General features: G+C 38.4%; 2 protein-coding genes and 2 pseudogenes across 3 annotated transcripts; 1 reads left to right on the forward strand and 3 right to left on the reverse strand.

The window, feature by feature from the left end:
• Positions 1–14,680: 14,680 nt before the first annotated feature.
• Positions 14,681–15,432, forward strand: LOC148880401 (omega-3 fatty acid desaturase, chloroplastic pseudogene; annotated as a pseudogene).
• Positions 15,433–17,410: 1,978 nt separating this feature from the next.
• LOC148880402 (putative expansin-B2) lies at positions 17,411–18,478 on the reverse strand (annotated as a pseudogene). Its single transcript, XR_016105951.1, has 3 exons — positions 18,228–18,478; positions 18,009–18,121; positions 17,411–17,872 (listed from the first exon to the last, which is right to left on the reverse strand). The product of XR_016105951.1 is annotated as a putative expansin-B2 (transcript).
• A 16,380-nt stretch (positions 18,479–34,858) lies between these two features.
• Positions 34,859–36,093, reverse strand: LOC148880403 (cyclin-U2-1-like). Its single transcript, XM_088966971.1, has 2 exons — positions 35,501–36,093; positions 34,859–35,399 (listed from the first exon to the last, which is right to left on the reverse strand). Exons 1-2 carry the CDS (start codon positions 35,905–35,907, stop codon positions 35,117–35,119), a joined length of 690 nt encoding a protein of 229 aa, XP_088823097.1. The 5' UTR covers positions 35,908–36,093; the 3' UTR covers positions 34,859–35,116.
• Positions 36,094–42,585: 6,492 nt separating this feature from the next.
• Positions 42,586–43,604, reverse strand: LOC148880404 (cyclin-U2-2-like). Its single transcript, XM_088966972.1, has 2 exons — positions 43,145–43,604; positions 42,586–42,997 (listed from the first exon to the last, which is right to left on the reverse strand). The coding sequence occupies exons 1-2, from the start codon at positions 43,555–43,557 to the stop codon at positions 42,748–42,750; spliced, it is 663 nt and encodes a 220-aa protein (XP_088823098.1). The 5' UTR covers positions 43,558–43,604; the 3' UTR covers positions 42,586–42,747.
• Between the last annotated feature and the right edge of the window lie 28,485 nt (positions 43,605–72,089).

Consider the following 72,089-nt stretch of genomic DNA (forward strand, 5'->3'; position numbering starts at 1 on the left):
CCACTTCTCCGCTAAAGCCAACAAGGGGGATGTTGATCGATAGCAGGTCCTTCCTCTCCAACTCCATTTGCTCGAATGCCTCTAAGAAGATGACGTCCACCAAACTGTCAAAGTCAACCAGAATCCGCTTTACTTCAAAGTCATTTTATCACTAACTTGACCATGAGGGCGTCATCATGCGGATACTGGATCTTGCGAGCATCATCCTGGGTGAAGTAGATTACTTCCTCCACATGATGGCATTTAGGCAGGTACCTGTTGGTGGTGGATCTCGAGGAGGCCGGTCCTTGTTCTAATCCTTGCTTGATTGTGGTGCTTCTCTGGGCTGGTCAACAGGTCAATGGTGGTCTTCCTGCTTGATGAACTACTTCAAGTAACCTCAGCGGGTCAGCTCCTTGATCTTGTCCTTGAAATGATAGTTTCCGATATCATCATCAATTTCCCGGTGGAAGTGGTAGTACTTGTTTGTGTTACTGTTGGTTGGGTCTTCTCTCATCCTCAGTGGCCATCTAACATACTCGATCATCTTTATTTGCATCATGATTCTCTCCTTTTCGTGTTTAAAGCAATGTAATTGCGGTTCTGGACGGGTGGGGTGCGTGAATGCGGCCTGAGGATCTGTTGCCTCTATATGGGGACTTGCTCCTGTGTGGCAACCTGCTACACCCTTTATGGGGGGACCTGTTGTGCCTCGGCGACCTGTTCTTCTTCCTCTATTTGCTATCCTTGTTCATCCTCTGACCTCTTCCATTTTCTGCTAAGCTCTAATTGGGATCCAAGCACTTCTGTAGCCTTTTTGAGCTTGGTTGCTTGGTTGGGAAACTCCACCATGAGCGCAAGTTAGGGTGCTAGATGCCATTAATTTCTATGATGATCTGAATGGCCGAGTCAAGGCTCAGGATCTGTAACCACTCTAGGTTGACCCGCTTAATGTAATCCCAAAGCTTTTCATCGAGTTGTTGGAGCATGTTCAAGAGGCATGTCATTAACTTCGAACACTACTTGCTCATCGCAAAGTGGGTGGTGAAGAGATTGGTGAACTGGCTTCAACTCTTGATTAAGCCCACAACCAATCCTGAGTACCACATCTGAGTTGTGCCCCAGAAGTAGTTGAGAAGGCCATGTAGAGGCTCGTGTCGTTGGCCCTGTGTAGTTGCATCAAGACCTAGAAGCTATCAAGGTGGTTGACTGGGTCTGTAGTTTCGTCGTAGGACTCCAAGATGGGGTCGTTGAAATCCTTAGGTCGTAGAGCCATGAGGATTTCCATGGTGAGTGGCAAGGTGTAGGCCATCGGTTGTGCTAACGAGGTAGCAATTTGGCTCGCTTCTTTCTTATCATTTCTTTTCCACCTCCTCATTGTCACTCAGAGCTAGGCGGCTCCTTCCTGTGTTGTGGCATGCACGTCTGTGATTCCTTCTTCGGGACCCATTAGTGGAGCTGGTGGTCTCAGACGTCATGGCTCAAGTTAATTCCATGGCGGGAACCTGGTTTTGGTTGTTGTGACAGTGAGGTGGGTCTGGTACTTGGTTTTGATTCTAGTCGTCGGGCTGCTGGTTCTAGTTAGTGTTCTGCCATGTGATCTGATATCGTTGGTGTTGTTGTTGCTGCTATTGCATCCTTGCTAATGCCACAAAATGGCCTTCCCACGTTCTCATCTGTAGGTCTATCCCATGGATGAACTGCATTAGCTCGTTGAACTGGCAACCATCAATTCCGCCGAGAACCATAGAGGGCTCGACTAGTGGAAGAGGTGCGTTCATGGTGGGTAGGAGGGTGGTTAGGGTTCGGCGTGACAAGGACGCCAGGTAAGGTATGGGGCACGGTAAATTACCCGATAGTGACAGAGGGGATATCAGTAATCATGGCATGTTGGTCTTGCCCCCTTGTGACTATTCCATCAGCATGTACGTTGTTGTTGATAGGGTTATTCCTGGAAGATGCCATTGAACTTGTAATTAGAGAGAGTGTGAGAATACGGCTTTTGTATAACGTTCCCACAAATGACACCAATTGATGATGCATGATTTGGTGCTCCCTACTAGCAGATAGCTCGGACGCTGGATTGAATATGTCGCTTGGTCGAGCTACAAGAAAGTGATTATTAGAGTGTTTGAGTAGCTTGACCTAGGGTGGGACTTTGATGATTTAGTTAGCAATCTGGTAATTGTTTGTAAGAAAGCAAGAGAGCTAGAGAATTGCGAGAGGTAAATCACACGTACCTTGTGAGGTTGAAGGTGAGGCCTTTATATAGGCGAGTTGCCGTGAGCCTCACGATACACGTCTGGGACCTCTGGCTGGTCTAGTTCGGAGGTGGTTTCATGCTTGGAGGTGGACTCCACTTAAGCGGGTGACGTTTATCTAATCCCTCCTGAAGTGGGCAAGGTGATAAATAGATCATCCAATGTGGTGTCGTGATCCCAAGGAATTCAGAGGCGATAACCCGCTTAAGGAGAAGGTCATCCAACACGTTGGGCAAGTCACTACCGAAGTCAGGTCAGATCGGTGGAAGCAGGTCGCTCTTATGCTGACTTGAGGTCTTACCTGGCTTTACGCTATTCGGCCTACCGGAGTAGTGCTGAGTTTGTCAAGAAGGTTGTGAAGTGTCTGAAGTGTTCATATGACAAATATACAATATTAGAGAAGCACCCAAATGTTTCTTTTTTTGCAAATTTATGTATTTTTCATTTTTTTCAATTTTATCATGTTTTTAATTCTTATTATTTAATTATGACATCAAATATTGGCACATTTGACCTAAAAGTTGAACTATTGACCTAGAACAAATAGGAAATTAATTTTATTTTTTGTTGGTTCTAAAATTTGTATTTCATTTGCATTATCATTAAAAACAATTATTGTTTATTTAACTATACATCATGGATTCACCCAATTGGCCTAGATGGTTGAATTGGCTTATCCACCACTCTGATGGAAGAATGGTTTTGTTTTTTTTTTTTCATATAAATTGAAAAAAAAAGATAAATTATTGAAACCTCCCCTATGGTTTTTGACCTTTAAACAACAAAAAAAAAGTTTAAAATTGCAACTTTACCTTTGAGGGTTTCATATGAAGGAAAAATTTATAAAATAAATCAATTTTGGAAAAGATTGGAAGGGTTTGGAGTAGTGATTGATATGAAAGGAAAACTTGGAAAATAAACATTTAGTCAAAGTAACTACATGGTTATTTTGGACATTTTCACGCCTCTTGTTATAGGATTAAAAGAGAAAATGTTCTACTTGCAACTATGTTAAAGTTCAAGGGAGATGATTGCAATTACCAAACTTCAAGGGAGGTTTCCAACAATGATTAGAAACTTCAGGAGATGTTTTAGCATTTTACCCTTTAAAACACGGGTTTCATATTGTTAAAAATTATCTATGCATTTGGTAAAGATCTAATTATTAGAATTATTAAATAAAAGTACCTTAAATTCAAGATTTAATGTAAGAGAATGTGAGTTAATACTTTAAATATAAGACTTAATGAGAAGGAATTAAATAAGGTGAAAATTATAAATATATTATATTATTAGCCCTTAGAATTAAACGAGAACTAAATTCAAAAATAAGGGTAGTTTAGTAAAGTTCCACATCCTCATTGGTACGTTAAATAGTACTAGTAAGTGTGCACGTGCTTTGCACATGGTAATTCTAAATGATAATAATGATAGTAATATATCCAATTTTTTATAAACTTTAGGCTTTTTTTGTTTTTATATTTTTAGTTTTCTATTATTAATCGGATTTGTATTGAAAATCCAAATTTAATTATATAAACACTTCATCCAAATACATGATAATTGGATCGAGTTGTGAAGTTTCAAGTATCATTGCTAGGCATACTTTCTTGGATAGATTCTTCTTTTTTGTAATGTTTAATCTTTTTTGTGTATCTTTTTTGTTCATTGATAAAAAATATGTAAGATTTAAATAGAGGGAATTGAATGGGGGTCAAAAGTAGTAGTTCAATTTACAACTTTAACCTTATAATTAAATATGGAACAAATTCAAAAATGAGTATTTTAGTCAAAAGAAAGTTCCAAAATCTTATTCATATTTTTAATAGTGGTGTAAATATAGAATTATAGATGTGTTTAGTTTTTTTCCTATAAATTTTTTGTATTTTTGTGTGTAAAAATAATTCTAATATGTCACATTTACCTTTTGTTTAGTTTGCTAAATATATGATATTATACACATGCCTAAATGATTTTTTTTTGCAATTTTTTTGTATTTTTTCATTTTTGTATTTTTATATTTTATTAACTTTTGTTATTTATTTATGGCATTAAAGGTTAATATGTTTGACCCAAAATTTGAACTTTTGATCTTTGTAAAACAGTAAAATAATTTCATTTTTGTCCAGTTCTAATTTATGCATTTTATTTTCATTACCAGTAAAAATAATTCTTGCTTATTACAGTTATTTTTTAATTTGGTTTATAAAAATATCATAATTGTATCTAATTTTTTCTACATTTTTTGTAAATTTTATATTTATTTATATTTTAAAATTTTTATTATGTAACTATGACTTCGTAGGTTGATCAATTTGTTTCAAATGGTTGAATTGCTTAGCCACCACTTGGATTAAAAATTGTTTTGTTTTTTAATCAATTTTAAATATATGGATTTATATTGTTAAAAATATTGACACGGATCTAATTTAATAAGAGAAAATGGGAATTAATAATTTAAGTATAAACTTAATGAGGGGGATTAAATTACGTGGGAAATAATAATTAAAGTTACATTTTCAACCTTACCATTAGAGATGGACTAAATACACAATTATGGCATTTTAGTAGCCACTAAAGCTGGCATTAAAGTTGTAATAAAATGGCTTTTATACCCTTTCTCAAACAAAAAAAAAAAAATAGACGGTAGTTTTAGTCCAAAAAAAGTTTCACATTGCATTCACACTTTTTTATATAGTATAGATAAATAAATATACCGTATGTATGTATGTATGTATGTATGTATATATGTATGTATGTGTGTGTGTGTATGTATGTATGTATGTATGTGTGTGTGTATGTATGTATGTATGTATGTATGTATGTATGTATGTATGTATGTATGTGTGTGTGTGTGTATGTATGCATGTATGTATGTATGTATGTATGTATGTATGTGTGTGTATGTATGTATGCATGCATGTATGTATGTATGTATGTATGTATGTATGTGTGTGTATGTATGTATGCATGCATGTATGTATGTATGTATGTATGTATGTATGTGTGTGTGTGTATGTATGCATGCATGTATGTATGTATGTATGTATGTATGTATGTATAAATAAATAAATAAAAGTAAATATAAACAAAAAATTTTGACTTCACGTGGATTGCACGTGGGAAATTTAAATTATAATAAAAATTTATTATTATTAAATTTTGTATTCCATTTCCATCATAAATAAAACTAAATTTTATTTTAATAACTATTTTAGTTAATATGATGAATATATAACATTAGAAATGTTCCCAAATGTTTTAGACATAATTCTATACTTTGTCATTTTTTGGGTTTTATCTTTTTTTAATTATTTATTATTCAATTATTATACTATGAGTTTATTTGAAAAGTTGGATAACTGACCCACCATCTAGATAGGAAAATGACTTTTCTTTTAAATCAGTTTTAAAATATATATTTCATCTACATTATATAAATTATTTTTACTTATTACACTGAATCTTTATTTGATATAATTAATATATTAGAGATGTGTACAAATTTTTTATATATTTTTGTTTGATATAAATAATTAGTATAATTTAATGATGAGAAAAATATATCTCAAATATAGGATTTAATTTAGAGGCTACTTGTACTTTTATAGTAGTTTAGATATAGATATTGTTAGATTCAAACCAAATAGAACCATTTTGGTGAATGGGGTCACATGTTGAATTTTTCAACCACTTGATTCAACTTCTAACTTATTCACATAAAATGTGCAAAATAAATAAATAAATAAATAAACTAGAAATGGTTCTAGATTATCTTTTACATCAAAATTTGCCAAATTCATGTTTGAGTGTATAGTGTGAAGAATTATAAATTGGAAAAAGAAACTAATGTACATGATTTGGCACACAACTTATTGGCTTGAGCTTTGAAGTTAAAGGTGGTGTCCAATTAGTGTGTAAGTCTTAGGTGCCTAAACCCACCCATGGATGCCTCTCATTGGCACCTAGTGGTTGAGTGATGATTTCTTATAATAATGAGAAAATGACTCTTGTTAGGTGCATGTCAAACTTTGTGATATAGATAAGAGCACATGCTAAAAAGAGTGTGCAATGTATCTACCATGAAAGAAACACACATTAGGGGGACTATGGAAGAGACAAACATGAGGAGGATTGTTAAGATTTACATGTGAGTGTATAATGTGAAGAGCCCCACATTTGAAAAAGAAAAATGAATCAAAGAGTTTATATACAAAACTGATCCATAAATTAATAGCTTAAGCTTTTGGATTAAAAGTATTATATCCAACTTTATGTATAAGTCCTGTCTACATAAACATAACCACCATTTTTTGCTTAGCAACCAAGGGCTGGCTCGTTGGTGTATTAACTGGAATATTCCAGAGTAAATGTGGAATTAAATCCCGCAACCAACACTTTGGGGAAAAAGGGGTCAAGGGGAAGTTATTAATGGTGCATAACATTGAATACTAAAGAAAAAACACCATATTTGTTGCAGATTGGTGATTCTTAGTGGCCTAACCATTTGGTTTTGGTCTTTGACAATTAGTTGGAAGCATTCCTTAATTTATAAGAAAGATAAAATAATTAATTTCTCAATGATTTATATTGATGGTATAGCAGTTTCAGAATCTTCCATCATCATTTCAAAATGGCTTCGAAAGACTAATACTGACGATTATGAAATTTTTATGAACTGTTGTTGAAGGCTTCAAAGACTAACTCATTCAAAGTAGAAGTGTAAATCGGGTTGTGCTGCCCGTGGCCTGGCACGATTATATGGCCCGTAACAGGCTTAGGGTTTCAGGTCTGTGGGCTGGGCCAGCACGGCCTATAAATATATAAATAAATAAATAAATATATATAATATTGATATATACATAATCTTATATAAATTATAATTATATAATAATAGAATATAACATATTAATAAAATAAATAATTTTTTTTTCAATTCTTTTAAATAAATAGCTTTGGCCTGATCCATGGCCTGATCGGGTCTAAGGCTTAGCCCATGGACCAGCCTGGCCCATAACACGACATAGGCCCATGCAGACTCGGGCCATGGGCCATGTCGTGCTGGCCCAACACAACCCGTTTTACACCTCTAATTCTAAGATGGGGTGAATCAGAATTTATAACACCATTCGAGAGTGAAAAAAAAAACTATGTATAGCTCAATACACCGATAGTATCATATTATCAAGCAACTAGCACCAGCACCACCTTGCACAATCATGATTATAGTCTCTTATGCTTGTTATTAAACTCTACAAAATACATTACAAATTTATATACCTTTACCTTGTTTGGATAATGGGTGAAAAAAATGGTGGAAAAGGATTTTCAAATTCTCCTCTTACTCCTAAAAAGGTCGAGTGAAAAGGTTGATTTGATTTACATTTTGCGCTGTATGGGCAAGGTTGTTAAATCATAAATGCACATTTCCTAGCAGTATTGTTGTCGTATCATCACTTATTCAGATTTCGAACCGTTTTTGTCTTTATATATATAATACGATTCAGTCACCAAATTGATCGGGTCAATAGTCCAATCGTTTAGGTCAATAGTCCAATCACTCACTAAGTTGATCGGTCAATCGCCTAGATCAAACAGTTTTTGATCAAGTTAACAGATTTTGGCTTTTTTGAGGTTTAACTAAGTATTAATTGGATGACGGTTCGAACAATTTAAGGGGGTCAAATCAACGATGGGTTAAAAACATTTTTTTTCACCTATATTCAATATCAATTTATAGCCCGATCCAACCCAGCCCAGTTGTATTTTAAGCAAAACAGTTAAAACCAGGTAAAAAGGCTGTTCTGGTATTCCCAACCCAAATTAAGTTCAAGGACCACTGGTTGGCCGAGAAGAAAATTTTCCAATGGCAACGTTTAGTGGCGGTTGGACCTCTGGTTGCTGGTGGGTGGTGAATCAAAATAATCACGTTAATACTTTATAAAGTGAAAGTACAATAGGATGTATAACCAATTCACTCCCAAGATAAACTAGGTTAATTAGGTGGACCTAACTACTTGTAAGGGTGTCAATGGATCGGTTTTGGATTGGATCCCGTCCAGTCTAAAATCGATTTGAATGGATTGGACCAATCTGCCCTAAAATACTTTGGACCTGATCCGTCCACAACAAATTTATATTGCTTTGGTTTGGATTAAGTCAATATCCAGTCCATTGATATAAGATAACAATGTATGTGTTAATGAACCGGGCTTTAGTTGAAACCAATCTAAATCAAAATGAATTTGAACAGATTGAATGGTCTAAACATAAATTGGATTGGTTCAAATTGATCTGAAACATTTATTAGATTGGATTAAACCTGATCCATTTATAATGGATTCATATTGGACTAGATTGAATTGGACCAAATCCAATCCAATTGACACCCCTAACCAGTTGTATTATCATCTTTTTCTAAAATTACACAAAAATAGAGATGTTAATTTAGGTAGAGGTTCCTTCCCCCTTACCTTCCCATATTCAACTTTTGTCACATTTCACATGCATGCATATGGCACAACCCCATCCAACTTCGATTTATTATATTAATTCTCACTTAAGATTCTTCTAATTTATTCATTTTCTCACTTAGTTGTTTGTTTAATGACTTAACTTAGTCCCATCCATTGAATCTGCAGTCTCCAAACTCAATTAAAACACCGCTTCTTCCAAATAAGCATCGATACCCTGATTCACTTGCTCATGAATTTTCTGAAAATTTACGTACGTAGGCTTACATCATCCACCCCCAAAGAGAAGCAGAGCTACATCGAGTGCAATCTTCCATTCTCGGTACCAATGTTTGCTAATATATACATCCACTGGCCTATTTGCTTCTCTATGCAATTACGCATAAATAAATAATGCTTTAAAAACTGATTTAAAACCGAACCGTTTTGGCAATTACGCATAAATAAATATTGGAATGGATTGTATGTTTTAATTTAAAAATAAATAAATAAATAAAATAAAAACAGTCAAACCATTGTTAGAGTAATACGTGTTATCGGTCTAACCATTCGGATCAATGGATCGCTATCAGTAAAACAGAACCAGTTGCCTTAATAGACCATCTAGGTAACGACGGTTCAAAATCCATGTGAATAAAAGCAACATTTAGACTATGAACCAACTCCTCGATGTTCTAATAAGGGTTGTGGATCTCCCAAGGAGAAGGGAAATTATCATTCATGATATCCAGTTATCCACCATCAAAATCTAGGTTCCATTGATTTTATTTAATCTATAAAAGGGTGCTAATTTGGATCTGGAACAAAACAAACTTCCTCAATGTTCTACACTTGCACTGTTGCACATTAAATTCAGAATAACTAAAACCAATGGCCATCCATTGTCAAATACTTTTGGTAGTGGTGCTCAGCCATTTTCCTTGTAAAAAATTATCTAAGAAATTGACTTATTTTGCAGGAAATAACCAGAACTCAGACCCAAATTTGGTAGAAAGAGTTCAGTTGATCTCATCAATAGTTGTAAGACTGGGACATGGACTCCCTACATTAGCCTACCACACTTTACAATTATCACACGCATTACTGTAGGAATGGCAACGGGAAAAACTTTGGCCGGTGGGGGCTAACAGCCTTTTACTGTTGAGAGAGTTTGTGGGTTGGGCACGTAACCATGTGAATTGGTGAACTGATGTGAACATGCCCAACCCAGAAACTCACTCAACAGGAAAGACTGTTGGCCCCAAACAGCCAAAGTTAACCCATGGCAACGGGGTGGGGATCATATTTCCCGTCCCTGACCCGATACTAAAATTAAACCCATCCCCATTCCTGAACTCTGCCAAGGATAAAATTTGTCCTCCACCCTCGATCCCCGATGAGAATGGGTTCCTTGTGGGGACCCGAATCTCCAATTTTTTTTAGATAAAAGTACTTTTTTTTGAAAAATAAATAAAAAGTTTAAATCATAAATAATTTTTTAAATATGTTTTGATATATATATATATAATCGGGGTTGGGGCAAGGCGAGGACCTCAATCCCCATCCCCAACCCGAAGAAAATTGCCATCCCTACATTAGTGTAGTGATTGACTATTTTCTTTTTTATTAGGCTCACCTTGGAACCCACCCATTCTTTTGGCGAGTCAATATGGCTCGAGGGTGGGTTGGGTCGAGGGGGTCAGGATGGGTTGGGTCGACAATTTCGCGAAGCCTCATAAAAAGTGCATTTGAGGTGACTCAAACTAAAGGCCACCTAACACATCCACATCTTGCTCCAATTCCAAGCCAATAAGATACATTTCATTTTGAGATTAAAAGTGAAATAAAATAGATGTTATTAACCTTTGTTTTCATATGCAATTTAAACAAAAAACACATTTATATTTAGCAACTTTAGCTAAAAATAAAAAAAAATAATATGAAAAATAGTATTTTATAAACTAATATAACAAATAATCTATGACATCTAATTTTATATAAACAAATGACTTTTAATATAAAAAATTTATACAAATAGAATACTAATAATAATAATTATTTTAATACTTAAAATTTATAAATTCACACATGATATAAATGTTAAAATTTGTATATATTTTTAATAAATTATTAACTAATATTTTAATTTTCATTAATAAGTAATAAAAAAATATTTATTATTTACAAAAAAATAAAAATATTATAAAAAAATATTGAAGAATATAATATTAATTTGAATCTATCAAATCTACTAATCTACATTTATTTCAAAAAAATATTTTTATTTCATAAAGTTCATAGAAATAAAATAATAATAATGGAATAATTATTTTAGTAATTAAGAACTATGTGTTTGTATATGATATGTATCTTATAAATTTTAACAAATTTGATATAATCTATATTAAGATTATATTTTTATAAATTATTAATTGATATTTTAATTCAATTTGTTTTTTTATTAATTTTAACAACTTAAAAGAGTAAACTAAAATAATAATTGATATAATAATTAAAATATAATAGGTGCATACGCTTAGTGTCTTGGAGTCTCGATTGATCCATTATAACTAAAATTAAACGATATCTATGCATCTCAATATATATGTATTTATGTACTATTTTATGATTATTTTGCTTATACTTAAAGTTATTAATGTATTTATAAAATTATTATGTATTTCCCTAGTGTATCCATATGCTTTCACATTTTTTTTGCCTGTATCCATGCATTTCCAAGGTGTATCGTATCTGTGTTATCCAATATGATACCCAATACCCAATATCAATACTTTAGTCCTTAGTTTCAGTAATTTGAAAGTCTCTATTCAAGTTGAAGGTTTCTAAGTAAAGGTCGAGTCTTCCTCCTACAATTTTCATGTTTTCATTGTATATATGTTTTCATGTTTTCTAGTGTCTTCATGCATTTTCTACATTTTTGGTTGCAAAAGTTATGCATTTTCTACAATTGTTTTTCTATTTTCTACATTTTCTATAAATTTTTGGAAATTTTCTACATAATTTTTGCAATTTTATGCCATTTTCTGCATTTCTACAACTTTCTCGTATTTGCTATATTTTCTACAACTTTCTGGTATTTTTCTATATTTTCTGCTATTTTCTTACACTTTCTTGCACTTCTTTTTTTTTTTTTTGCATTATTTCTGCAATTTTCTGGTATTTTCTACATTTTCTATAAATTTCTGGTGTTTCCTCATAATATTATGCATTTTCTGGTGTTTTCATGCATTTTCGGTATTTTCTGCATTTCCTTTGCATTTTTTTTCTCCAAAATTTATGCATTTTTTGCATTTTCTACTATTTGCTGCTATTTCTGCAATTTTTGGTATTTTCTGAAATTTCTACATAACTTCTGCATTTTTTTTTGGTGTTTTCATGCATTTATGCAAATTTCTGGTTTTTATTTTTTTGCAAATTTTTGGTATTTTCTGTATTTTTCTGAATTTGTCTATAATATTTCTGTCTTTTTTTGAATTTTTTTGATATTTTTTTGCATTTTCTGCAAAGCTTTTGGTATTTTTCTGCATATATCTTGCATTTTTTGGTATATGGGTCAACCTGACCCATTTCTGCCACACGATAGCCTTGGTAGAGATTTTTACTCTTAAAAATGTTATTTTTGGGTATATGGATTGGCCTGACCCATTTTCAGCACGTGATAGTCTCGGTGACAGTATTAAGAGATTATTCATCCAAAAAATGTTACTTTTGGGTATATGGGTCAACCGGACCCATTTTTTGCCACACGAAGCCTAGAGAGGTATTTCCCTCAATAGTTGTTATTCTGGGCACACGTTCAACCCAACCCACCCCGTTTTTGTATTTATAGGAGAGGGTGAATAAGGACCAAGTGTCAATATGAGTGGGTCAAGGTAGGGGTGCCAACCGAACCGTGGGGCATATTTTGGAATTGAACCTGTACTACCAGTTTTTGAAAAACTGGTACTAGAACCGAACCAAAGCTAGTCGGTTAGCTGGTTGACTAGTTCGGTTAACCGTTGGTTTGATTCATTAGCTTTTGGTTTTTTAATTTTTACAGTATATATTATAAAAATATATAATAAAAATTGTAAATAAATATAATATTGTATTTTAAATAATAAATAATATATAATATATTATAAATATATATATTTATATATATAATGCATATTTATTTATAATATATAAAATATATAAAAATATATGTATACTAATCGGATTGGTACCTTTGGTTTTTTAAAAACATCAAACCAAAACCAAACCAACCGGTTTGGTTAGTTGATTTTTCAATTCAGTTTTGGTTGGTTTTTTTGGTTGGTTCGGTTTTTTTCTTTTTTATCATACCCAAGTCAAGGTGGGTTATGACCCTTTGACAAGCATTTCCTACATGATGGACTGATGTATCAATATGGGTGCATTGGTATTAAGGGTGTAAACAGATCGACTTCGAATCAGATCAGGCAATATCCAATTTCGAATCCGATTAGATAATCTGATATCCAAATTCAATTTGATATCTAATGGATATTGAAAATTAATATCTGAATTCGAATCTGATTAAATATTCAAATGTTCAATTTGATTCAAATTCAATTAATTAATTATTTTAGATAATTAATAAATATCTAAAATAAATATTTTATTGATATAAAGTCTATAACTTAATTGTTATATATAAATTATATAAAATATTTTATATATTACATATATATAAATTAAATAATCGATTGAATTTATATATTTATCGAATTAAATCAGGTCATATCTAAATTTGACCAATTAACTGTTCAAATTATCCAAATTCAATTGCATTATGTCAAATATGAAATTCGAAATCCAATTTTTGAATACCATTGACACCCCTAGAGTTGGTTGACTTGATGGTCTATTAATTACTTTCATTTCATTCACTTCCCTCCGGTCCAAAGGTAGCCGATAAAACTGAATAAATTATAAATTAGTAATTAAACACGTGGATTGCTTGCCATTTAAGGAGTAATTATTCTTTATCAATACAGAAATGTATATTTTACAAAATAGAGTTATAGTTTGGTAAGGATTAATTCATCCCATCCCATTAATTCTTGGGTTGGACCCAGGACCTTCACACATTTCAAATCATATAGAGGATTTGTGAGTGTTGCTCCACTATTCAATTGTTAGCTCCAAGAGGGTGATTTAATGAAGAAAGGTTTTGTTGTAGACTTTCAGGTTTGAGCTTGGATATGATAATGAGCAATTGTTTGTTTGGGTTGAATCTGGTTTCTTTAAAGGTTTTTAAATTCAGATTGGATAGAGAATCGTTTTGGGTCCGGTTCTTAGGTTGAACGGTCTGATCGTCCATTCGGAATGAATAGTTTTCTGGGTCAGACGGTCTGATCGCTCAAATCAATGGTTCGCTAACCAAATCAACAGTCTGATTTTTCCAATCCAACCATCCGATTTAATGTGGTTTTGAAAACATTGGTTTCTTTCATCTTGGTTCAAGTTCAAGTTCAGGTAATGTTTTGCGATAAAGACCTCCCTTGTACTATAGAGTCAGTGACAAAGTCCCCCTGTATTTGTTTTGCGATAAAGACCTCTGAACTTTGATTGTTAGACAAAGAATCCCTTGACCATTAAGTTAGATGACAGAAGGCATTAAATTATCAAAATATCCCATTAAACTTTCTCTATTTTGTTTTTCTCATGTTCTCTCTTAAAATCTAAGTGACCCAAAAATACATTCGATTGCCCAAAAAGGAAAAAAAAAATCTGACTTTCTTTGGCGAGAAATCTCCTGCAAGGAAAAAAAATCTCTGGTGGTGTGTTGCCAGGAATGTCGCTTTTCTCCAAACATCTCATGAATAAAAGTGCCAGCATCACTTGGAAATTGCAATATATTCATCTTTCTTGGATCAAGAACGGGGAGTTTTTTCCAACAACCTCACCAAGATTAGATTCATTGCTTGTAAAGGCGGTGGTTTTCAAGGAAGAGATGAAGAGATGTTGGTTTTTCTCCCATCTGCGTCTCGAGTGCGTGTAGACATCAAGATTGGGCCACTCAAGGTGAGCGCTCCTGTAAAAATCATGTTTGTTGATGAGGACAAAGGATAGGAGAAGATTAATGGTGTTAATGGGGTTGATGAAGTTCGATAATGAATTTGATCCCGGTGCCCCTCTTCCATTTCGATTGGTTGACGTCCGAGCTGCCATTCCCAAACACTGTTGGGGCAAGGACCCATGGCAGTCTATGAGCTTTGTTGTCAGGGATGTTGCTGTCGTCTTTGGATTAGAAGCAGCTGCAACTTACATCAGCAATTGGGTTGTTTGGCCGCTTTACTGGGCCGCGCAGGGAACAATGTTCTCGGCTCTCTTTGTACTTGGCCATGATTGGGGAGATCCCCTACTTCTATTCTTTTCAGTATTATAGAATGAGTTTTGGATTGCGCAGCGATCATACGATCTTCTCAAATAACCCAAAACTAAATAATGTGGTTGGGACTTGGGAGATTCTCCAAAAATCCAAAGCTAAATAGTGTGGTCTGGTATTATTCTGATAGCTCTATTTCTTCTTTGAGAGATTTTATGAACTTAAATATCAACTCTAGAAATTTTGGGACTCAACGAATTGTGTTGTGATGACATGATTCAAGGAATTGTGTTGTAATGACATTGCAGGAGAATTAGCGATAGGACTCACCATCAAAACCACGGGCATGTTGGAGAATGATGAATCATGGCATCCCATCAATTAATTTTCTGTATTGGCCTATTGTCTGCTCTTGTTTTCTGTCTTTCTTTAAATTCTTCTCTGTTCTTGTTTTCTCAGTGTTTTTTTTTTTATTAATTTCTTATTTACATTTGATTATCTCCTCCTTTACAGTTGTCCGAGAAGATTTACAGGAGTTTGGAGCTGCATTTCATGGTGCCTTTTCCCTTGCTTGCATTTCTTTCTATCTGCTGGTAAGTTAGCTATTTCCTGATTGCTTCAGAATCCATTAGAGCAACTAATGTATGTACTATTGTTTCTCTCTGTTTGCGCTTTAATTATGTTACAGTGGAGCAGAAGTCCCGGAAAGTCGGGCTCACACTTCCATCCAGACAGCGATTTGTTTGTCCCTCATGAGAAGAAAGATGTGATTACGTCCACGCTCTGCTGGGCAGCAATGGTGGGATTGTCCTTTGCAATCGGTCCTATCCAAATGCTTAAGCTCTATGGAGTTCCATACTAGGTGGGCTCAGTTTCTTCTTTTTTAATTGATGCCTTAACTTGCCTTGTCATGATCAAGTCCTACAAGAGTTCTCTTCTCCGATTATATGAAATTCTGAATACAGATTGGATTTTGTAACTTGCATCACCATGGTCATGAAGATAAACTTCCATTGTACCGTGGTGAAGGTATGCTTTCTGCTTTCTCTCTCTCTCTCTTCCTGACCTTTTTAGTCATGATCTTGCACCACCGCTGCTGTTAGTAGTTGCAGCGGAAACATTCCCTTCTCTCTCTCCTGACCTTTGTAGTCATGATCTTGCACCACCACTGCTGTTAGTAGTTACAGCGGCAACATTCCCTTCTCTCTCTCTCTCTCTCTCTCTCTCTACCTCCCTGTCTTTTCTTCCCTCCTTCCCTTTGTTCCTCTTCTAATCCCATTCCCTACAACCAAGTCAACCGGCATCGTCATTTTGGTCCCAAGGCAAGCACAAGTATGAATAGTACAAAGTGTTAAAAAATAAGATGATTTTATAAATTAAAATTAAAATTAATCAGAAAAGGGTAGTTTGAGCGTTTAGAATATAAACCGTCAAATGCGAATCTTTTTCGAAGTTAATTGACGGAACACTAATGAAGCGATGTCTCTGTACAATGGCCAAAGGTCGGAGGAAGTCTTTATGACAAAAAAAATTATAGGGAGTATTTGTAATTTACCCTAAATATTATTTGCTAAAGAGCTTATAACTATAAGTCATCTATCAAAGCGCCATTTTTTTTCTTTTGCTTTTCTTTTCCCATTTTTACCTTTCTTCTTTGGGGTTGGGAAACTTTGAATAGTTGTTTCCTTGTTACTCATACTTCTTTTCCCTCTCATTAATGAAGATGTCATAATAAGGTGATCAATTTGTACTTAATTTATCTTAAATGCTGAAAAACAAAAACTTCAGATACAAAACCTTTATTTTCTATGGGAAAAACATAGTTCTATGAAAAGTCTCCCCTCCTTTACGGTGAGCATTTTTGGCCTGGACCATAAATTTCCAAGTTTCGGGCATGAGTTTTGTGTCAGGTCGACATCAGGCAAAATAATTTGTAGGCATATTGAATTGGACCAGTCTAAATCTAATAGTCCACAGTATTTCTTGGATGGGATTGAACCTGATCCATGCATCCGTAATAGATTTATATTGGATTGAACTAATAACTGAGCCATTGATAGAAGTCAATGGATAAGGTTTGGGTTGAAATAAAACCAATTTGAACAAATTCGACGGTCCAGATTTTGATTGGAACTGATCCAAAATCGTCCAAAGTATTCAGCAGATTTGATTGGACCTGGTCCATCGGGAATGGACTCATTGGATTGTACCAAATCCTGTCCAATAGACACCCCCTTCACGGTTTATAGACTTTCTAGGATGAAACCGGAATGTTCATGCGATTATGAGAAATTTTTTTCTTGTGGGATGATAAGAAAGTTCTACTAATAAATCTATTGAAACTAATAAAAGTTGTTGGACAAAAGCAAGTGTTATTTTATTGATAACTAGTGGATAAAGACAGAACGAAGTCTATCCATTTGACTTCCAGCCAGTTTAATTAGTCTACATATGATTGATAAACCCTTGCCCTTCAAAAATTGACAACGGATCGATAGGTAGCGCCGGGCTGCCACCCTGCCGGAATTACGTTACTGGCTACAATGGTGTTGCTAGATTCGAGTGCTTTGAGCCTGAGAGAGAAGGGAGCTCGCAACTGAGAGCCAGCGTCAAGCTTCCAAACTGCACCCCAGGATTGCTGCATGGGGAGCCACATATCCGAGTCTAGTGCTTCTCGAAGATCAATAGCAGCCAGATCACCATCTCCATCTTCGAATTCGACTAAAGCAGCAAAGTAGTTAGGGTTGGATCCCGCGTCCACGTTCGTCTGTAATTACGACGGTCACGGGATTCCCTGAGCACGCCGAATTGTCGGTGCACTTCACCTGATATTGAATTGAATCATAGTCGTTAGGCCTTAGTCGTTTGGTTTGGATAATTTGATGAACTTACAATCAAGGACATGCAAGAATATTAGTACGTAGTGCAACGAAACTATCAAATGTTATGTTCACGGTTCACCTGATAACAAGCCCCACAGCCTTTGCCCGACTTAAATAGAGAAGGGCCTCCAGCTGATACCAGGGAAGAAAATGGAGCTTGCTCCACAGCACTCCCATACCCACAAGCTCCACCTGCTCAATGTATATACATAGTAACAGTTATAATTAAGTAATACAAGAATAGTGGTAATTCTCTCTCTTTCTCTCTCTTACATATACACACGTACACATTACGTACCATCGCTTCCAGCTCCATTAGCACTTCCATACCACGTAGCTCCGGCTGGTGACCAACCGGAATCGGTGTTAGAGGCATTAAGGAGCTTTCGATTAAAGCAAGAACAGAAGTCTAGATTAGAAAAGAGAGCCAACAGTGCAAAAGAAAAGAAGAAAAAGGAAGCCATAGCCACTATATGTTGTGCTAAGCTTAAGCTATAACAAAGAACAGTACTGGCACAACTGAGACACCAGAGAGCAGTAGCAGTTATATCTCAGTTGCTTTGAGTGGTTTGATAGGAAAACTGACTAGTATTTTATAGACCAATGAAGTAGGAAAACTTGAACCTCTTCTTTTTTTATCATTATTTTTTTCTGTGAAGAATTTTTTAATTCTTCCACTCTATTTCAAATTGTTAAAACTCAAGTTATTTTAAGTGAAAAATTAAAATTCACCTCTTGTTTTCTGTTGAATGCGCTATGTCCATCAGGATGATTTCATCATTTAATTAAACCTCAAAGTGAGATATCTTCTTTCTTTGTATGTCTAGGAGTCCAGGTGGCAAAAAAATCTCTCTTTGTTCTACGTTGTCGGTTGGGCCGCTGTTTTAACCAGTTGGCTATCCGAATGACAATGCCAAAGAGATCTCCCCATCCTTCTATATTGTCGGTTCTCGGACCCAAATCTTCCTGACGAATTACCACCCGGAAGAAAGAAAAAACGAGACCGACCCGAAGAAGAAAACTTTCATCAGCTTTTTTCAAGCCTGTTTTTAGTGCTTTAAGCTCTCTCTCTCTCTCTCCCTCTCTCCTCCCTTGCGCAGTGCATGGCCTTGAAGCGATTTACTATTACTTTTAATTCGTTTTCTTTTGTTGCCTACGGCCCAACAGGGCCCACTCATTGAGGGCTGGACCCACTAAGATTTTTTGCACATGCATTCCTGTCTGGGCTGAGCGCAGAAGGTTGGGCTACCTTGACCCGTCCTTCGAGGAGTCGGAGATCAGATCACACAGATAGCCAGAATTTTCGGTTAATGAAAGCGAAACTTCCACTGACGTTGCCGTTAATGGTGGTTATTGGCGGTTGAATGTCTAGTGATTGTCAATTACGCTGCATACGTTTGCATGTGATCCAACGGTCAAGAAAGCATCCTTGTATTGGACCCTCTATAAAATTCAGAAATAACGGCCCGTGATAGCTGCCATGGATTTAGGGTGTTTTTCTTTCAATGTTTCCAATCTCAATTTCGGTAAGCAAGGTGAAAAAAAATATATATATATCATAAATGACTGAAAATCAGGTAGATAGAGTGTTTGTGACTGTTTCTCCCTTCTCAACTTTTGAATTTTGATTGATGACACTAAACAAACATGACTTCTTTCTTTCTTTTCTGAAATTGATTAAGGGGATTCCTTGCTTTTGGAGATGTAGGCAAGAAGACACATGACATTGATGCAGCAACAAAACTAATGAATTAGTGATTCTGACCTTCAATGCCGGTCCCACGCTTGTGCATGTGTAACAATGGAAAGGCTTTCTCACTCCTAATTCCTGGTCCAAGGATATCATATCCATGGTTGATGCAATCAGGCACTGCACCGAAAAAGCGTGAAGTGCATGCAAAATGCGCCGGCTCAATTGACAATTAGGTCTGCAAACGGAACGGTTTGTCAATGAGATTAGGTCTACAATTGAATTCGTTCAATAAATTCTAATTCAAAATCAAATCTCATGTATTAGAGTTAGGGTTAGATAATTTTTTGGATTTTGAGAGAAGTCAATGAGATTTTGGTTTTCATTGACCGTAAAACTTATATTCCTTTTTCATATGTATGTAGGGTTCTCATTTATCAAGAAATTCATGTTCTTTTTTCAGATGTATGTGGGATTCATGAAAAATTTATTTTTCCTGAGTATCATTTACCCAAGCGGTAACTGATACCGATCTCTGAGATAGATAAGTAACCTTTCCACATGGGAGAATTTGACAACACTTGAATGATACAAAATTGCCCATTTTAATAATAAAGTTTTATGGCTAAAATGATCATTGTCTTATTTATCTAGGAAATAAAAGAATATAGATAAATGCACTTACCTGGGTAAGTATTTCTTAGATAAGTGCACTTACCCAGGAAATACTTATCCAGGTAATGCATTTACCTAGATAAATAACTTACCCAAAAGTTTGTTTAAGCTGATACTAGAAAGCTTTTTTATATATATAGAACTACTGTAAAGGGTGTGACCAATAAAAAAACACCCCTCCACTGAATTTTGATGAAAACACAGCTGATTGCATGCCACTTTTAAACCAATTTCAATAATAGATAAAATATTAATTTTGTTATAAAAATATCATTAAAATATTAGTAAAAATTGAAAATTACCAAAATTTCGGTTATGCCTATTCTGAAATGTCAGTGATCAATATATTTGGAAGATGTTTGGTTGGTGGGTTCGACTATGATATGAAAAAGATATGATATCCAAAAAACTGAAATCATAAGCATGGTAATGAATAAAGTGTTAATTATCAAAATTCATAGGTGGGTTTTGATTGGTCAAAACTCTTTCCATATCCTTTCGATAATAAGAAATTAATTGGCATTCTCAACAGAAAGAGGATTGGACTTTCTTTGACAAAGAAAAATAATGAGCATATAAAAAAAAAGAACAATGATGAACCTACTTGCAAAAGTGGGAATGGAGATCCATTTCATACTTAAGTAAACTGAAACAATGCAAACCCAAAATAAACATTTACTCATTTGGACACAAGACAAAACTTAGTGTTCAAACGGAATGACAAAATGTTAATGAAACTTGTCATTTCTTTGAAAATGGCTATTCCAGGTAAAGTATAGGTAATCCATTCAATTCAGATATTTTCTCTTTTGATCCAAATCCCCATATATGTTACATTAATCATGTACTGTTTAGAAGAAAAAGGAAAGAAAAATATGGGACCTGAAATATATATATATATATATAGCTCATCGAAGTAACCAAATCAGTAATTCCACTTTAAACTGGGATTGCCTAGCCCAACAAGAAAGAGAACCATCACCAGTAATAAATGTAGAAAAAAAATAAGATAATTAAATTTTAAAGTAAAAAAGAAAAGTCCAGAGTGAAAAAGGAAAGAAAATACAAAAATAATCAAAATGGATTGCCAATACAAGTGAAATTCAGCCAACGGTTTAGCTAAGTTCTTGTGTCAGTTCATTTTATCATTTTATCATTCCATGTGGGGATAGATCTTCTTGACCAATACCAAATTCCTGGAACTATATGTACATGATGAACTTGAATTGGTGGAATCATAAGAATTCAGATCTAAGGCCCAGTCAACCCCACAATCTTCTTTTCTTATCAGTACCAAAAAAAAAAAAAACAAAAAAAAGATGATGCAGGGGATTAGTAACAACCATACTTTTCAAAAGATTTAGAAACTTTGATAAAACACAAAACAAAAACAACCATTAAATGGTCAAAGATTGACAAAACTGATAAAAGGGTTCGAAAGTTATACTATTACAAACTTGTCCCTAGGCCTAGTATTCCCCAATCTGGTTGGTATTCACACTGATTATAATGTCAACTATTATATCTCTTACATAATTCCAAGGAGTATTTTCTTGTCCACGGTTTAAGAACATAAAATGAATAAAATAATATCAATTATCAAATTAGAAACATAGTCGCCAAACATTGACAAATACCACTCAGTCCAGACATGACAAGATCACTTTTGGGAAGAAAAGAAAATATGCATGCGACATACAATATGTAACCCAAATAAAATAGAGGGATATCGTGGGGCAACACATTCACCGCCATCTAATTCCTATCATTTCCAAACTGCAAGAATTCATATTGTTTTGGGAATTGTATTCTCAATTTAGAAAGTTGCATTTTCAATGTTTGTTCTTATAATCAAACTGGACCAAATCTAAAACCCAGATTACGGAGATGTATACCTGATACAGAATCCACACAAAAAATGTTCCTCCCAACACAAGTGTTCATGCCAAAAGAGTGTATCAAATCATCCATCCACTAAAGATGAAATAGCTTAGGATGAGGTAAAATCAACAAGTAGTTCTCTACCAAGAACTTCTAATTCTTCAATAAGAATTGAATGGGGGTAGTGAGCACAACTTCAGAATTGTTTCTTCTAGAAAGAAACAATATCAAGATCTAATCTTGATTAATTCCAAAAAATAGAGATCAAACAGGGTAGGGCGGCAAGAGCAGGGAGAGAAAACTGAAGGCAAAAACAATCAAACTGTGTTCTGTTGTTGTATGTTTTTCAGATCCGCCTTGCTCTTTATATATTGCATTAAAGAGATGGACTCCTAATCTGATTAGGAGTTTCTTGATCCAAATCTTTATTTGGATCTGAACTCTTTAAGTGATAAGGATAATCTCTTATCTTATCTGTAGATCAAGATCAACTACTCCTAATCAAATAAGAAGTTTATTGATTCAAATCTTTATTTTGATCTTAACTCTTTAAATGGATAAGAGTTATCCTCTTATCCTTATCTACCGATCCATACCCAGATTCACCCCTATTTAATTAATCCAATTAACCCAGTTCGAAATGGGCTTTAGACCCTTTATACTTTCAGGTTCATTTCCTTTTAATGATGGATTGTTTGGTTTTCTTTGTATGGTGTGAGACCCTATCATTGATCTACACATCAGCCATATGGGTTTAACCTAGCCTCTGTTATAAGGTTTAGCCGAATTCACTACTGAATATAGTGAACCCTTGAGTCCATCACCATGGGCTCTTAATGGGCCCAACATTTACACTAAATGGGCATTGGGTCTAGCCATTTTATGGAGGCCCAAGGAATATGGGTAGATGCAAGATTAGCCCATCAAGTATAACCCTCAATGGTCTTACACTTAACCTCTCAACCCTTAATGATCGAACACTATCTGACAAGAGAGGACCTCTCCTTCGGCTGCAAGGTACAGTGCTGCACTATCTACTCACATAGATCCCAAGAATTAAAACATTTTTCAAATAATTTGTGAAAACATAATATATAAGTATATATCTATATAAATATGTTTTGCAAAACCAAATTTCAAACACATTTGAATTCCACTGCCGGCAGTTTAGGTTTTCATAAAAAAAAATGCATTTCCCCAATCATTCACTTTGTCCAACAAAGGGGCTGATCCTATCACTATGATCACCCACTCAAATGAATTCTCGAATTGTCCCAACATACCCAGGTTTTGACATCTTCTAAGAATCTCACTAATTGGCATATCAAAGACAACCCAATCTGACACTTAGTACAGTACCACAATCAACTTTAGGGGTTAAGTGTAACATTCTAGTTTTGCCCATCTGTCTCTAAGGTCCAAGGCAATCATTGAAGTTTTGTATGATTTAGGGTTTTAAGAAAACTCACACTACATATACTTTAGATCTCACCCTAACAGTTGAGACAAGCCACCCCAACCAACTTGGCAGCACATCAGTATCAGACTTGGCAGGATAAATCTCCCTAGATCTATCCAATAGTTGTGAAGATTCTAAACTAACACGAGTCTCATATGTGTCTAATTTAAGAGTATTACACAGAAACACACAACAATAATATGAATCAAATATGTACTTTATTTATTTACAATAAATGTCATAATATACATCATGTTGATTGGACCAAGGGCATACACTGTCTAACAACTTTATATAAGAATCATCTCAGGCAAAATTCAATTAATTTCTCCTAATTAACAAAATTTTATATGATAGAAAGTTGTCACAAGAACCCCAACCCAAACCCTTAGGGCTAAGTTATATTTGCAAGGGTTATTCATGAAACCAATCCCATTACCTTCCCATAGTTCAACAGAACCTACCTTTGCTGCCCTGGCCAATCAAGAGGTGAAGAACTATTTTCACCATCAATAGAAACAACATCCTATTGTTCAATGAATTATTAAAAAATCAAATATGAAACAACTTTTACTGTTGAATCAGACATTCAAAAAAGAAAAGGAAGAAAGATAATTGAAATGTTTTTAGTGAGTGATCATGCAAAAGCATACAGGACACATCAATTAATCCAAAATGATGAATTTTAACTAGATACAACATTATTTGAATTCCACTAAAAGTGGTAAAAAATGTTGCTTCCAATACCAGGAGCAATCACAAGAGTTCATTTTGATATCAAAACCAAGGAAAAACAATATTAAAGCCTGAATAAAGAAAACTACAATCCAAAAAATGCCACTAAAAGTTTAATAGACAAAAGCATAAAAATAAGGAGCTTCATGAGATTAGAGTGTTATTATTCCCTACCAACCCATAGGGCTACTCTCCACCCACTTGGAATATTATTCCAAAACATACTTCATCATATATCATTGCCAGTTAAGTACGAGCCATCCTGAGTCAAGCAATTTAGCATTCACGAATGCAGATTGAATGATTCAACTAGCTTTGAGTGAAATTGAGGAACAGAGGCAGGTGAACAATCCAGCAATGGACAGGACTTCCTGTAAAATCCTGCCCCAACAATAGAAAAACCAAGCTGTAAAGGTAGCAAGTTTAGCTTACTTGAGGTGAAAAAGACTTAACATTAACATAAAACTATGGCAAAACAAACTTAAGGTTAACAAGTTCAAAATTTTCAGCATTAAAGGAACAAAAGCAATAATGGGGACATTTTTGCCATCTTCTCATGTCCAATTTGTACAGGGGATTCCATCAATTCAGATTTCAGAAACTACTGGTTATTGTACAGGGGTTGAGTTTGGGGAAGAGGACATTCAGACTCAGAAACCGAAGGAATCCTTGATTATGCTCCAAAGAATCATCATTCAAACAGTGGGCTTTTTAAGCCATCAACAGGGGAAAAATTAGTTCTCTTAAAGCATGCCAACAAACCAATTATCAGAATGAGCTTTAAGCCATCAAAAAAAAATTGTTCCAGTAACCTCTCAACACCCAAACTTAAAATTAATTCTTAGAATCAAGAAATCATCATAACTAACTCTCCTAAAGCATGCCAAACAAGGATCACCAACTGAGGGTTACGTGCTTGATGAAAAATGACCGCAAATAAAAACAAATGGTAGGTAAATCATGAGTAAAACAAATACAAGAATGACAAACAAGAAGTAACAATTGCTGAGATTTTAACCTTCCATAGCCACAAATCCCCATTTGAGCATGCAACATGAAGGAAAAAGGATTAAAGAAATGAAACAAATGCTTACGTATGCACAAATCCTTTTGAATCCACAACAACTGGCTTCCATAAACAATAGTGGGTGTTAAGAAAAATGAAGTGAAACAAACAAGCATCCAACGACATGGGATGAAAGCCAAAATGAGCAAGGAAAACGGAGGAAAACAAAGGGAAAGAAATGAGAAATAACCTATATGGTTTGTTGCACATGCAGCTTTGACACTGGTTTCTCCTGCAAGAGAAGCAATTTCTCTTGGTCGAGGCTAAGGTTCATAAGCAAGTCTTATAGAGCTTTCTTTGGCATTGTACTACAAAGGAATTAAAATCCAAACCTTTGTACACCAAATGAAAGACTTTCCCTAATAAAATCCAAACTGATGGAGCGCGATCCGGTTGGTCTTAGTTGTCCACTACCTTGTTCCGAACGGGGTAGTAGGGAACCTGAAACGGAGGAGATGGGAAAGCTCCGGGGGGGAACCCGGTGTAGAGGCTCCGAAGTTCAAATTAGAATCCTTCAAAAGCAAGGTAATACTATATAGCGCAAAGTTTGCATACCTCCGTTGTCGGGGGGCAGGGGGCTCTTATAGTCACTTCGTGTACTCGTCCCGAGGCCCTTGTCAGATCGGGTATGATTACCCTTGCGCTTGTCAACTCGACCGTCGTCCTTTCTGTTGAGACAGAACCGTCACTGCCTAACCGTCTAACTGGAGATGGCGGCGTCAGTGGCCGTTTAGAGTGCTGCTGCCAAACGTCAGATCCCAAGTCAGTCAGGCGTGGCGCCCTCGGGCACAGACTTCCCTAGTGTCAGGCATGGTACGACTTGTTTGGCTTTGGTGCCCAGAAGATGATGCGAAGTGCTGAGCGAGGCGGTCTTGAGCTCGGAGGTATCCCGAACTGTTACAAGGTGGGTCAGTTCGGCGAAGTGTATCCCGAGCTGTTACAAGGTGGGTCAGTTCGGCGAAGTGTATCCCGAGCCGCTACAAGGTGGGTCAGTTCGGCGAAGTCTATCCCGAGCTGTTACAAGGTGGCAGTTCGGCGAAGTCTATCCCGAGCTGTTACAAGGTGGCAGTTCGGCGAAGTCTATCCCGAGCTGATACAAGGTGGCAGTTCGGCGAAGTCTATCCCGAGCTGTTACAAGGTGGGTCAGTTCGGCGAAGTGTGTCCCCTTGTTCCCGCCTAGGCTTGGCCCCTTTTGCCGAGCTGTCGTTTCTGCCACGTGTCTCATAATAGAGAGGTCGGGCCAAATCTTCCTTCATCACAAACCTTTATACACCTAACAAAAGGAATTAAAATCTAGCATTGATAAATAGCACAATAAATAATAACAAAAACAAATAGAAGATGACCCATCAAATAAACAAGCCTAAATAAGCAGAGAAACCAACTTCTGTTCAACTCTGCATTGGAGGGGCTCAATCTTCAATCTGTACACCGAGTTCATCGGTCCACATTTGTCACTGTCCTAATGAAAGACTTGCCCATGGTGGTGGAGTCGCAGTCGACACCATCGCCGATTATTGTTCGTCGCTGCTTGAACCCCTAAACCCCCATGACAACTCCCCATCAACCATCAACGATGAAGACGATTTCGAGAAGGGCAACAACGAAGATGAAGTGTCTGATGAGTACAAGAAGAAGAAGAAGAAGAAAACCAGTTGCAAAGGCCTACTGTCAAGCCTGACACTAGACCAAGTAGAAAGGGTACCATCGCATGCTTGGAACCAACAACCCAGACGAGTGATGATGACGAGAAAGATTAAACTTGAAAGAGCAAGAAAGAGAGACAGAGAAGAGGGAAGACAGAGATAGAGAGAATGGAAGACAAAAGAGGGAATACGAAAGCTGAAAGAGAGAGAGAGAGAGAGAGAGAGAGAGAGAGACATGGGAGAAGGAATGCGCGGGTAATTTCATTTTCTCTTTATTTTTCCTAAGCAACCAAAAGTTTTAGAACCCGCACAATTAATTTGCCACAACTTCATATTTTCCTAATCAAATTTGAGTAGGTATTGCAACGATTAGTTTAAAAACCATCTCAATAACTTACATTTAAGCCACGGGCCATAAAACCATAGCTACGCTGCATGCATGAAATGAGAGAAAGAGAGAGAAAGAGCACCGGATTTAACATGGTTCAACTAAATTGCCTACATTCACGAGCAGCTGTTCAGAGCTTTTTCTTCACTATAGATTCAAGAGAAATTACATTGGAACCTCACTACAATCACTCAACACATAGCTTTACACTCTTCTTGGAAAACTCAGACCCGATACCCAAACACCCACTCCCATGCAAGAAAATAAACAAGAATGAATGGGATAAGTTACAAGGCTATGGACCACCCTTATTTATAGTAATCAAGAGGGAGTGGGCATTTCAAAAGAAAAAAATTTTCACCCTTTGATTTTCCGCCCAAATGGAGAGTTAGGATTAAATCTCCCTTTTTTCAATCCATAGTAAATAACTATTGGTTTTGTCAAAACAAGGAATGAGAAATGGTTTTCACCTCAACCTCTTCTATCTGGTGGGCCATCCCATGGATAAAACTTTTTGTATTTGGTGGGCCTGTTAGTGAGGACTGACACCACCTTAACATTCTCCCACTTGAAAACATTTATCTTTATAGTGCGAAAAACACTCTTGAGAATAGCTACTAATTGTCATCTTGTCAAGTGACTTCATGCCCAAGAGAAGTTCTACACTAGATAAACTTCTCTTTCATCATAGGTTTTGTCAACATATCTACAATACTATCATTGGCATGGATGTTCTTTAATAAGATCTGCCCATCATCAATTACTTCACAAAGCGATAGTGTACATCAATGTGCTTAGTCTGTGCATGGAATAATGGATTTCGTGATAAGTGTAATGCGCTTTGACTATCATAGTGAATTGTCACCACTTTTTGTATGATGTTGAACTCTTCAAACAACCTCTTCATCCAACACCTTGGTGACTTTTTTAGACCATAAAGTGATTTAATCAACCGAAACCAGATCATTCTTGTCATTTTTGACAAAGTCTTCAGGTTGAGTCATATTGATTTCTTCTTCAATATTACCATGCAAAAATGTAGTTTTGACATCTAATTGCTCCAGCTCTAAGTCAAGTACTACAACCATACTTAATACATTACAAATAGTATTTAATCAAAAACAAGAGAGAATATTTCGTTGAAGTCGATACCTGATTTTTGAGCATATCCTTTTACAACTAGTCGGGCTTTGTATTTTTTTATATTCCCACTAGTTTCCTTTCTGAGCTTGTATACCCAACTACAACCAATGGCCTTCCAACTTTTAGGCAATTTGACTATCCATTGCCATTTTCCAATGACGAGCATCTAGACTTTTACAAGCTTCTTGATATGAACAGGGCTCATGCTTTTCTATAATGCAAGCATAAGATGTTATATAATCCAGAAGCCAAACATGAGGTCTTATAGCTCTCCTTGATCAACTTTGATCTTCATGAGTCTCACTCTTAAGAGTTTCATCAATTTCAGCAACAGCCTCATTAGCTTGTTACTCTTGAATCTTTTGAAAAGATTCCACTTCAATATTCTCTGTTGTCTCTAGTCTTGATTGCATACTTTCTTTCTGCATTGAATCTTTATTGAAGACAATATCTTGACTAATAACTATCTTGTGGGTAGTAGGATCCCACAATCTGTCTTCCTTTGTTCCTTTTGCATAACCAAGAAAAATACACTTTTTGGACCTTATGATTAGCTTGGTCCTTTGCTCCTTAGGAATCCGTACATAAGCATCACAACCAAAAGTACAAAGGGAAGAATAATCAACAAGGTTTCCTGACCATACCTCTTTTGTTATTTTACAATCAAGTATCATAATGGGAGAGTAGTTTACTAGGTAAAATGTCGTATATGTTACTTCTGCCCAAAAGCCCTTTTCCAACCTAGGTGCACTCAACGTGCTTCTTGCTTGATCCATAAGCGTACGGTTCATTCGTTCAACAACTCCATTTTGTTATGGAGTTCAAGGAACCGTGTACTATCTTGCAATGCCATGCTCATTGCAAAAATCTTCAAATTCTTTTGAGGTATACTCCTTCCCATTATTGGTTCTCAACATTTAATCAGTTTTCCTTTCTGATTTTCTATTAAAGCTTTGAACTTTTTGAAATGGGAAAAGGTATCGCTCTTCTTTTGGAGCATATACACCAACACTTTTCTAGAGAAATAATCAATAAATGAGGTGAAATAGAATGAACTTCCAAGATATTTTACAGTAGCTTCCCAAGTATTAGAGTGTATTAGGTCTAATACTTATCTACTTCTAGCTTTAGATTTTGGAAAGCTAGCTTTATGGTGTTTCCCAAATAGGCAATCTTCATAGAAATTTAAATCAAGAAGCATATTTCGATTATTAAGTACTTTTAATCCATGTTTGCTCACATGACCCAAACATCTATGCCAAGTCATGACTGAATTGGTCAAAACATTTGCAACGATGACATCGTTGATCAGGGTATCTTCGATCAAGTGGTATAGCTTCCCTTGTAACTTACCTTTTGCAACCACCATAGCTCCTTTATTGATCTTTAGTAAGCCTTTCTTTATAGAAAATTTGTAGCCACTTTCATCAAATTTTCCTAACAACAGGAGGCTCTTTTATAGTTCTATAACATGTCATACACCAGAGACTATACGAGTGATGCCGTCAAACATGGTAATTTTGACATCTCCAACTCCCACTATTTTATATGCGTTGTTGTCACTTATGTAAACAGTCGCACCATTGCATGATTGGTATATGTAGAACCAATATCTATATGGCATCATATGGAAGTTGGCATCGGAATCCAATATCTAGTTATGTCTTAAGCTTTCACATGAATCAACAAGCAACATCTAACCATCTTTTGATGAATCACTTCCTTTTCCGATGTTTCCTTGAGAAATCTTTGGTTCTCAATCAAAGTTGGGTTGGATTTGATTTCTTTGGATTGTCTGCAATCTTTCCGAATGTTACCCTTCTTGTCGCAATTCTAACACTTGAGTTGCTAAAGTTGACTTTGATTTCATCTGATTTTTGCTAAAGTTGTTTCTTTCACTAAATCTACCCCGTACCATCATTGCATCGCTAGAAGAACTCTCACCAACTTTTCTACGAGATTCTTCCGTAAGCAACATAGAAACAATAGATTTTAAGGACAAATCTTGTGTTGCTTAAATTCATTATCAAACTATCCCAAGAATCAGGCATGGAGAAAAGCAAAAGAACAACATTTTATTCATTGTCAATACGTACCTCAACAACTGCTAATTTGCTTACCAAAGTGTTGAACTCATTCAGGTATTTTTGCAAAGAGTTTTTGTCCTTCATTCTTGGGTTGTAAAGTTGTCTCTAGATGAGGATTTTATTGGACATCGATTCCCCTTCATAAAGATTCTACAACTTGTCCCATAAAACCTTCATAGTTGATTCATTAAACACATTGAATAAGACCAAATCTTCTAAAGCAAAAAGAATATCTACCATTGTTATTTGGTTCTTCTCAAACTCTTCAGCCTTCATGTCAGCAAGCTTCTCATCCTTTTCTTTCAAGGCAATTGTACAATCTTCTTTCACGAGCACAATATGCATCTTCAGCTTATAGATTGCACTACGAAACAACAAATACAAATTTTAGCAGAATCCCAGGTCAAAACCATGAAGCTCTGATACCAATTGTTGGGATTGGCACAACGGATAATTTATATGTGCATAAAGGAAAGGAAACAGAAATAGTAAAAGCCAAAGAAAAAGAAAGAGAAGAGAAGAGAGACAGAGAGAGCACCGAATTTAACGTGGTTCGGCCAAATTGTCTACAGCCATGGGCAACAGATCGAAACTTCTTCTTCACTATAAGAACAAGAAAAATTACATTAGAACCTCATTACAATCTCTCAACACACACCCTTACTCCCTTCTTGGAAAACCCGTACCCGATATCCAAACACCCACTCTCATACAAGAGAATAAACAAGAATGAATGGGATAATTTATAAGGCTATGGACCACCCTTATTTATAGTAATCAAGGACAAAATGCGCATTTCAGACAAATTTTACACCATTTGATTTGCCGCCCAAATGGAGAGCTAGGATTAAATCTCCCTTTTTCAATCCATAGCAAATATCCGTTGGTTTTGTCCGATAATGATCAAAGAATTGAGGTGAAAATTGGTTTTCACCTCAAAATGATGAAAGAAATGTCCGATAATGTTGTTCATAGCCCAGCTGTGGTTATTGAGAGTGTCGAAATCCGATTCCCAAATTAAATTTGTAGCGCAACTGCGAAAGTAGTGCAAAGTAGGATGTTATATAACGACGAGTGTTCATAAAAATGTGCTTGTAGAAGATAGAAGGAAGAAAATAACAATCATGGGTGGCAATAATAGCATGTTTTGAAAATTTAAGGAACTGTTGAGGACACTTTTACCCTTTACATTTAATCTGTTAGAGTTAGAAGGTATATTAAAATTATAGGGTACCTTTAAGTAATTTCTTAAATATAGAGCTAGGTTATATAAATAATTATCCTCAAGATTTTCTGCCACCAAGATCACATGTGACCCCAATGAAATATGAACAGCCCAAGCTTTTAAATCAAATATGATGTGAAGTTTTGTTTTTTCTTCCAAACTTTTAAATACTGTCATGTTTGCATTCTTGAAGTGTATTCGTATTGTCGGAAATGCAATTTCTTGGAAATGGCATTATATATAAGTAGGGGTGGATTCAAGTCGAGTCGAGCCGAATAGTATGAGGTTTGAGTTTGAGTTCGAGTTTGGTTCAAGTTAAAAATTCGTAAGCTCGAGTTCGATTCGGTGTAAACTTGGTTTTGAGAAAAATATTTTATAAAATAAAAAATTATATAAAAATATTTTTTATTTGATATTTAAAAAAATAAGAATTATAATATCCTTATTATATATATTCATGAGCCTCACGAGTTGAATTCTAATAGCCTTGAGCTTGGCTCATTTCATAATCGAGCCAATGAATTGGATTCGAACTCGAGCTCAAATTCAATTGAAACCGAGCTGAATCGAGCTCGAACAGCTCGTTGCCACCCCTAATTATAAGTAACCATTGATAATTCGTTCACTATCAAATAAGCAACTATATATAGTTTAGGAAGTTGGAACCAGACCGAGTCGAGCCTATATTATCTATATTATGGGTTTAAGATCAAAAGTAGGCTTGAAAGGGCCCTCTAAAGCCCACTAATTAAATCTTGGGTTGCACAAGCCTTGTTTTTGTGTGGGCCGCGTGGACTGGGACGGCCGAACCTACCTGAAGACTTACTAACAATATCTTCATTGTCGCCATTTCATTACCACTTAGATATGCCAGCACACTTCAAGAGGATTCAGTTGACCTCATATCTTCTTGTTAATCAGCTGCATTTCTCTGTTTTTCTGTTTTTAAGAGTAGATTTACTCTGTTTAGTGTTGTTTGTCTTTTGGCGGGTGAGTTGTTTTAGTGTTTAAATATGTTCTGTTTGGTTGCCTGTAGCGGTTTTGTTTGGTATCAGTACTAGCAGCAATATTTTCAACATGGTATTTATTATCTAACGTCGAAGATGATGCCACATCATTGCACCGCTGGCAGTAGTGTACTGTTTTCTCAAAAAACAGTTTCCCAAGGTGTGATTTAGAGTACTGTTTTATTAGAAAAACGGTACCAAATAATAGGATATTGTTTGAAGCATTGTTTTCTTTAATGTAGCACCTACATGACACCGTTTTCTCAAGAAACAGCATTGATGCCAAACATCCACTTGGTTTGTTTGATGCCTGTTTGATTTCGTTGTTGTAGGTTGTAGCTCCATTTTCTTGCTGTTCTTTCTACTGAGAGAGTGGTCTCATCTGGTTTTTGTGTAATCTGTGCAAACTCTGGTTTTGATAGAAACCATTTTGGAAGTTCATTTTGGCCGTTTAAGGCTATATTTAGTTTAACAGAAAAAAATAGGAAACATGCATGTCCTCTCTACAATTTTCCTTTATTTTCCTATCGTTTCTTTCAAACCAAACACAGCCCCAAGTGTCCAAGAGTCTCCTTTGTTTGGAAGGACGCTTGGATCCATGAAGGAAAGGGCGAGATTGAACCTCATCTTGGGTTATCCAATCTGATGATGCCATTCTCTTGGAAAAGGAAAAAGAAGCAAACCCTAGAATAGATTGGTTATGAAACGGATAATAAACAGGTGCAGTCGTTTCCAGGAATTTTCTCACTCGTGTACGTGTGTTGAGAGGATCAAGATCATGGAATAAAATCCGTTGACTTTTACCAGTTGGTTCCCCCTCGCTCATCTCATGTTTGATTTTGTAATTAATTGCTGCGACTTGGATTGGGCCAATTTCAGCTTGATATACTTTTTTAATTTCTAAGTTTTGCGGGGGGAGGTTGGCACTGCACCAAGAGGATGGTTGCTGAATTTTTTTTTGTAATTATAATTAAGAAAAATTATGACGCGAGAAAGACATGATACTCGGAAGTTTATGATCAATCACAACCCCTAATGAATTTGATGAAAATTCATCTGATTTGTTATTATTATTATTATGCTGATTGATTGATTGATCGTAAGTTCTGGCATCATAGTTGAACCTATTGTAATTATTTCCTCTAAAATATTTTTGTAAGTCGTTGAACCCATCATAGTTTTTGTATGTTTTCCAAAAAGTAATAATATAAAATTTACAAAAAACAGAAAAAAATGGAGAATTTAAATTAGGAGCTTTTTCTTTGAGTAATTAATATAAAGGGTTAATTTGAAAAATAAATCAATTTAGAAAAAAAGTACTAGAAGAATTTGATTTAGCTAGAAAATTTGTAAAAGAAAAAAATGATTGTACGAGTATTTTGGATTGCTTCCGCAGGAAATTGGTGGTGTTCACTTTGAAGTTTAGTGGTTTCGACAATTTATCCTGTGATTTTTATTAATTTATTACAATGCATTGCTTCGGTAGCATAGTGGTAGTGAGGTCGCGCGTTCGATCCTCGCTGTACATCCACCGTGCATTGGTAGCATCTTTGGATCAACACCCTCTGTAGAAGAATAGATCCGGTCTCCTCGACGAATACCTTGACTTTATTACATGGGGTCCACTGAGCAGAACCCACTCCTAATTTTGCGTAAGCGTCGTCTTGGTGGGATACTGGAGCCGGTTGCCTTTGAATTAATTAAGCTCCAAAACAGTTAGGTGACGTTCTTGAGTCATGGCAGCTTCAACTGAAATGAATGAGAATGAGAGGCTACATACTGTACTTTTACCTAAAAAGATAGCTCATATAAATTGTCAACTAATGAGTATCTCACCTCCATTTGGAGTCTGGAGACAGAAGCTGCCCCCTCGCGTGGGCTATTTGGCCTCTAATCATTTCATTGATTCCTTTACTTTCTGTTTCTCTTCCATTTAATAAGTAGTCTTCCCTTTTTATTATAATCTTTATTTTTTTTCTCATGATAGGAGATAAACTGATGCACCCCTATAATTCCCTTTGATACATCTTGTACAAAATAATACGCGCGTTCTAATGTGAACCACATGAGCATTATTTTGGACTTAGAATGAAAATCCTTAGACACTAATAATTCTATGTACAAAACCTTCCTACCAGCAATAACATAGAAAGCAAAAAATCAATGTATGAAGAGAAGCAACATTCTAATGTGAACCACATCCGACGATGCGTGCAAGCTTATTGAAATCATGTTCATCTCTGTGCTTGGAGTTGATTTCACCAGCACACATGAACCTTAGAGTCCTCTCAATGTGGTATCCTCCCCCTATGCTTACTTCTCTCTCCAGATGACAGCAGTAGCTCTCGAACACACTTACGTTTACATGCAATTTGAAACACATCAAGAACAGAAAATCAACCTCTAGTCTGTTGAGCTCTTTGGTTGTTAGCCCACCAACCTTTGCGAAGTAAGAGTTCCTATAATTCCTGCACCGAAGATGAACAATTAATGGGTTAGTGAACCAGCAAAGTTGAGCAAGATTGAGAAGAACCAGAGGAAACAAATTAAAGAGAAGGTCATCGCTCACATGTCCTCCACAAATTTAGAGGCGACCATGATGGTAGTAACTAGAAGCCTATAGACATTGCTGGATGTAATCCGAAACTCAGGATGCATTTGGCAGAGGCGGTCAATGTAGGCATAGGCGACGACATAAACCGGCGGTCCAACGCGCGTATAACGGAAGATTCTCTCGAGAAACGACTGAATGGTCATGTCTGGTACCTGATAACAATAGAACTCCCGAATTCGGGGATCTTTGGGCAGCATCCAACTACTTCTTCTCGAAGTTCTTTCATTTCTAGCCATGCTTCTCTCGATGAGGGAGGCAAGAACTGAAATCACCAAGGGGCTGTTTGATTCGTCTTGATATGAGAACGAATACAGATCAGAACGAAGCCTTGCTGGAGAAATCGGGGTGGCGGACGAACCCATTAGAGAGAGAGAGAGATTAGGGGAGATACCTACCCGTGAAAAAAGGGCTTACAGAAGAAGTGAAGAACTGAGTGGGTAGAGGAGTAGAGTTGGTTAGTTGCAATGAGAAGGATTTATACAGGAAGAAATGAGCGGGTAGAGAGAGGTGTGACGATGTGAAAATAAAGAAATGAAGGGTAGGAGGGACAGTCTTCAGGGATTCGGAAAGAGGTTGGAAGCAAGCAATGGCATCAAAATATAGCGTATTGTCGCCTGGTTTTGGAGAGAAAGGAAACAAAGTAGGGAAAAAAACAAGCTTCCTCTGTCCTTTCTTAAATTATTTTTAATGTCGCCGACTTGCTGCATTCGATGTCAGTTGTATGGGGAAAGAATAAATTAAAGGTTTGGGATCCGAGGTCCATTAGTCTTTGATCTTTCCACGGAGACTCATAGGTTCTACTTCTACCTCTGTAACTGAAGTGAAACTCCTCTCACTCTAAACTCTTCTATCCAGTTATCCGATAAGTTGGTTTAACGGATTACCATTTTACAGAAACCAGGGGCGCAGCTTAGACCAAGCTGGCATTTGCATGCACCATGTTAGGCTATGAGTCACAACTTAGTCCAACATCCTGGCACCGCCGGTCAAGCCCAATAATATTTGTTCAGTGTATTGATGTGAGAGAGAATGGGGAGGGGGCTTCCTCCAGTTCCAGGATGTCCATGATTCGTGTGGTCAATTTTAACCCTTTTTCAGAAGGGGGAAGAGGAGTCAGTTATTATTATTTAAGTTGTTGGGCAAATTTGGAGTGGGGATAGTGAAGGTGGCCTGATTAAGGTTGGGCCGGGTTGGCTTAGGAGTTAGGAGCCCTAGCCCAACCCAATGTGCCAAAACCTCAATCTTGGTCCTAACCCAACCCGGTCTTCAGCCCAAGGTTCTCAAGTCTCAACCTTAGGGTTGGGTTTGATGGGTTTAATTAACTGGGATTTTTATGTACCAAATTTACAAAGACATATATGCATAAGTACAACCATATTTCATAAAAAATGTAGTTGTATAGAAAGATGATAGGCAGATATCATACATACTATAGGAACATTTTATAATGAACCTTTCATTGTCATCCTCTCTCCCACCCTTTTCATTGTCATACTCTGCTGCCAAAATCAGCAATTTAATAGGTTGATCCAGGCAAGTTAGACCAGTTCCAATCTGATAATAAAACACACCCAGATGTTATTATAGTCAGGCTTATTAGATCTGAAGTGATAAAAGACTGAATTTGACAGTAAATTTGCTCACTTTCTTGTTTTCTCTTCTCAAAATATCTTTTATCATCTATAAAATTAATTGATTTTAAAAAATTCTTACAAGTTAATCATAAAAAAGGCATATATATAATGTTTGAAGGTACTTTTGTCATATTACAGTTGTACATGTGCATATTTTGGAGTTTTTACCGTTCAATTCACCTGTGAAATCCTAGCTCCTCCACGGATAGATGACAGTTCGGAATTAATGTCAAATATTCCCAATGTAAAGCTATATCAACAGTGTGAATACGGTCTTGTGAGCACTGAAGCCAATCTCGCAATAGTTGGTTCGAAGCTTCTATTGTAAATTTTGGAAGATACACATGGAAAGATAGAATGGTAAGAGGAACGTTTTCATTGCATTTGCTATAGAAATTAGAAACCATGGTTTTGAAAACCAGATCAGACCGGATGGTTGGATATCATTTAGGTAATCAATTTCATTTCACCTTAAAACCACTTTTGGGCCCAAAATTAGGACTGTTCATAAGAAGGCCTAACCCGATCAAACTGACCAACCTGGACCGACCCAACCCGAATTGGCTGGGTTTTCATCAGCACGGGTCGGTTTCGGGTTGTGCAAATTCCTAAACCGATGATTCAGGTTGGTTTCGGTTTTCACACAAGAAAACCAAAATCGACCCGAACCAAACTGACTTAGTTCTTAGTTCAAACATAAAGTTCTAAAGCTCATTAGGCCACCTAGTTTTTGAATGGTTGCAAGAAACTTTGGATTAATTAATAGTGATTAATGAACAACTTTTGTGATTAACTTTTCATTTAAATTTTATCATAGGAAATGGTTGAAATTATGTTCAATTTATGATTGTTTTTAAAATTAACAAGATTTTATCACAGGGATGAACTTAGAACCGAAACCGACCCAAACCGACCCAACCCAACTCAAACCGACCAGGTCAATTTTGCTTAACACTGGGTTGGTTTCAGTTTCTATGTCAGGTAACCCGACCAGGTCGGGTCGGTTGGAAAAACTATAGTAAACCGACCCAACCCGACCTATGAACAACCCTACCCAAAACCATTGATTTGATCAATGACCTATTGACTTAAATGGTCAAACCATCAACCTGAATAATGATTTTTAACTATTTTTTTTATTTTTTAAGTTAGATCAGAACATCCATTTAAACCAGACGTTTTGAACCATTCGACCTGGAAACCGATTCCCAAAACGGTTCCCTGTCCGTCCGATTTTAAAATCCTTGATAAAAGCATAAAGATTTACTCTATTTAATTTTTCGGGACAATATCGATCGTGGTTGAAGTAACCCTACTAGGCTACTATTACACAAAGAACAACAGAACAAGCTCGTTATCGTATATTAATGATAGAAGTAGGTACGGATGCAAGGCTTGTCCCCTACGGAAGACACGTGCACTGTGGGTTATCTGGATGAATAAGAAGATTCGTAGGAAAGTCCATATACTTATTTATATATATATATATATATATATGTAAGGAATCTTCTAGGTGGTAGGGGAGTAGTCAAGTCGATCACTATGAAATTAACAAAAATTAAGGGTTAGGTTCATCATGCCTTTGGGTCGCGAGGCCCTGGCAGCTTGGTATATATGGATGAGAAGAAATAAAATAAATCCCAACTAATTGATCAGTTCAATATGCTAAAGCAGATTTTCATTCTTTGGAACCTTTGTTCCCTTTTCATGCTTTTTACCTTTTCTTTTTAATTTGCATTATGTTTGGAAGCGTGAGACTGATTTTCAAGAAAAAAATGTCTATGTTTTTAATACCTGTTTTTCACAAGAAAACACTTTGCCATGTAGGCAGTGAGTAATATTATGATATTCGGTAAGATTCTTTTCAGTCAACTGCTGGGGGGAAACGGTTCACTGATGCATGAATCAGTGTCTTTTAGGCTACGAATCACTGATGCATGAATCAGTGTCTATATGGATCCGGCGTGGCACCACTTTCTTTTAGGCTACGAATCCAAACATCCCCTTGAGAAATGGTTTCAAATTAGTGTCTTTTTTTAGTGCATGCATTCAAATACTATGCATTAATTATTATATGTTTAGTCAAATTCCATTAAATCAAGTGCTAATTGATAAATTTAAAATACGAGTTGTAATAATAATAGTAGGGGAAGATCAAATTCTTGTAGAAATGTCTCCTTAAAAGCATCAAACATGGCCCTCCGCAAGCTCTAATTAGGGAATAACAACAGATGCCATTATTTCTCTCCTCTGATTTGTTAGTACACTTGTTGGGATTGTTATGGCCATTTCATGGGGTTTAGTAATGATCAAACCAGCTACAACTACTAATTATGTTTTGGTTTCATGGGGTATAAGACATGCTTGGGTGTAAGAAATGAAGGGCCAAATGTATACAGATTTCACAGTATCAAAAAGGAGAAGAAGCTACAAAGAAATGTTGGGTCCATGCTTATAATGGGATCCAATACCAATAGTGTTTGTGGGATCATACATCCAAGTTGTTTCCCTCACCCTTTTCACTCAAATGGTAACACTTTAAAGCTGTGCTTGGTTTGAAGGAAAAAATAGGGAAAGGAAGAGAAAGATAGGGAAACCTATACGTATATTCCCTACCTTTTTCCTTCAAACCAATCATATCCTAAAAAGAATTGATTTATGAAAAAGAGAGAAAAATCGACACTTTAATCACTCCTCTTCATCATTCAGTGGAGATGCATGACCAGTTCAAATATTAGACAATTGAGTTGACAGAAACTGTTCTTGGGCGGAACTTTCCCCCTCTCCAACCATACTATATTCCCTCCACCCACCGGGCCACCACCACCATTCCAAAAGAAAAAAGAGAATATTCCGGCCCACCCTAAACTTCTGCAACAAGTTACAAGGACTAACACTGGAGGACTAATGGTGAGTGTTGGGGAGGGGAGATGTGAATTGAAATACTATAAAGTTTGCCCATGACTTGACCGGAGGCTAGTCATCGTCACTCAACACTCTTCTTAGCTAGAGATTGTTTCTTTTTCTTGTTTTGTCTGTTAAATCCTGTGATGCATCTAGTATTAAAATATTAAATCAATAAAGCAATTAAGAAAAATAAAAGAGAATCCATTGATATAATTGAGTTGGTGTTAAATCCTCTGGTGAATCTACTATTAAAATATAAAATGAAAAAAGCGATTAATAAAGAAAAATAAAAGAGCATCCATCAATATAATTGAGTTGGTGAGGAAGAGCTTTGTAAGTTTGGGTCTTGAGGTAAGGCAGGCTACATCACCTTTTGCATCTTTTTATAATCTTTTTGGTATGTTATATTTTTGGGTAAATTACAATAAGTACTTTGTACTTTGGGGTATTAGTAGATGGATACCCTAAATTTTCAAATGCAACATATGAGTATCCTTAACTCCCAAAATAGACACTCCAATCCAGTCATTAGTACTCTATCCGTTATTCTCATCATGTGAAATTTTAAACATTTCAAAATCCCAAAACTATCCCATTTCAATTTTATTAGACTATTTTGAAATGTGACACTTGAGCATCCTATACTTTGGGATAGTGACAAACAGGTACGATGAACTTTCAAATGTGACATTTGAGTACCTTGAATTCCTAGAAATAAAAACCTTGGTTTGTCTTGAAATTCTTATTTTTCTTTTCAAATTTCATTCTCAAGCCTGAATTACAAGAAACATAGATCAATCAACAAAAAAGAGAAAGGGGTTTCATTCTCAAGTTTGGTTTTTCTTACTTTTAAAATTGTAGTTCTAATGGTTAGACCGTTCGACCTAGGAACCAGACCCATAACAGTTCCTTGTCTGGTCCAGTTTTAAAAACCTTGCTTAAAAATATTCAAATTTTACATTTGAAAATTAGGATAGCTATTATTTATCATTAACCCAAAAATACAGGGTACCTACCTATTTACCCTTTTTTTGCATCGAGAATATAAATATATACACCATAATGATTTGCCACTTTTTATGTGTTATATGTTCTAAACATCAAGACCTGTTATTATATAGGAAAAATTTTGCGAAAGGTAAATTTTTTAGTTAAAAGTTTATTGAAGAAAAGATCTATTTAAAATAAATAAAAAGTTATGGATAATAATGCATTTAATTTAATTAAACAAAATAATAAGTAAATAATCATTGCGTATAACTTTATTATATTAATATATTAAAGTAAATAAAAAGTTATGGATAATAATATATTTAATTTAATTAAACAAAATAATAAGTAAATAATCATTGCATATAATTTTATTATATTGTTATATTAAAATAAATAAAAATTTATGGCTAATAATATATTTATTATATTATTCTATTTAAAATAAATAAAAAGTTATGGATAATAATATATATAATCTTATTTTATCATTGCATACATAAAAAATTGTACACATCAAAATTCATATAGAATAAACTTTTATAATCTTTTTTAATTTTTTTGTCTGTTTATTTTAATTTATATTAAAATCTTCATTATTTTTTTTCAATTTTTTTTTAAAAACATGGATTAGTCCAGTTTGTGGCCTGACTTGGCATGCAAACCAAACTGACCCGCAACACGACACAAGCCTACGTAGGCTCGAGCCGAGGGTTGTATCGGGCTGACCTCCTAAAGCATCCCATGGGAAGGAAGCACGACCCAACACAGCCTGATTGTAAATAAAATGAGAGATACAAATAATTTTTAACAAATATGAAAATTGTAGAAATTCAGTGGCATCTTTGTAAATCGTTAATAATGGCACAATTGTAAATAATTATATGTTTAATATCAAATATGAAAGAGAAAAAGAAGAAACGACAAGTTATGATTTTTTTTTATATAAATTATAAGATTTCATTTAAATTATATGAAAAAAAGATTCCATTTGACAAATGCCTACAGTTTTTTACTTTTAGATTATATATAGATTAATATCTATGCATACTAATTGATATTTATATTAAATTCACACCGGCTGTCACTTGGCAATCCTCCAAATAAAAGGTCGTACAATATCAAAAGTAGGTACAAGCTCTCTCCGGTTTGTTTGATAGAACTCACGTGCACCCTACTCTGCCCCACCCGTGGAGTGTAGCATGCAATACAATACAAAGGTAGCGTGTGCTAATTTATAAATTCTATACAGTAAGTGTGACCATTTGCTGATTGATTGTTATGCATTTAATTACGTCATATAAACTGTCATGCTTTTATTTATTTTATATAAATTACATGGCAGCCTATTGAATAATAATATTCCCATGTGGGCTGAATATTTTTCCTTTCAAATCATCTGATTGATTGAGACCCTTTTAAGTTTTAACAAACTTTCAGCCTTTTCTCAAATGCCAAACGAATGGTGATTCAGTTAGTTAATTCGCTATAGTATTGATACGGATTCGATTTTGGGAGAAGGGGTTATTAGTATTCAAGTAAAATCAAAACCAGATAAATAACACAGAATGGAACAACACAAAATGATTAACAAAGTGACGTCCTCTATACCATTCTCTGTACACTAAAAGTGCGCGTCTTAATACTAAAACGGGGGTGAGCTGATTGAAATCATTTTCTTCCCTTGCTTGAGATTGATTTGATCTCTTCGGCTTCGGTCCACAGGGACTTGAGTGTGCTTTCTATTTGGTAGCCTCCTCCTACGCTTACTTCCCTCTCCAGATGACAACAGTAGCTCTTGAACACGCTTACATTTACGTGCAATTTAAACCCCACGAGGAACAGAAAATCAACCTCTAACTTGTTCATCTGGTTCGTCGTCAATCCCCCGACCTTTGCAAAGTACGAATTACTGTAATTCCTGTGTACGTGGCGTGCCGCAATTTGTTAATCCCAGCGGAGAATTAATTAATTAGCTAGACCAGTCAAGGAAATTCTAAAATCTAAATCAATTGATATAGCATAAAGAAAGGAATGAACAAAGTGAGGAAGGAGGAAGAGAGCTCACATGTCTTCCACAAATTTGGAGGCCACCATAATGGTGGTAATGAGAAGCCTATGAACATTAGTGGAGGTAATTCGAAATTCGGGGTGGATTTGGCTCAGCCGATCAATGTACACATATGCGACCACGTACACCGGGGGCCCAACACGAGTGTAACGAAAAATTCTCTCAAGAAAGGATTGAATTTCCATGTTTGGCACCTGATAGCAATCGAATTCGAACGCAGCAAGACTTCTGGAATCCATTGATAGTGCCCGGCTACATTTTGTTGCAATCCTCTCGTTCTTAGCTATACTTCTCTCAAGGAGAGAAGCAACAACATAGATCACTAATGGGATATTTGAATCTTCTTGGTATGAGGAGTAGAGATCAGATCGGAATTTTCTTGGGGTAATTGGAATTGAAGATGAGACCATTTTCGCTGCAACTACAAGGGAAGAGAGAATAAATGCCTTTCTTTGGCTCAGATGCTGAAGCCTATGGAAACTAACAAGGATTTATACGATATGGAGAGAGTTCAGAGTTGGTTTTTTTTTTTTTTTTTCCCTTCATTAGATTTATTGTCGAAGACGGACCACTCGGTCCCATTGCCTCTTAGTTGTGATGTCTATAAAAAAATGGGAGATGGGAGGGTGTTTGGACACTGGGAAAGTGGTTGGAAAGAAGGATAAAGTTTGATAATGTAAGATGTTGTCCCCCTCAAATATTTTATTTTCTGAAAGAAATCACCGACAGTGCGGAAGGAAAGGTCGGTATTAACTATTAACTATTAACTATCAAAGTATTAAGAAAGTGATCCATCAACCCGGTGTGGTGTGTGGTGACCTTACCCCAATTTCACTTGGCCCACAAAACCCATCAAACCACTAAAATCAGTGGCCCACAAGGCCCAATAATCCATAACCATATCTTAGAGGACAGCGATGGAGAGTCCGTCTAACTGCATGGCAGTCTTCCTTTGTTTAAACCCTTTGATTCCATTACAAGTTTAAAAAAGAAAAAGTTGACTCTATATTGAAGTATTATTTTTTAGAGTCCGATTATGATGCCAGAATATTTTATAATTAATTATTCGACTTAAAAAGTAATAATCAATCAGGTGGATATTCATCAAAATTCATGAAGATTTTGATTGATCAAATCTCTTCCGATGTCATGTGTTATTGGCATTGTTTCTTAAGTGAAAGATTACAATCTAATGGTTTTCTTGGCTATGGGACTAAAATGTCTGACAATGCAAGGGGGCCTCATATATAATTCGTTATGTATAAGGTAAAGGTCTATATTTATTCTAACCGAAGAGGATCATCCATCCTATCTGTATCCCATTTTATAGTGGGATAGCATTGTATTAAAGATCATGGTTTAGTACCACGAGTCTTAAACAGTTTGCCAAATTTTTGGGCCCCCAGGCCCAAATTGTCATCTTTGAAAATAAAAATAGACACCTCTATACTACACAGTACACAGTACGCAGTCAAGACCTGTTCATGGCTGGGCTTCGGGCTCGGCTTCACACTGTTTGGGCTTGAGCTTCGGGTCGGGCCTTTTTATATTCTGGCAAAAGGTAAGCCCGGGTCCAGCCCATGAACAGTTTACAGTGAACATATATATGTACAAGGAACAAGGATCTCCCATTCGTCATTTCCTTGATGGAATCAAAATCACCCTAAAGTCAGTACACGTGTGGAAAACAGAATTCGGATTAACTGAAGCTGTGTAACCAATCATACTTCATCACTAGCGTGATGAAATACATAGCGCCCACACTGAGAGGTTGAATGGTTGGGGCCATGTATTTTATGATTGGTGCGGAGTGTTAATAGTGGTTTTACAGCCTTCTGAACAGCTATTTTGTTCCTAGGGTTTTTATCAGCACAAAGGAAACATGAGAAAAACTGGAAATGTTCTTTCTATTGTTCCATATAAATGAGTTAGGGGAAGAATGGCTGAAAAGATTACAATTCCAAAATCCCCTTAAATCTACGGGTATTTAGGGGTGTCAATTGGACTGGATTTGGTCCAATCTGATCCAGCCCAATGTGAGTCCATTATAAATGGACCAGGTCCAATCCAATCCAATGAATATTTTGGATCAGTCCAAATCAATGTCTGGACTGTCCAATCTGTTCAAATTCGTTCTGATTTAAATTGGTTTCAATCCAAACCCGGTCCATTGACACCTATATTCTTATCTCATATTAATGGATCAGATATTCGCTTAATTCAACCCAATCCAATCTAATAAATATTTTGGACTGGTTTATTCCAATCCAGTATGTCTTGTTGGTCCATCCAATCCATCCAAATTGATTTTGGACTGGATGGGTATTGATGATACATAATAAAAATTTTAAGGGTAAAATAGTTACCTTAAAATCAGAATCTTTGCCTTAATCAGCAATAAAATTTGACCTGGGCCACATCTTGGACTAAAATTGTTTAGAATGGGCTTTTGCTAACTTTTGCCCAACCAATTATGGCCGTAGGGGTGTCAATTGGACTGGATTTGGTCCAATCCAATCCAGTCCAATGTGAGTCTATTACAAATGGACCAGGTCCAATCCAATCCAATGAATATTTTGGACCATTTTGGTCCAGTCAATTCAATGTTTGGACCATCCAATCTGTTCAAATTTGGATTGGGTTGGCTCAATCCAATATACAAATTCATTATGGATGGACCAGGCTCAATCCAATATATAAATTCATTATGGATGGACCAGGCTCAATCCAATCCAATAAATACTTTGGACCATTAAGTCTAGACTGGTCCAATTCAATCTGTCTTTTTGGTCCCTCCAATCCGTCCAAATTGATTTTGGTTTGGATGGATCCAATCCAAAACCAGTCCATTGACACCCCTAATTATGGTTAAAGTATACAATGTACAGCCTATATGCATGTATAATACATGGAGGCATAAGCGTGTTTAACGTGTCTCACACTAATAGTATATTGTATTCCATATACTGCTTGTATTATCGAGACCAAATCAGCCCCCCACAATGTCCCACAGCACATTCCTGTCGTATATTGGGAACATCTTCCTACTATAACCTCAGAAATGATGATGTCATCATCAGGAGATGTTCCCAATACACGGTGGGAATGTATTCTGGGACTTGTGGGGGACAATCTTGCGGGGGCTGTTTGAACTCTGTATTATCAACTCAAGGATCGGAGTCCGGACCTGCCAACAAAATACCTTGAAACACTATCAACAACATCTGACACCACGCATCTCATATATGGCGGTTCCACTTTTATGGTGGCCCCCAATTTTATAGTAAGATGTACGGTGTCAGGTCAAATTGGTAGGGTGTTAGATGTTGTTTTGTTGACAGGTGATGGCAAGTCCGTGGATGGTAGATAAGATCTAATTTAGGCTAGATTAGGATCCAAGGTGTTGGAGCGAAGTCTGGCCTTGATCAAAACTCCAAACCCAAAAATAAAACTATTTACGCTGGGAAAATCCTAAGCCAACCCAACTTGGCCTGACATAGGGTCAAGTTTATCAACTCGAATTGGTCTAGGGTTGACAAGAAATTGACTTAAATCCAACTGATTTGCACGCTATTTATGGAACCTTACACATAATTTACAAGAATATACCTCAACCGAGGATCATTTCTCAGTCAGCTCAACTCTGAAGAAAGATGGTAAAATCGGGTTTGATTTGACGAGCTGAGGTTGATTCGGAAAACATAAATCATAAATGTCCTAGAGATGGGCTTTTAGTTCATCCTCTAGAATTAAACTTTGGCCTAGCCCAAGTCTGGTGGGCCATTACATAGTCTTGTCCGCCATCATCCTGAGGACCTCATGGACCTTAGAACATAGTCTTAGACAAATTAAAATCAGAATAACCTGGATCCAATGGTAAACACAATCTGAAAACAAAGAAATGGGGTTTATTTTGTGCTTGGTCACAGACATGAAACAAACATAGATTGTTCAATAATTCAATAGCGGCAAGCCGGCAACCACTTGTAGTGCAAATATATTTTTCCATAGGCATGAAATTTTGGCAGGTGAAGAGGGCCTGAGGCGTAAATGCAGATAACTAAAGCCCAAGACCCATTAGGGCATCAAGCCATAGTAATATTAAATTCAAGCCCACTTAGAATATTAAAAGGAAATTTTAACTATGACAATGGCCCTCTGACATGTAATTTAATTGGGAGATTATCTTAATGGTCCACAAAGATGGAGCACCGGATTTGCTCCTCAGAGAGCATTCCTCACACTAAACACATCCACTCATGGATGGGAATATCTCTTGTACATGTATTTTGCCATTCAGGGAAGATGTTCCCCATTTACGGCTGCAATGTGCTGTGAGAATTATTGTTTTAAAAGACTCAAGTCTCAAGGTGTGAAGCATATGTGTTGAGATAAGATGCATAGATTTTGCCTCAAGGCTAAGTCCCATAACTTTTTTTTGTCAAAATGAGATGTAAGCCTTAAGCCTCAAGCCATGAGGCATAGTTTGAAGTGTAAAAGGTGTAAGTTTCAAGAATCAATTATTATTTAGTCATTTAATGCAAAATAATAAATTTTATGCATTTGTTATCTTTTCTCTTATTTAATAATGGTTTTATTTTCTTTTCATTATTATTTTTTTGGTATAGATCAAATCAATTAAGTTGTTTCCTTTCTTATAAATTGGTCATTTGAATAACTTCAGAACTTTTCATTTTGAAACATAAAATATGAAGTATTTATAATTGTTAGTTGATTAGTTATTATTTTATTTAATACTTAAAAGTTATAATTTATTGCTTAAACTTTTATTTTATGAATATTTGTCTTCTACCATTCTAATTTGTATATTTTATATTATTTTTTTATTTATAAACTTTAATTATTTTTTTCTAACTACCCACTAAGTAAGTCGGGTGAGGCCCAAAACAACCCCAAGACCAAAGGACCTACCACAATGCCACTCCCAGATTATTCAAAACAATGTAAAAATTTGTAAACCAATTCTAGCTCTTTGATCCAATTTATGTTGGACCCCCTTTAACATGGGCAAATGGTCAGTCTAGTAAAGCCAGAGTTCTAGAAAGATTGGACCGTGTTCCGACCACTAATAATTAGCTATAGACATTCCCACATTCAGCCCTATACAATCTACCAATCATTTCTTCGGACCATGGACCCATTAAATTAAAATATATTTATGGAGGCTTGGAACTTACTCGTCCACAGAAATCCTTGTGAAAGAGTCATCACAAAGCTTAAAAATTGTAAATATCTGCACAAAAAATGGAACAGGAGCAGTTTTGGCTTCATTCAAGATCATCTTCATTTATTGTCATAAAAGACTACATCACTACAGATAGGGATGCAAATGGATCGAATTGGATTCGAATTAGGGTATATTCAAATCCAATCCAATATTTTTCATGTTGGATTTGATCGAATCTAATAGTATTTGATTTGAATTCGAATCCTATCGGTAAGTCGAGTCTTCGGATATGATCCAATCCGATTTGTTTTCTTTAAAAATTAATAAATTATTAAAAAAATAAAATATACTAATTTAAATAAAGTAAAAACAAAACATACAAGTACCTTTTAATTATTTTCATCATATATACATGTTTTTTAGATAAATAAATAATATAACAAATATTTAAAAATATAATATAAAAAATATGTTTATAAATAAATAAATAACATATATATATATATATATATATATATATATATATATATATATATATATCTTTTCAGATCAAATAGGGGTGATCCAAATCTGATCCGATTTCTAATCGAATCTTATTATTCAATCCAATCCAAAGATCCGAACAGGGATGATCCAAAATTGACCAAATAGGATCGAATCTCGGATTGGATTGGATCATGATCTGATCCATTTGCACCCCTAACTACATATGAGTAGTAATTCAAGCCCCGATAATTTGGAACTAAGAAACCTTCAAAAACAACACCATTACTAACTTCAAAAGGAAGAGCAACTTCTAAGGCTCAAATCTAAAGAACTCTAGCCACAAGAGGGAGACAAAAACAAGAAATATTTTCATCATGTGGTAAAACAAAAAAAAAATCTCAAAAATTACATTGTGGATTAAAGATTCCATGAGGACTAGACTTCAGATAAAAAAAAATAGTCTCAAGAGTTTCAACAATCAATCTGGAAAATAAGGGGTGAGACAGAACATTTTAATCCAGCAGCCATGACAACTCTCAATCTTCCTTAGTTATAAGAGGCACACATAAACTCTCTGATGTCACCAACTCTTGAAGAGCTTTAAATGGTAATAAAGCATATGAACCCCCACAAACCCCCAAGCCCAAATACGTTCACAACCTTTTTTACCAATTCCATTGGTTAACCATAGGATAAGACATATGGGAAATACTCATGGATTTCTTTACACCGAACTTCCCACATCAATTAACAACACTAACTTAATGTTCATACCAAAAAATAACTCTCTAGTGACACCTCCGTTTATTGACCTATCAGCCTTTGCAATGTATTATACAAGATCATATCAAAGTGGCTAGTGTAGAGAATGCAACCCATCCTACAAGAGAATATCTCCTTTCCAATTTGGTTTCTTAAAGAATAAACACATTTCGGACAATGTTCTGATGTCAAAGAAATCAGTCATCATATGAATGACCAAAAGAAAGGAAAAAGCTAATAGTCATTAAGCTGGATCTGTTCAAGGCCTTTGATAGGATGGGATGGAAATTCATTATGCAAACACTTCACAAGATGAAGTTTCCTACCAAGTGGTGTAACCTTCTCCACCAGTGCATCACTACACTAAGACAGGGAGATCCCTTACCTCCATATCTTTTTATCATTGGCATGGAACTTCTCTCACAACTTCTAAATCAAGCCTTAGCTAGTAGTAACATACAAGGATTTAAGTTAACCCAAAATGGACCAAAAATACATCATCTATTATTTGTTGATGACATCATCCAATTCTGCAAAGTAGATATCTCCCAAATCCATACTCTAAGGAAAACTTTAAAAGGTTGAGTTATTATCGAGGCAAATTAAAAATCAATTACAACAGATCCTCCACCATGTTCAATAAGAATGTATATGGACATCATCAAATTTTTTTTCCAACTTGATACATATAAAGAAGCCTCTAGTAGGAACAAAAAATTTGGGTATCAAGCTTGGGATAAATGACAAAAATTGTACCTCATACAAGGATCTCTTAGAGTAAAAGCAAAAATAGTGTTCTGGAGCTCAAAATTTAATCTCAAGCAAGGAGAACCGCACTAATAAAATATGTGGTCCAATCACTACCAATTTACCTAGTGCGAACTATCTTGTTTCTAGCCAAAATTCACAAGTCTCTAAATAAACAAGCAAGAGACCTCTGGTGTCACAATTCCAAGAATGGAGCAAGGCATACGATACCATGGAAAAAATCATGCCTTCCAAAGTCAAAAGGAGGATTTGGGTTAAGACAGCCTCAGTTGTAATGTGTATGTAAAGGCTTGTAGCCTACAAAAGGGTCTTTTTTTGTCTTTTCCTCAGTGTATTAGTTATGAGCTAGCGCCCTAAGTATAAATATTAACTTAGGCGCCACCAGCTACAGACTTTTGGAATAGATCCCTCTCTTCTCTCATCTCTCTTCTCTCTTCTAGATCTACCAAACTACATGGTATTAGAGCTCTGATCTGGGCACAACTTTTCTAGATTTGAATCTGGTTCTCTTTCCTTTTCTAGAAAAACTATTCTGATTGAAGAGTTCATCGTGTGCTTCTTCTAGGTACAAGTTTCAGACATTTTTTTTCTTCTCTCTTGGTCATTGTACCAAGAAGGGTGTGGTGGTAGCCGAATGCATTAAAAATTGATACGTGGATCTATGGTGGCAATTGAATACAATAGAAGTTTTTTTGAGTTTGTGGTGGTATCCAAATGCATTGAAACTGGTCTTTTCTGAGAATTTTTTTCAATGTATTGTGGGTCGTGGAAGCCAAGTAAGTACTACTACATTCATAAGTAAACTTTGACCACTGTGAATGTCATAGTTCTGAAGCCGTAGAGACTGTCTGAACCCTTTGTGCAAACTGAAGTGTTTCAGCGTCAAACCTGTATTATTGGAGCCTACTTATTGTTCAAAGAAGAAAATCTTCTATATCAGTATTTTTTTTTTAAACAACAGTAATATCTATGTGGAAATGGCCACTAAGGATTCAACAACCTTTGGCATTACTTCATAGCAAGGAAACCTGAATGGGGGAATGGACAATATGAATTTTTCTATGTCTATTACCCCCTTTGATGGCCTGAGCTATCTAGAATAGTCCAAGGGCATCAAACTTTATGTTACAGTTAGAGGGAAGGCCGGATATATAAGTGGAAAAATAAAAGAGCCAAAGTTTGGTGCTGTTGAACATGATCATTGGGATGGCTACAACTTATGTTATTAATCGTATGCCATCACGCCTTCTGCAATACGAGGCCCCACATCAACTTTTCTTCCCTCAATCCCCTTTATTCTCCATTCCTCTACATGTTTTGGGGTGTAAATGCTTTATTCATGATCTATCACTTAACCGGGGTAAATTGGATCACAAATCTGTTCTCTGTGTTTTCGTGGGTTATCCCTCTTCCCGGAAGGGCTACAAATGCTTCAATCCAATCACCTCTAAGTACTTTGTATCTATGGATGTGTCCTTTTTTTAGTTAGAACCCTTCTTTCAAGCCTCTCCTCAGGGGGAGAATAGTGTGAAGGAGAGGCAAGCTCCAACTCCTCAAATCCCTCTTCCCCTATTCCTGACTCCTCTCCATTCCGTGTCTTCTTGAGACACCGTAAGGGACTGCTGAATCAAAGACTGTGGAGCAACTTGAGACTATACGTCCAACACCTTTTGACTCCTTGAAGGAAAATCCAAGTACCCTTGTTCCTTTCGATATGATTGAACCTATTGCTATTGATGATCCTATTAATGATCTTGTTATCCCAATTGCCTATAGAAAAGGAGTTCAATCATGTACTATTAAGCATCCTATTGCTCAGTTTTTATCCTATGAAAACATTACTCCCGCATTTCGTGCCTTTTTGACTGCCATTGATTCCGTCCCTGTTCCCAAAAGTGTTATAGAAGCCTTATCTATACCTGAATGGACAAAGGCAATGAAGGAAGAAATTAATGCTTTTCACAAAAAATAATACCTAGGAGTTGGTGAATCTTCCCGAAGGTAAGGAGCCAGTGGAACGCAAGTGGGTATTCATAGTAAAGCATAGAGCAGCTGAGTCGGTTGAAATGTTTAAAGCCATGCTAGTTGCAAAAGGCTATACTGAAGTGTATGGAGTTGACTATGTAGAGACTTTTCCCTAGTTGCTAAAATGAACACTATCAGGATTATACTATCCTTGGTTGTTAACTTTGATTGGGAGCTCCACCAACAGTACACCAAAAATGCTTTCTTAAATGGGGATCTGGTAGAAGAAGTTTATATGATTCAACCTTCTAGGTTTGTAGCTCAAGGGTGTGAAGGGAAATTTTGCAAACTAAAAAAAAAAAATCTTTATATGGTTTGAAATAATCCCCAAGGGCCTGGTTTAGCAGATTTCACTTGGCTTTACAACAAATTGGGTTCAAGCAGTGCCAATCTAACCATACCTTATTTGTCAAGAGAAACCAAAAGAATATTGTAGTATTAATTGTCTATGTTGATGACATTGTGATTACGGGGAATTGGGACTCTGAGATTAAAAAGGTCAAAGAATCCCTTGCTATGCAGTTTGAGGTGAAAAATCTGGGACAACTGTGTTATTTCCTTGGTATTGAGGTTGTCCTAGATCTTTTGCAAGACATAGAAAAGTTAGGAGCAAAACCTGTAGACTCTTCTATTGAAGAAAATCATATGCTTGGTGATTGTACTAGATAACCAATGATAAATATCAAGAAATTTCAGAGGTTGGTAGGAAGACTCATCTACCTATCAATGACTCGACCGGATATAGCTTATGTTGTTGGTATCCTCATTCAGTTTATGCATGCACCAACATCCTCCCATCTAGAGGCAGTTGAGAGGGCACTTAGATATCTAAAGAAGTATCCAGGAACTAGATCCATTCATGGGCCAGGCTAGGCCAGGCTTTCACTTTGTATTAACAGATTTTTCTAAGGCTCGAGCCCGAGCCCGACTCGACCATCGGGCTTGCAACTTGGGCCCGAGCCTGGCCTTCATAAAAAGTCCGAAGCCCGGGCCTGGGCCTGAGCCCGAAATTTAGCCCATATTGTTACTACTGCTGAAGCGGTTGAATATATATATTGAGAGAGAGAGAAAGAAATTATAAAGAAAAGAATAAAAAATGTATATATTAAATTATAAATATATATTTTAATAAATATTTATATTATTTATATATTTTATATAATATATAAAATACATATTATATATTTTATAAAATATATAATGCTGAGTTGGACTGGACCGGGCTTGGGCCAGGTTTTTTTGACAAATCCCGAGCCCGACCCAAATCATAGTTGGGCTTATTGTGTTAGGCCCGAAATCAGGCCCGTGGTCCTAATTACATGAGCAAGCCCGACCAGGGTGCAGGGCGGGCCATCGGGCTACCCGACCCATGAACAGGTCTACTAGGAACTAGGTTACTTTTCAAGAAACATGATCATATGAGAGAGAGAGAAAGAAATTATAGGAAATCAACTAGTGGATATTGTACATTTGTTGGTGGGAACTTGGTCACTTAGAGAAGTAAAAAACAAAGTGTAATAGTCAGATCTAGTGTTGAGGCCGAGTATATGACCATGGCACATGGAGTTGCTAAAGTACTATGGGTGAAGAATTTGATTGGAGAATTAGGCCTCTTAGTTGATGGCCCAATGTCTCTCTATTGTGACAACAAGGCAGCCATTAATATTGCAGCCAGTCCAGTTCTTCATGATAAGACCAAACACATTGAAGTCGACAAGCATTTCATAAGGGAGAAACTTGAAAAGGGGGAAGTTTGTACTCCTTACATCAGTTCCAAGGAACAACTAGTTGATGTCCTTACAAATGGTCTTCACTATTTGCGACATAATGAACTATGTGACAAGTTGGGCATGATTGACATATATGCTCCAATTTGAGGGGGAGTGTTGTAATGTGTATGTAAAGGCCTACAACCTACTAAAGGGTCTTTTTTGTCTTTTCCTCAATATATTAGTGATGAGTTGGTGCCCTAAGTATAAATATTAAGTTAGGCATTGCCAACTACAAACTTTTAGAATATATCTCTCTTTTCTCTCTTCTCTCCTCTCTTCTCTCTTCTAGATCTGCCGAACTATAGCCTCCAAATGAATCAAGCCCTATTTAGTAAACAAACATGAAGATTGCTCACTTCAAACACTTTGTAGATTAAAATTATTAAAAATAAATATATGCAAAGCAAAAGCATCTTTAAAGCCCCCAAAAGGAAAAATATCTCTATGGTGCAAACAAGCCATGTGCCCATGGCTTGTCAAAAGTACTTCAATCCAACTCCAAAGTCAAAGCCTTTCACAACCCTTGGATTCCCTATCTTACTAATGGTGTTCTAGTTCAAAAAACAATAGGGAACTCTCACACTTCTCCTATCTGTATGTAAGACTGTAAGAGTGAAGGATTTGTTGAATGATTATTGTTTTTGGAACCAACAATGTATTCAAAATTTATTTGATCAATCCAACTATCAGAGTATACTAAAAGTTCATCCTAATGCGGAGCTTAACCGTTCAAGCAGTCTATCATTACTGTTCAACAAGAATCCCCCAACATCCTCACCTCACTTTGACTGGAAGGCCCAATTTGGAAGGAGTACAAATATAAATATGTAGAGTGTAAAACCTTATATTTTGTATTATTTTATATGTATTTGCATTGTACATATTTGTATTTGTATTCCTTCCAAACTGAGCAAAAGCTTTTATGAAAAACAAAATTCCCATTTAGATTTCAACTATTTACTTGGAAGATCTTATGGGATGGTGTTCTTACAAAAGATAAATGCACACGTTGGATTAGAAAAGACGATCAAATTTGCATCTTCTATCAAAAGGAGACAAAATCAGTTTATCATGTATTCTTTTGTTTGTCCATACGCTAGAGCAATATGGTGTCATGGACAAGTGGGGCTCAATCCAAGTAGGGTAACCAACCAACCATTACACCACATCTTCTTCGATGGATCAAATCGATAAGAGCCATCAACAACATAGAAACAATGCTCTATCTATTGGGAAAAGGTTGCATATATACTCTTGTACCTGATCTGGAAAGCAAGAAATAAGCTCAGACATTTTACTAGATCTCTAGAAGAAATAGTAAATAAATCAGAAACTTACCAATTCTCTGAATTCAATGGCTCATTCAATCCAAACGGGATTTCCTACTCACTTTTCCTACCCACCCTCTACCCGCTGTGAATTGCAGCCATACATCTCTATTATGAATTGAGAGATGTGTGGCTGCAATTCAAGGCAGGTAGAGAGTGGGTAGAAAAAGTGAGCAAGAAATTTGGGTTCAAGTGGTGTGAATCAATATGCATCTAAGTCAAGAGCTTGTATTTTAAATATTGATGCTTCTTATAACCTTATGATAGGAAATGCAGGAGGAGCATTCGTCCTCCTACTCGAATCAGCTGAAATGATGGCTAAAGGGAAGCAGTAGCTAGATGACTATACACAGTGACTCCCTCAAGCTTAGGGGTGTAAACGGATCGAATTTGAATCCAATTAGAAAATTCGATATTCGGCAGCTATTGAAAATCAATATTCAAATTTGAATTCAATTAAATATTCAAATATTTGATTTGATTCGAATTCGACCAATTAATTATTTTAGGTAATTAATTAATATATAAAATAAATATTTTATTTATATAAAGTATATAAATATATAAATTATTTATATAATTTAATTATGATATATAAATTATATAAAACATTCAAATATTATATATTATATATAAGAATTAAATAATTACATATAAACTATTCAAATAATTAAATAATCAATCAATCGAATCGAATCATATCTGAATTCAAATCTGATTTGCTATTTGATATAAATAGGATATCCAAATTTAGCCGATTAGATATTCAAAAACCATTAACACCCTGGTAAATATGTTAAATGATAAGAAGCACCCTACAGAATGGATAAAAAAGACTACATCACTAAACTGTTACATCTTTTGTCTCTTTGTCTTGTATTTATGTAAATAGAATTCAAAATCAGTTAACACATATATAACAATAGGTTCGACTATGATATGAAAAAAATAGGATATCCAAAAAGCATCTGACCAATCAACTGGAATCATAAACTTGATAATGAATCAAGTGATATTTATCAAAATTCATGAATGAGTTTTAATTGATCAAAACTCTTTCCATACCATATCTTTAGATTTTCCCATTAACATATACAGCCTGTAACCAGACACATTCTACCACTGTTCAGTTCAAAGCTTTCAATGGAAAATGAATGCTTTTTTTTCGAAAAAAAAAAAAATGTATAGTACCTACGCAAATGGGGATCCAATTTAATTGGATGATTATTATGAACGTGAGGTGTCCACTAAAGTAATGGATATGTTGGGTGCATGGTGTGGCCCATCAGCCACCACTACGATGTACGGCATTTCATCTTTTTTAAGTGGATATCAATCATACTGATGATACTTGGCATACGTGTCACCATCAGGTATCATGCTTGCTTTATCATAGTGACGTGGATTATTTTAAGAGGATAAGAGTTGATTAGGTCAGTGACCTGCGACCGTATTACATTGTATTTGGGTCATTTGATTGATGGATTGAATGGAAGTATTTGGCAATTCGGTGTAAAGCAAATGATGTGTGATGGAAATTCAGTTGCAGTGACAACATTGTTATTAGATGGAAGACACTAGATCAACCAAACATATATTCTGTTTATCAAGGTTTGGAACGAGGGTTAGATTATTAGAGATGAGTTGAAATCAACCCCACAACATAGTTTCCCACAACGTTCCACACTATATTCTTGTCGTGTATCGTGTATTGGGAACATCTTCCTGTGTGTGGGATATTGTGGAAATCATCAGCGTGGGCCAGCCCGGTTCACGGGGAAGGGAAGTCCCTTGCCCGACTGTCCGTATTGCTCTGAGTCTGACTGACTGTAATTGGCAGTTTATATATCACATGTGGTCTGTCTATTGATTCTAACAACCAAAACAAAAACAATATAGCATGTAGTGATCTCGTAGTCCAAGCGTTTTCTCATTTTCCAATCATTTACATTCCATCCTATCTCGTATAAAAAGTATAGCATAGCATCATTTTCGCATTCCACAGTTCAATCATTCACCCAATAAGGCTGCGTTTGGAAACGATATAAATGGAGTGTAAATTTTGGTTCAGGGTAAATTTGTATTTTGATTCATTTTTGTCTGTATTTGACAACATTATATTTATGCATTGATAAATGACAGATTAATGCATATTTAGATTGATAATAAGATGTAAAAATATATCAATAAAAAAGAAGTAAATTTGCATTCAAGTGGGCTTTTGATAAAAGAATTATTAAAATTCATGTTTACATCCATTACAGTTAAAAGTCCATTTGGTAAGAAGGTAAATTTGTCAGTGCAAAACTAACCCAATTTTGCAATTTATATTAACTGTTTTACTCTACATATTTGCATTCACACTTGTTTGCATCGTTTCCAAATGCAGCCTAGTAATGCTTGGTATTTGAATCTATTTATAGTTGAAAGTTGAAACATATATGCAAACCTAAAAGATGCAAGTGGGAGGCTATTTGTAGAAAAGTATAATTGATGCTTCAGGTATAAACAACAATAGTATTAATCACTGTTTTCAAATCGTTGTTGACCGAGGCGGTCAAACTATTTGGCTTTGGAATTGTCTAGACAATCAGTTCCATTTTACTCTAAACCTGGTCCCTGTCCAAAAATCGTTAAATTGATCAGCGATCCGCTGACTTGAGAGGTCAAACCATCAATCCATTCAATGGTTTTTAACCATTATTTTATTTTATTTTAATTTTATTTCATTTTTTAAATTGGATCGAACCATCAATTTGAACCAAATGATCAAATCATCAGCCCAAAAACCAGTGATCAGCACGGTTCAGCTCTGAATCAGTTTTTAAAACCTTGTTCCTAATCATTCTACCTAAAATTAATGCATTATGTGACAATTAACAACACATGTCTTTCACCAACTGATGATGTGCGATCCGGCCGGTCTTAGCTGTCAACGACCTTGCTTCTGAACTGAATAGCAGGGAACCTGAAATGGAGGAGATGAGGAAGCTCCGGGGGGAACCCGATGTAAAGGCTCCGAAGCTTAAGTTAGAATCCTTCAAAGGCAAGATAAAACCAGATAGCGCAAAGTTTGCATAACTCCTCTTTGGGGGAGTGGAAAGCCTTTTATAACCACCTCGCGCACTCACTCCTAGACTCCCGTCAGGTCGGGAATGAGTATTTTCGTGCTTCTGCCAGTTCGGGTGTCCTCGCCTCTGCTGGGGCAGAACCGTCACTACTCTTTTTGTCGGAGCCGTCTCTGTAATTGGAGGTAGCGGTGACAGGTGATGGTGGTAGGCGGCCGTTTGTAGTGCGGTCGTCAAGCGTCAGATCCCAAGTCAGTCGGGTGCGTCGCCCCTGGATACGGACTCCTTCGGTGTCAGGTACGGTGTGGTTCGTCCAGTTCAACACTCTGGAAGCAAAGTGCCTGGAGCGATGCGTGAGGCGGTCTTGAGTTCGGATAAGGGGGGAGGTTCCGAACTGTCATAAGACGGGCCAGTTCGGGTCTCTACTTTGTGTGACGGGGCCAAAGGGAGAGTTTGGGCTCCTCGTAGGGAGTTCAAACTCTAAGTAGGGAGTTCGGGCATCTTGCAGGGAGTTCAGGCTCCTCGTAGGGAGTTCGAGCTCTAAGTAGGGAGTTCGAGCACCTTGTAGGGAGTTCGGGCACCTCGCAAGGAGTTCGGGCTCCTCGTAGGGAGTTCGAGCTCTAAGTAGGGAGTTCGGGCACCTTGTAGGGAGTTCAGACCGCTGGTCTCTTCCCTTTGGTGTTTGTACCCTCGGTACGCTGTTTTAAGTGCCAAGCTACTTGTTTTTTGCCATGTGGCATGATTTGCAAGGTCGGGCCAAATCTTCCTTCATCAATTGCCCCCCACTCCTCGTGCTAAGGGTCTTGCCCTGGCACGGGGAGTTCGCGAGGTGTCAGGTAGATTTGTATTGCACTTTGAATCTTGGTTCTGCTGGCGCGAGGTGCGGTCAGGGTTTCTTGAGCTTCTTCGAGCGTCCATTTAGGCGGGAAGCGCGCCGGCCTATCTAAACGCTGATAGATGTGGCGGCGAGCGCGTTATTTCAAAATTTCAAAAAAGCGTGCCACTTGGGGGGCGCGATAGCGGGCGTCTGCAAATTTGAAAAAGACGTGCCGCTGCCGTTTTTCCTGAGGAGACATGTGCTAGCGTTCCGTTAGTTTCGAAAAGATGTGCACCGGTGCTGTCAGTTTCAGAAAGGCGTGCGCCAATCACGTCTCGTTCTCGGGAGACGTGCGGTCAGTACAGCTATAGGCCGTCGGACTGGCTTTGATCTGAGCCGTTGCCTTTTGGTCACTGTGAGCATAAATAGCGGGAGGGGGGAGGGGGGGGCGGGGGACCCTAGTTGTTGTCACTTCTCTCGAGCTCGCGTTTGAGTTTCAGCTCGCATCCAGTTCGCGTCCAGGTTTTTTCAGTTCGCGCTCAAGGTCTTCCGCTCGTCCGAGCTCCTGTGGTCTACAGCTTCTGTCCGGGTGAGTACTTTCCTGGATCTCATCACTCCCGATGTCTAGCTCGGATGGCTCAGATAGTCCTTTCAGCGGGTCTGATGCAGGTTCTACGAACCAAGCTGCATCCCCCGATAGCCCTAGCGAGCCGGAGGTAGAGCTCGAGGAAGAGTTCGAGCTCGTAGGCCGTGGCGCTTCAGGTAGTTTGGCGTTCACCTCTCGTCGGGGTCGGATGTTAGACAAGTTCGGCCCTTCGACCATGACGCCCGAGGGGCTCCAATCCTTCATTACTTACTATAACTTGCCCGGGGAGTATGCTTATTTCATATCTTCGGGTAGCTTTCCTTGGGAACACGGTCCTGATGAGATCGTGATATTCCGGGAGCAGCTCGCCGCGGGGCTGCGATTGCCTTTCCGTCCCCTCTTTGTCGAAGTTTTGAACCACTTCGGCGTGACGGTCGACCAGCTTCACCCGAATTCCATTGGAAACTTGGTGGGGACAATCTCCTTATTCTGCGACAAGAGCTTTCCGTTGGACTTGGAGATTTTTTCTTCAATCTTGATGCTTAAGAAGCAAGCGGGTCCCCTCCCCGGGCGCAGGCGGGCTTACTACCTGTCTCCTCGCCCGGGCTTTAAGCTTTTACACGAGCTCCCCAACAAGGTCCCAGCATGGAAGCGGGACTATTTCGGGGTGCAAAGTGTGCTGGGGTGGCCTTTTCAGACCGGGTGGGGGATGGCCGCTCTTGACTCCGGGGTCACGCTTGACAAGGAGACGGCGAAGGGCCTCCGGCAATGGGTGCGGCTTGGGCTGAAGTGTCAACAGTATCTGACGGAGGCCAAGCTCATTGCGGCTGGCCTGAGCTCGGGTAGGTTCTTCACTTAGAGACTCTTATCTTGCTTTCTTTCTTGCTTTTTACTGATGGCGAACTTTTTTTCGCAAGTGTGATGGATTCGTGAGGGACCCAGGGTGGGCACTTGTTTCAAGGTATGAAGAGGAGAAAGCGGGTTGCCAAGCGAACTCGCACCGAGATGCCTCAGGATGCGGAGCCCGAGGTGCCGGGCTATCAGCCAAAAGATCCGACCAGGGAGCCCAAGGTGGTCCCTCCGATGCAGGAGCCGGCAGGGGGCCCTTATGCTGAGACTACATACACAGGGGCCCCTACATACTCGGGGGCTCCTGCTTACTCCGGGTCTGCTCCTACGCGAGCTGGGCCCTCGGGCTCGGGGGCCCCGGGGGATTTCAGGAGTGTATTGACGCCGACCCATGCTCTTCAAAAGAGTAAAGAGGCTATCTTCCCCGAGGAGGTCGCGGCGTGGACTGATCTCCCTCTGCATCAAGTGGCCTGTCATGCCGTTACCCATGCCATGGTGGTAAGTGTTTTCCTTTTTTAGAGCTCTTTGGCTTTTGTTTTGTTGGTTCTTTTGATCATTCGGTCTCTTTTGGTAGGTGAATTCTTCCATTCACGCCTTGTCGGCTCAGGTGGAGAGGAGCTCGAGGCAGGCGCGAGCTGTCGAGGAGGCTGCTCGTGCTGCCGAAGAGAGTGCTCGTTTTTTACGAATCAGGCAGGCGAGGTCTCAGAGAGATGCCGAGGCCATGGGAGTGGTGGTGAAGCACATGGCGGACTTGAGGCTGGATCTGCAGCATCAGGTCCAGTATCTTCAGGAGGACATCAGGGAAAGGACACAGATCTTTTCCCAAGGTATCGAAGATGCCAAGAAGAAGGTCGTCGATGAGTACATTGCTTCGCCGGGCTTTGATGATCTGATGGTGGATTCATATAGGAGGGGTTTTAAACTAAGCCGGTGGATGATCTGGAATACGTACCCTGAGCAAGATGTTAGCACCATATCCACTTCGCGCATAACTCAGGAGATGGCTAATGCTGCTGACGCCGAGCCAGACTCCGAGGGCGAGGCGGGGCCTTCGGGTTTTGTTGAAGTGCCTTCTGATGAGGAAAAAATAGCTCCGAGCTTGTAATTTTTTTTTTATGTACTACCTTACTTTTGAAATGGAATGACTTTTGTTTAAGTACTGGTTGTTCTTTCTCCCAAACTGAGCATATTTGCTGAACTGAATGTATTTGCCGAACTAACTATACGTCCGGTCTGTTTTCTACCCGGGCTACCGCACTCGCGCGGCCTGTTTTGGTGCTTTGAGATGCCGGTCCCTATTAGTTCGTTGTCTCTGCTTCGCCTTTGGCTCTTCTTTGCTTGCCTATGCCGAGGTTTCTTCGTTAGTTCGGCGTCCTAGCCCGTAGGCTTTGGTGGTGATTTTATCCACTTTGCTTGGCGGTCTATAGGTAGTACCGCCTTAGGTTGACAATGTTCCATGCTCGGGGAACTTGTTTTCCCTCTAGGGTTTCGAGCTCATATGCCCCCTCGAGTGATTTCTTTACTCTATAGGGTCCTTCCCAATTTGGTCTGAGTTTTCCTACGCCGGGTTCGGGTACCATGACCTTACGAAGAACCAGGTCGTCGACGTGAAAGTTCCTCTTCTTTACTCTGGCGTTGTAGTACCGAGCTACCTTTTGCTAGTAGGTCGCAGTTCGGATGCGTGCGAGGTCTCTCACCTCGTCTAGTAGGTCGAGGTTGGTGCGTAACTCGTCTTCGTTCGTCTGCTCGTCGTATGCTTCTAGTCGCAGCGTAGGTACTTCGATTTCTATCGGGATTACCGCTTCGGTGTCGTAGGTGAGGTTAAAGGGGGTCTCCCCTGTGGCGGTTTTTTCCGTGGTTCGGTGAGCCCATAGAACACTTGGTAGCTCGTCCGCCCACAACCCTTTAGCTCGGTCTAGTCGTGCTTTCAGTCCGCGGAGGATGGCTCTGTTCATTACTTCTATTTGGCCGTTTTCCTGCGGGTGTGCGACCGACGTGAAGTTCTGACTAATTCTCATACTTTGGCACCATTTTTGGAACTTGATATCCTCGAACTGTTTGCCGTTGTCGGAGATCAGTACCCGAGGTAGCCCGAAGCGACATACTATGTTCTTCCAAAAGAAGTTCTGTATGTTTCGGGCTGTAACCGTTGCCAGAGGTTCAGCTTCTATCCACTTTGTGAAGTAATCTACTGCCACCACTAGGAATTTTCTCCCACCTATCGCTAGTGGGAATGGCCCCAGAAGGTCGATGCCCCATTGTGCAAAGGGCCATGGACTGGTGAGGTACTTGAGGTCAGAAGCAGGCTGATGGTGGATATTGGCATGCTTTTGACACTTGTCGCATTTTCTGACGAGCTCGATGGCTTCTGTCTTCATCGTTGGCCAGTAGTATCCTTGTCGAAGTGTCTTTTGAGTGAGGGCTCTGCCCCCCAGGTGTCTGCCACACAAGGCTTCATGAGTGTTGCGGAGTACGAGCTCGGCTTCGGCCAGTCGCAAGCATCGCAAGTAGGGGAGCGTGTAGGATCGTCGGTACAACCGTTCGTCTATTATGACGTATTTGGCTGCCTGGCGCTGCACCCTCTTGGCTGCATTGCGGTCCATAGGGAGGGTTCCGTCTAGCAGGAAGCTCGCGAGTGGGTCGATCTAGGTCGGCTCTGCTTCAGAGACGGGAGCGACCTCTTCTGCCCCACCGAGAATACTGGGCCGAGGTAAGTCCTCTATGTACACTGTTCTCATGGCGTTGTGACTCGTGCTGGCTAGTCAGGACAGGGCGTCGGCCTCAGTGTTCTCTGACCTTGGGATTTGCTTGATGAAGTGTGACTAGAAGTTGAGGAGAGCCTCCTTTACTTTTGCCAAGTATGCAATCATGGTGAGCTCGCGTGCTTCGTACTCGCTTGTAACTTGGTTGACCACGAGCTGGGAATCACTGCAGATAACTACGTGCTTTGCTCCGACCTTGTGCGCTAGGTTCAGCCTGGCTATCAGTGCCTCGTACTCCGCCTCATTGTTGGATGCCGCGAACTCAAAGCGTAGTGCGTATTCCAACTTTGTTCTGCTCGGGCCGCGTAGCACTATTCCAGCCCCGCTGCCCTACTGGTTTGAGGAGCCATCTACGTGAAGGATCCAGGGCTCCTCATCCCAGTTCGCACTTGGTCTAACTAGGAGAGATGCTACACTGGCTGCTACTTCACGGGGTTCAGACTCTATTGGCTTGGGAGCTCCGAGCTCGCCCGAACTGGGGATCTCGGGCTTGACCGGCCCAGGGGCTTCGAGGCTAAACGTGCACTCGGCGATAAAATCTACCAAGGCTTGGCCTTAATAGCAGTTCTTGGCTTGTACTGGAGGTCGTACTCGCTGAGTTTGATGGCCCATTTCGTTAGTCGACCGAAAACCTCGGGTTTGAGTAAAACTTGTCTCAGAGGTTTGTCAGTCAGGACGATGACGGTGTGAGCCTGGAAGTACGGGCAGAGTTTCCGAGCTGCTATCACCAGTGCGTATGCTAGCTTTTCTATCTGCGGGTACCTTGTCTTTGCTCCCTGCAAAATTTTACTAACATAATAGATGGGTCGCTGGACCCGGTCTGTTTCTTTTATTAGTACCGAACCGACCACCTCGTCGCTTGTCGAGAGGTACAGTTCTAAGACCTCGCCCTCCTCGGGCCAGGCCAAGGTCGGCACACTAGCGAGGTAACCTTTTAGCTCGTCAAACGCGAGCTGGTAGTCCTGGGTCCACTCGAACCCTTTGCCTTAGATTACTTTGAAGAAAGGTAGGCAGCGGTCTGCTGATTTGGACATGAAGCGGCTTAGAGCGGCTATGCGGCCGTTTAGCCTCTGAACTTCTTTTACTTTTCGATGTGGTCTCATATCTAGAATGGCTTTTATCTTGTCCGGGTTGGCCTCAATACCGCACCAATTGACAATGTAGCCTAGGAATTTGCCCGAGGTGACGCCGAAGACACATTTGTTGGGGTTCAATTTCATGCTAAATTGACGCAGGATTTGGAAGACATAATCTAAGTCTTGTATTAATTCTTGTGAAAACTGTGTCTTGACGACCATGTCGTCTACATAGCACTCTATCTTCGTGCCAATCAGGGGCCGGAACAGCCTATTTACAAGTCTTTGGAAGGTTGCCCTGGCATTTTTTAATCCGAAGGGCATGACCTTGTAGCAATATAGGTCGAACTCGGTTATGAAGCTGGTTTTCTCCTCATTGGATTGGTCCATCCGGATTTGGTTGTAGCCCGAGTAGGCGTCCAGGAAGCTTAGCAACTCATGTCCCGAGGTCGCGTCCACTAGGCGGTCAATTCTAGGGAGGGGAAGCAATCTTTCGGGCAAGCTCGGTTCAGGTCGGTGTAGTCGATGCACATGCGCCACTTGCCGTTCGCCTTTTTTACCAGCACCGGGTTGGCCACCCAGCTCGGGTAATGGACTTCCCTTATGAAGTCTGCTGCGAGGAGCTTCTCGACCTCCTCGTCGACCGCCCTCCAGCGTTCTGGGGCTAAGTTGCGTTTCTTCTGTCTAACGGGTCTGACTGTTCGATTCGTAGGGGTTCCTCGATGGAAGCACCGATCTGAAGTGTGCGAGTTGGGTCTGTAGCCGAAGTCGGGATTGCGACTGTTTCTTCTGTGGGCGAAGCTTGTTCCTCACCTTGCTCCGCAGGCCACTCTAGCTCGAGGTCGTCGTCCGCCTTGGTTTTTCCCTTCAGGGCGGCAACATAACACTTGCGGGACTCGAGCTGGTTGCCCCGCGCTACCCCCACACCGAAGTCCGTAGGGAATTTCATGGCCAAATAGTAGGTGGAGACCACCGCCCGTAGGATATGCGTGATCGGCCGCCCTATTATGGCATTGTATGGGGGAGGGGGTCGCGACCACCAGGAAATCATGGTTGAGTCTGGCCGCACAAGGCCATGTGCCGACTTCCACAGGTACTGTTATTTTTCCGAGGGGCCTCACTTCCTCTCCGCTGAAACCCACCAGGGGAGTGTTCGCGGGCTTCAGCTCGCTCCTCTGTAACTGTAACTGGTCAAATGCTGATTTAAAGAGGATGTCCGCTGAGCTGCCCAAATCTACGAGTATGCGTCTGACCTCGAAGTCGTTGATCCTTAGTTTAATGACAAGCGCGACATCATGGGGGTAGCGGACCCCTCGCGCGTCGTCCTCCGTGAAGAAGATTGGTTCTTCGGTCTTTGGTCTCTTTGGGGGGTTCCGTTCCTCGAGGGCCGCTTCGCGAACTGAAGTTCGGGCCGCTGCCGAGGTACACCCTGCTACCACCGAACCTCCCACAATTACATGGATGGTTCCCCGAACTGGCCTCTCTTCCGGAGGCTATCGCTGCAACGGTTCGGCAGGTCTGCTGCTAGACTCGGGGGCATCCTTTTCGTGCTCCCCTTGCCGACCTGCCTTATTGTTATTATTGTTGTGTTGTACAAAGTTTCTCAAGTATCCGCGACAAATAAGCCCTTCTATCTCGTCCCGGAGATTATTACACTGCTCAGTACTATGACCATGGTCTCTATGGAACTACAATACAAATTCTTATTTCTCTCATTCGGATTTCCCTTTAGGCGAGGTGGCCACTTCACGTATGGGGCATCCTTGATCGTCATTAAGATCTCGGTCCGCCTTGTGTTTAACGACGTGTAATCCATCCGAACTACTAGGGGAGCTCGGAACGACTGGTTCGGCTTCGACTCCCGGGCCGGGTTTTTCCTGTCGACTAGGTTGGAGGGCTCGCCTTCCCTCTTTCTTTTCTCATTCCCGCCTTCGGTTCATTGGTTGATTTCTTCCTCTGTCCTCATGAATTTGTCCGCGAGCTTGAGGAATTTGGCCACAGTTGCAGGCTGGTTAGCTACCATGTGCCATTTGAATTCTTTGTGTGTTACCCCTCTTTTGGCCACCGCGAGTTGCACCGCGGGGTCCAACCGCGGTATCTGCAAGCATGCTTCATTGAATCGCTTAATGTAGCCCCGGATGGATTCTCCTTCCCTTTGGACTACTCCGAAGATGCTTTCCTCTGTTCTGGGGCACCGTTTGCTGGTGACAAAGTGTGCGGTGAAGACCTGCACGAACTGGGCCGAGCACTTTCTTGACCCGGGGGTCAGGTTCCTATACCAAGTGCGGGCTACCCCCCTGAAGGTGGTGGTGAAGGCCACGCACATGCACGATTCGCTGGCCCTGGCGAGGTGCATTTGGGACTGGAAAGCGTCAACGTGGTCGTTGGGGTCGAAGGACCCGTCGTACTTGTCCAGAGGTGGGAGCTTGAAATTTCCGGGTAAGGGGACCGCCAAGAGTTCTGATGCGAGGGGGGAAGGAACCGAGAGAATCGGGGCAGCTCCTACCTCGTCCAAGCTCGTCTCTTCTTTGCCTCTGAGATCTGACAAGACACGAGTGGCGATTCGGCAACTTCGCCAGCGCCTTCGTTGTTGAGTGGGCCTTGTACTGGCGCTGCTGGCCTCCATGTCGCCGAGCTCGATGGGCCTGGAATGCTGGTAGTCTGCCGCCAGGGCGTCGAATCAGTTTTCTGTGAGCGGGAACTCGGGCTTGGAGGGTCGAGGTGTCGGTCTCGCAGGCGAGGTTCCCGACCCGCCTACGAGCTGCGAGGCGGGGATGATTTTTTTCTCTCTTCGGCCTAGGGACGAGGCCTTGCTGTTAGGGGGGTTCTAAGGCCGGGAGGCCTTTCCTTGGTGGGGGCGTCCATCCTGCGGGGAGGCCTTGACCAGCCTCGGAGCGGGGTGGCGAGGTGGAAGTAGTGGTTGGTTCAGTGACAGTTGGGGGAACTGCTGTTGATAGTGATACTGGGAGATGTTGTGCAGCACTTGGTGCTGGTGTGCACTGCATCAGGTCGTCCAACCGGTTTTGGCTGGCTACCAGGGGGACGGCAATCGGTTCAGTAAAGGTTGTCTCAATAGGGGGAGGAAAGGGGATGCTTGTGGTAGGAAGGTTTACGGGCGCCACTGCTTGTGGCGCATTCAAGCTGGGGATCCCATCCACCAAAAGGGGGATGGTGAACTGTCCAACGCACACCATGGGGACTTGAAGTTGTTCCCCGGTGGTGTTTGTCTCCGTGCCACGTCCAGCGTTGCAAGAGGAGGCCATGAGTGTTTGGGTTTTTTGAAGAAAAGGGGTTATGGAAGTTTGGAGGGAGGCTTTTTGAAGAATTCCCACAGATGGCGCCAATTGATGATGCGCGATCCGGCCGGTCTTAACTATCAACGACCTTGCTTCTGAACTGAATAGTAGGGAACCTGAAACGGAGGAGATGAAGAAGCTCCGGGGGGAACCCGGTGTAAAGGCTCCGAAGCTTAAGTTAGAATCCTTCAAAGGCAAGATAAAACCAGATAGCGCAAAGTTTGCATACCTCCTCTTTGGGGGAGTGGAAAGCCTTTTATAACCACCTCGCGCACTCACTCCTAGACTCCCGTCAGGTCGGGAATGAGTATTTCCGTGCTTCTACCAGTTCGGGCGTCCTCGCCTCTGTTGGGGCAGAACCGTCACTGCTCTTTTTGTCAGAGCCGTCTCTGTAACTGAAGGTAGCGGTGACAGGTGACGGTGGCAGGCGGCCGTTTGTAGTGCGGCCGTCAAGCGCCAGATCCCAAGTCAGTCGGGTGCGCCGCCCCTGGATACGGACTCCTTTGGTGTCAGGTACGGTGTGGTTCGTCCAGTTCAATGCTCTGGAAGCAAAGTGCCTGGAGCGGTGCGTGAGGCGGTCTTGAGTTTGGATAAGGGGGGAGGTTCCGAACTGTCATAAGACGGGCCAGTTCGGGTCTCTACTTTGTGTGACGGGGCCAAAGGGAGAGTTTGGGCTCCTCGTAGGGAGTTCGAACTCTAAGTAGGGAGTTCGGGCATCTTGCAGGGAGTTCGGGCTCCTCATAGGGAGTTCGAGCTCTAAGTAGGGAGTTCGGGCACCTTGTAGGGAGTTCGGGCTCCTCGCAGGGAGTTTGGGCTCCTCGTAGGAAGTTCGATCTCTAAGTTGGGAGTTCGGGCACCTTGTAGGGAGTTCGGACCGCTGGTCTCTTCCCTTTGGTGTTTGTACCCTCGGTACGCTGTTTTAAGTGCCGAACTACTTGTTTTTTTGCCATGTGGCGTGATTTGCGAAGTCAGGCCAAATCTTCCTTCATCACCAACCAATTTATATTGATCAATCTTTCATATGTGTCTTGTGCTTCTCTTACCTTTGATTAAGACCCGCCAATCCCATTATTAGGAATTGGTGGAGGGTAGGGTAGAGACGCAACCTGGATGGCTCCAATCTCAGCCCCATCCAACCTTATCTAAGCTTTTGCTGTTCAAAATCAAACTGTATTGGTTGGCCGATATGTGCCATATTGGCTCAGTCACCGATGCGTTGCTTTTACGGATTTTTTAAAAGAAATGTTTATTTTAAATGTTAAATAACATTCTGCATTGGGTTCAAAGTACCATACATTTTTTCACCATATGTAGGTGTATTTGAATCTTAATCTATTATATATTTGTCTCGTATTTATCTGGAGTATGAAAATAATTGTACATATTTTCTTTTCTATTTTTCTATATTGGACAATTCAAATGAGTGATAGTAACTTCAAAACATGAGTAAGAGGGCTTTAAATCCAACCACCCCATCTAAATCTGACCACCCAAGCCTAACCTCAATTGTGTTGGATAGTTAGGGATGGGCTTGAGTGGGCAAACTCAATCTTTAACCTTAGGTTGGACCAGGTCCAAACCAAAAGTTCTAGTCTTGGGATTTGGCTTAAATCCAGCCCAATTTGGCCAACCTGTATATCTGGGAGCCAATATGAACACTGAAAATGGTCAACCTGAAGTAATATTTTTCATATTTCACATTTTATAAACTTATTTATTTATTTATTTTTGTTTGCCATTGTAATTTTGACATCCCAAAAGAGGTCAGGTTGAGTTATCTCTGCGTCTTCAATCCCAAATATATTCTGATTTGCATTCCTTGTATTACTAATTTTACATAGCATATATTCTGTTCCAATCCTACCTATTTTAAATTATATACAAGTGTCTGGTTTCTGCCTATAAAATGAGACCACTTTTGTATACAACGAAATATGTATACTTTTTCTGCATTATTTTTGGTTGTGGTTAATTAATAAAATTTGAAATGACCACCCCTACACCTAGAATAAACTTAGGGGTCTTAAAAAATGTCCAAATGGTGTCATTTCAAGGTTTTGAAATATGTATGAATTACTTTCCACTGTTTCAATTAGGGGGTGTTTGACAAAATGAATGATTTTGCTTTCCTCTTAAGATGAAGCATCCTTTTAATATTTTTTTCCCATGTTTTGTGTTCTATGACTTGCACACAGAGCAGGGCTTGACAAGGTATATTAGATCCTTGAATTGATTGATCAGATCATGTCCCATATGAATTATAAGGAGAAAGAAATTAATTAAGGATCTGATCAGCCTCATCCATCTTGCTTACATAATTAAATATCACATGGGCGTAGGCTATTGATAATTTGATGATACCATCGATATAAGGGAGTAGGCTATTGATAATTTCTAAAGAATACAGTGTTCTAAGAAACAAAGGCGATCATAACCCTTGTTTTGTTTTGACAACTAGAGCTTTAGAAAAAGAAGAGAAGAGAAACAAAACATTCAATTAAGGCATTCTTGCTATATCCTATATACTCCATGTATGTGTTTTGGTCTAATTAATATATCTGGTTGTGCTTGGACGTTAATTGTAGAGAATGGGAATAAGTGCCACACTTTGATCTCAGGCCTTACCTATAACACGTCCAATAAGCGGATGGATTGGAAACCAGTTGATGATTGATGGCTACACTACTACTAGTGCGATAAGCCTTTATGTTCTTTAATTCATCTCTTACCCTTGAATGATAGATAATTAAATAGCTTTGAATATTCCAAGTATATATGATTCCAATCTAAAGTAAAAGAGGGTTTGAATCCAAGTAATGAAATCACTAAAAGATGTATGTAAGAAGCAAGTGACAATAACTTTGGACAAAACTTGTGGTGACCCCAAAAAAGAAAAGTAGTCAATCATTTATGGGTAGGCCTTTAAGTGGGCACTGCATGTTAGGTGTCTCCAACCAGTGTTGACAAATAAGAAAAGGGCAAGAGAGTGCGAAGCAGTGAAAGTGATTGATGGAAGAATGGTGCAGCAGGACTTCCCTTCAAGCTTCTCCATTTGAGTCTTCGGAGTAATAAGAAGATACATGTCGGTACATGAATGTAGACGAGCATTGTCACTTACACATACTTACAAATACTTTCTGTGCACCCTAATAAGTTCAAAAACTGATGACACTGTCTACACGGTTGCCTGCTGTAACGCCGAAAAGGTCGCCTCTCTTGCAATTTAATTACAACCTAATGGAACACTTGACACGTTGAATTAAGTTGCAGTCATATCTCCCTTACAATAAGAACCGGTTTGCTTTTCTTTGTAATATTTCATCACTTCAACTTAATTTGAGAGGGTGTACGGCCAAACAAGTCACATGGCCAGATTGGGGAGAGTGGGTTTCGAGCATTGGAGCTTCTAATCCTTTTTATCTAATTTCTTTACTTCTCTACTTGTGAATGGTGGCATCACTATGGTGTTGACCTTCTTAGTTCTCACAAACTTTCAAAGATTCCACATCCGTGACTCCAAGCTTGTTACATATGTTTCATGTTTGATATTTAGGTTTTCTTTGATATCATTGTCGCTTTTTCAAGTAATAGTCGAATATCTTAAATTCGATTGAAATACTTCGAGTTCTGTACATATTTTATAATATCATTTGATGCCAACTGATTGGTGCAAAATGAACAAAAAAAGTAAGAAAATGATTTTTTTTTCCATTATATATGAGTATTAGTTCAAATGATTTAAAAATACTTAAAATCAAAAGTAGAGGAGAGCTAAAACACTGGATCTCACATGAGGAAAATGACAATGATACCAAGCATAAGAATTGTATGAGGAAGTGATTACAGTGAGATTCAAGGGTGTAATTGGATGAATCATGAATTTAAGATTGTCATTAAAACAGCTTCTAGCTATTAGCTAGCCAAATCACACGTTTACAAGTCAAAATAATGTTTTCCGGTTGGACACATTCAACGTGGGTCCCAACATCTAGTTACTGGACATGTGGCAATTCATACACCTTGGAAACCTTTGGCCTCAAAGAAAAATCAAAATTAAACCACGTCTGCAGCCTATGGAATTTGGATTCCCGAACAATCTATCTCCTTGAGCAGTTGGGCTTGCTTGGGTTCAACGTTGTGATTAGGTGCATGAACTTCC

This window comes from Nelumbo lutea, chromosome 1, assembly GCF_056320005.1.
Source record: "Nelumbo lutea isolate HS-2025 chromosome 1, American lotus-T2T, whole genome shotgun sequence".
Taxonomy (NCBI): Eukaryota; Viridiplantae; Streptophyta; class Magnoliopsida; order Proteales; family Nelumbonaceae; genus Nelumbo; species Nelumbo lutea.

Excerpts from the sequence above, each read along its gene's own strand:
- LOC148880404 (XM_088966972.1), bottom strand. The coding sequence starts at position 43,557 with ATGGTCTCATCTTCAATTCCAATTACCCCAAGAAAATTCCGATCTGAT. Across the intron at positions 42,998-43,144 it reads TCCAAATTTGTGGAAGACAT|GAATTACAGTAATTCGTACT; the intron begins GTGAGCTCTCTT and ends CCACGTACACAG.
- LOC148880403 (XM_088966971.1), bottom strand. The coding sequence starts at position 35,907 with ATGGGTTCGTCCGCCACCCCGATTTCTCCAGCAAGGCTTCGTTCTGAT. Across the intron at positions 35,400-35,500 it reads TCTAAATTTGTGGAGGACAT|GAATTATAGGAACTCTTACT; the intron begins GTGAGCGATGAC and ends TCTTCGGTGCAG.